Source organism: Bos mutus, chromosome 2, assembly GCF_027580195.1.
Source record: "Bos mutus isolate GX-2022 chromosome 2, NWIPB_WYAK_1.1, whole genome shotgun sequence".
Taxonomy (NCBI): Eukaryota; Metazoa; Chordata; class Mammalia; order Artiodactyla; family Bovidae; genus Bos; species Bos mutus.
Genome location: NC_091618.1, coordinates 58,083,505 through 58,155,593, shown reverse-complemented (window position 1 = coordinate 58,155,593; position 72,089 = coordinate 58,083,505).

Sequence of the window (72,089 nt, the reverse complement as noted above, 5' to 3'; positions counted from 1 at the left end):
CAAAAACCTGAGCATAGAGCATTTAAACCTCACTGTTGAATATGAGGTATTAAATTTACAAAGAACGAAAAGACTTTTCCTCAATTATCCAAACAATTCAATTATGTTTACTCACAAATTCTAAGCATCCATTTTAAACACATGTCCAGCATCATTTCTCTCAAATCTATGGATATGTCTGGCTGACACTGTGTACATTCCAATATGCACACTTTGTGGCACCATTTCCACTCCAATACAAGGGTAGGGTTTGGATAGACAAAGAGAAGAGGAAGAATCATTCATGAAATGATATATGAGCAATGTTTCTGAGGTCAAAAGAGCCATGGCAGACAAGAGGAAGGTATTTGAGTAGAACAGCAAGCCATAGTGAAGAGGAGAAAAGATAAACATTGGTGTAATCTCCTTAATAGAGGACGTTGCCACTTGGATTTTTTAAAACAGAACTAGTTTGTTTGTATCCAATTAGGAAAAAACAATACATAAAAGGTTTGAATCCCTCTATGGCATCCGGTTCCACCACTTCATGGGAAATAGATGGGGAAACAGTGTCAGACTTTATTTTTCTGGGCTCCAAAATCACTGCAGATGGTGACTGCAGCCATGAAATTAAAAGACGCTTACTCCTTGGAAAGAAAGTTATGATCAAGCTAGATAGCATGTTCAAAAGCAGAGACATTACTTTGCCAACAAAGGTTCGTCTAGTCAAGGCTATGGTTTTTCCTGTGGTCATGTATGGATGTGAGAGTTGGACTGTGAAGAAGGCTGAGCACCAAAGAATTGATGCTTTTGAACTGTGGTGTCAGAGAAGACTCTTGAGAGTCCCTTGGACTGCAAGGAGATCCAACCAGTCCATTCTGAAGGAGATCAGCCCTGGGATTTCTTTGGAAGGAATGATGCTAAAGCTGAAACTCCAGTACTTTGGCCACCTCATGAGAAGAGTTTATTCATTGGAAAAGACTCTGATGCTGGGAGGGATTGGGGGCAGGAGGAGAAGGGGACGACAGAGGATGAGATGGCTGGATGGCATCACTGACTTGATGGACGTGAGTCTGAGTCAACTCTGGGAGTTAGTGATGGACAGGGAGGCCTGGAGTGCTGCGATTCATGGAATCTCAAAGAATCAGACACGACTGAGCGACTGATCTGATTTGATCAGCATGATGACAAGGTAAAACTCTGAACTGTCAAAAAAATTTTCAAAAAAAAAAAAAATTTGAAAAATATATATGCATCTATAACTGAATCACTTTGCTGTACACCCAAACCTAACACAACATTGTATATCAACTATGCTACAATATAAAATGATTGTTTTAATTAAAAAAACATTTTTAAAGCTTCTGGAGAATTCCTGCCTAACAGACTAAATGAGACAGAGACAAGCTTTAGAGTGCTCAGTCTTTTGAGGCAGGATCTAAAATTAGACGTTTAAAGGCAAGAGTTAAGAGGAAGATGATGGAAGGATCAGTGGGACTGACTGAAAGACTGACTGTTAAAAGAAGGAGAATTATAAGTAAAAAGCTATTTTAAGTGTAGGGGTTTCAGGATAAGGGAGAATGATGTGGCCAGTAACTGAGAGGTCCTCTTCTAAGGGCAGTCAGTAAACACATACCCACACACAGAGTTTATTTTCCCAGCTGTAGGGGATGATTACCAGATTCAGAGAAGCAGTTAGTCAACACTGACTCAATATTCTTGTGAAGAAATACAACCTTTTATATATATTTGAAAGTTTTTCCTTAATTTTGGAGCTGTCTTTGATCTTAAGTGCCATGTTCTAGACGAGTGATTTAGTCCTGACTTTTGCAATAAAAGCAATGTACAAGATATCAGTATCATTATTACCATACTTTTAAATATATTTCTAATAAATAATTGATAATTATTGTTTATTAATCATTAAATTAGAAGTTCATATTGAAGATAAGTGAGCTTCTGAAAGGAAAACTTCTATTTATTACACAAACTATCGATACTTGGAAAATCACAAGAGTTTGTGATTGACTGATTATCTTAATATTCATAAAATGTGCAAACTGTATTTGAGATCCTCTAGGAGATTACATTAAAAATGGAGCATAGGCAATAACAGCAACATTAATGAAGCAACTAACAAAACTCACTTTCTTGTTGATGACAGCAGTTTTCAAAAAAAGAAAAAAGGAGTTATAATTAAACCTAAAAAATAAAATAAAAAACAGGATCAAATACTTATTTCTTAATAATTACCCTTCTCAAAGTATTGTATAAATCCTGGACACACAATTATTTGTTAGGAATTTTGCCTAAATTGATATCTAACTCAAAACCTATCAAATATAGTCAAACATTGTAGAACACCCATTTTGTTCTCATTTTCTATGCCTTTAACCTCTGTCTGCTGTTGAAGAGGACAGGAAGATTTAATTTTTTTCTTCTGAACTATCTGCTTATACCAATCACTCTGTCTCCCCATGAACATACAGTTAACATACTCAGGAACACTTTATTGAGGTATCAAAGCATGGTAGATTTGGAGTTAAAGTATGAGCTTTGGAGTTAAAGATGTACATGAAAGAACCCTGAACTTACCACTAAATTATTGAATGACTTTGAAAAAGCCATTTAAAACTCACTTCTCTCATTTGCAAAATTGAGCTTATAATAATGTCAGAATGTTAGAGAGTTTGGAGTACAGCCAATGGCATACATATGGGAGCCCAACTCTTAGAAATATTAGTATTTATTATCATTAAGAAAGTATTGTCTGTTGTTCCTACAAATATAAGCTGCATATTTGCTTTCTGTAAACCAAGGAATAGACGGCATTTCCTTACTGCATTGTTTCTGGTCTCCAGCAACAGTTCACTTGGCATTCTTGACCTCCTTACTCTAATAGAAGAAAAAATATATGAATTTCAAGAAACAAAGAGGACTTTAACAACTAAACTTGATTCCATACAATGGGAACTCTTTAGGGAGTGACCACTAAATTCCCTAAAGTCTGTAATCTTATTAGAATTTTTCCTTTTATTGAAGGTGGAATAGAGTGGAGGAACTCAAACTGAGACCAGAGAAACGTGGACTAAATTCCATGAGGTTTAACACCATGGTGTTAAACACCATCCGAGAGTAGGTGAAGAATTTTTGACTTAGCTGTAATTTGGCTTGTTGTCAAGTTCCTTTTAGATTCATCAAAAGAGGTTACAATGAGTAAGAAATATAAGACTGTACAAGTAAAAAGCATAAAGCGTAGTGAAAAGCAGTAGTCTCCAATTCTGGTATGTATTAGAATCACCAGGAGGTTGGTGGCCAATGTGATGAAGTAGGAAGACCTTGTGGTCACCTCCTCCATTGGCAAATCAAAATTATATTTACAGAGAAGCTATTGATGAGAAACCAGAAAGGCTAGCAGAAAAGATCTACAACTGAAGATATAAAGACAGAACCACAATGAGATGGTAGGAGGGGTGGAAATGCCTCAAGATGATCAACCCACAGCCTGGAGAATAATTACAATAGCTGAGGCCCTCTCTAACGAGTGAGGAATCTGAAAACCACACTGGGCTCTCCAGCTGGCAATCTCACACCAGAAAGACAAGCTCCAGAAAGTTTACTTACTTTGAGGAGAGCCAAAGGGCTATGAAAACAGAGACTTCATGCTTAAAGGGTACACACAAAACCTCACATGCTCTACCACCCAGACTAGAAGTGATAGTCTAAAAGCAGGCTAGATCAGACCCACTTACTAGTCTTGGAAAGGCTTCCAGAGAGGCAGGCCACTGCAGCTCACCATGGGGATACAGACTCTGGCAGTAGCTATGTTTAAGGCTCATTATATCAACACCATAAGGACATGGTGCTGCCTACTGCATTTGGAATTCTCCCTGTACCTAATTAGTGCAGAGAACTGGCCCCATCCGTAAGTCTGTCAGAACCAGTAGGGAACATCTCAGTCTAAGCAAATAGCCTGGTGGGGATCTACCAGCAGGTTGGTTGCCTTAAGACCCCATGAGTCCATAGCTTCCCCAGAATCTAGCCTTACCCACCAGAGAGACTAGGACCTGGACCTACTAGGTACCAGCAGGTCAGTACTAGCCTTGGAAGTCTCAGGAACCTCCATCTGGAGACCCTGGGGCATGGCTTGCTCTACCAGTAGACCAGGACTAACCCTAGAATTAACCTGACCAACCTGTGACAGACTCTAACCACAGGATCCCCCTGAGTGCTGAATTCACCCATCAGTGGGATGACTCTGGGTCTTTTAGGGCCCTATGGTCAGAGACTCTGGGAACTGGCTTTGCTAACTCAGGTAGGGTGAGGTGTGGGGAGGGGTCAGAATTGCTATCGTGTTTTCCTGTGACTGCATTGTTTCCCAACTTGCATGTGCCCTGCAGTGAAAAGCAATAATCAAAGGAGGTCAAGACCATGCAGATACACAGGTGGAGAGAATAGCTGTAGGAAACTATGCTTGTGCGGGCCAGTAACTGAAGACAGGGCCTGATCCAGACCCACAAGCACCCAAGGCAGCCATGGTTGTTAGTGTGCTCTCCTGGGATCCTGGAGTCTCCTTCCAGGTGTGCATGCTGCAGTAGAGGCCTGTGAAGGCCAGCTGCCATACAGGCTGGCAGTATGCAAGTGCACAGCTGCAGGGGTCACAGTCAATCAGTACAGTTGTTCAGTTGTATCTGACTCTCTGCGACCCCATGGGCTGCACCACGCCAGGCTTCCCTGTCCATCACCAACTCCCAGAGCTTACTCAAACTCATGTCCAATGACTTGGTGATGCCATCCAAACATATCATCCTCTGTTTTCCCCTTCTCCTGTCCTCAATCTTTCCCAGCATCAGGGTCTTTTCAAATGAGTCAGCTCTTCGCATCAGGTAGCCAAAGTATTGGAGTTTCAGCTTCAACATCAGTCCTTCCAATGAACACACAGAACTGATCTCCTTTAGGATAGACTGGTTGGATCTCCTTGCAGTCCAAGGGACTCTCAAGAGTCTTCTCCAACACCACAGTTCAAAAGCATCAATTTTTCTGCTCTCAGCTTTCTTTATGATCCAGCTCTGACATCCATGCATGACTACTGGAAAAACCATAGCCTTGACTAGACAGACCTTTGTTGGCAAAGTCATGTCTCTGCTTTTGAATATGCTGTCTAGGTTGGTCATAACTTTCCTTCCAAGGAGTAAGCATCTTTTAAATTTCATGGCTGCGATCACCATCCGCAGTGATTTTGGAGCCCCCAAAAATAAAGCCTGACACTGTTTCCACATTTCCCCATCTATTTGCCATGAAGTGATGGGACCAGATGCCATGATCTTCATTTCCTGAATGTTGAATTTTAAGCTAACTTTTTCACTCTCTTTCACTTTCACCAAGAGACTCTTTGGTTCTTCTTTGCTTCCTGCCACAAGGGTGGTGCCATCTGCATATCTGAGGTTATTGATATTTCTCCTGTCCATGATGATTCCAGCTAGTCCTTTATCCAGCCCAGCATTTTGTATGATGTACTCTACATTTAAGTTAAATAAGCAGGGTGATAAAATACAGCCTTGATGTACTTTGTTCCCTATTTAGAGCCAGTCTGTTATTCTATGTCCAGTTCTAACTGTTTCTTGACCTGCATAAAGATTTCTCAGGAGGCAGATAGGTGGTCTGGTATTCCCATCTCTTGAAGAATTTTCCACAGTTTGTTGTTCCCACACAGTCAAAGGCCTTGGCATAGTCAATAAAGCAGAAATAGATGTTTTTCTGGAACTCTCTTGCTTTTTTCTTGATCCAACGGATATTGGCAGTTTGGTATCTGGTTCCTCTCCCTTTTCTAAATCCAACTTGAACATCTGGAAGTTCATGGTTCATATACTGCTGAAATCCGGCTTGGATAATTTTGAGCATTACTTTACTAGCGTGTGAGATGAGTGCAATTGTGCGGTAGTTTGAGTGTTCTTTAGCATTGCCTTTCTTTGGGATTGGAATTAAAACTGAGTTTTCCAGTCCTGTGGCCACTGCTGGGTTTTCCAAATTTGCTGGCATATTGAGTGCAGCACTTTCACAGCATCATCTTTTAGAATTTGAAATAGCTAAGCTGGAATTCCTTTGCCTCCACTAGCTTTTTTTGTAGTGATGCTTCCTAAGTGATGCAAGGGTCTATGCTGGCTTTTTGTACTGATGCAGCTGCAGAAACATGAGCTAGCTGCCAGTGTGTTTCTTGGCTCCAGTGGCGGTGGAAGAGGGGAACCCTAAGAACTCAGGGGTATGACATAAGTGAGCACAAATACCTGTGTGGTGAAGACTGTTCTATGCAGGGCTTCAGAGTGTCTATGCCAGCTGATAGTTTCTTCAGTGGCAAAATCTGCTGTATTTTTTTTTTGCAGAGTGGGTCACTATAAACTGTGACCACTCCCACTGTCTGGCTGTCCTGGATAGTCCTTTCTTTTCCTGTTCTTGGCCATCCCTATAGTCTTAGCTTTGCCCATCTGGGTGGGCTGAAACTGAAATGAGACCTTCACGTGATGCACAAAATACTGGGGAATCCTATGCGTCTTTTCTCAGTGAAGTGAACTCTTTCTACCTGCTAATTTCTTGGCACTGAACAATGCTGGCTACGGGGATGATGATGATGCATAAAACTGAAGCTGTATTCTTTCTCTTCCTGTGCGGTTATTTTCAAGTTTTTGTTGTTGTTGTTGTTCTGGTATGTTGCTAAAGCTTTTTACATAGTTTCCAGAGATCTCACGGAGTAGTTTTTGTTCAAAGACAGCTGTCTAAGTATTGATCTTTTAAGGGGTATAGTGGCTGGGGTCTGCTAAGTTGTGATTTGGGTAACATCGCACCATAAAAAGACTTTAAGTTAAAATGACTTTTAAGTTAAAATGAGAATTTGATATTCAGTTCTACATTAGGTATTTATCTTACATGAACAATGTTAGGGGGCTTCCCAGGTAGCTTAGTGGACAAGAATCCATCTGCCAGTGCAGCAGACATTTAGAGACGCAAATTCAATCCCTGGGTCTGGCATACCCCTGGGGGACAAAATGTAACCCACTCCCATATTCTTGCCTGGAGAATCCTGTGGACAGAGGAGCCTGGCATGCTGCAGTCCATAGAATCACAAAGAGTTGGACACAACAGAGCATGCACAAACTATGTTATTTCACTTTTCATAAAAAATAGGGGAATATTATCTACAAGTTGCTGTGGAGGCTAATAAGATAACATATAGAGTGTCCAGGAGAGTTCATGAACTTGCATTTAGTAATGGTAGCTAATGTTATTGTTATTATTATTATTTTGAATTAGCCTCCTATTCATGCCATTCTTATCCTAAACTCTCATTTCACACTCTGACTCCACCTGTATATATTTCTGAATTAGACTCCTGGTTGACTTCCTACTTTTAAATGTCATCCATCTTAATTCCTAGGATAATCATTTTCAAACATATTTGATACTAGCCGTTCTGCAATAAGGATGGAAATTGTGATGTAACTAACTTTCATGAGCAATTATACTTATAAGTCATGCTTAGCATGCTCATATAATTTCCATCATTCATTACAAGGCTAGAAAAAGCCTATTTCTATATTAGTAGACAAAGATACCTAAATTTAGATAGATTAAGCTATATTCGCACTACTGTGGACAAAGATGAGATAATAAAAATGCAAAACTTGATTTATGATTATAAGAAAAAACACAAATTCCATAGGGAAACATAGATATCTGTTAACTCTTAATCTGACCCTAACTTTGCCATTACAATCCCCTCTGACACTGATGACCCTGAGATAAGTCCAGATGTTTCTATGCTTTTGAAAATGCTGTTCTTCCTGTTAGTATGTCCCTCCAACTCTTTTTTCTGAATATCTATTCATTCTTTTAAGATCCAGCTTCAAGAGAACCCACCTTAAAGTTTTCCTCAAATCATACAGAACTATTCTTTGTGACTTCTCACGGAAATCTATGTATATATCTCCACAATCTTTTCTAACCCACATTTCTATTCTTGGTTTATGTGTTTTCCTACCTCTATGAGACTCTGTGCTTTCAGGGTCCGAACCTAAGGTTTGTTTATCTTTGTGACCTCAGGCACTAAAAAAGTGACCAAACTAAGTATAACAATGTGTAAAAAGGAAATCTACAAATGAATACATGAAAGCTACACAAAAATAAATGAGGCACAAGGTTCTACTAAGATTTACTGACTTATAAAGGAAATTTGGAATCATGTCTTTAGTTACCTGGATTTTCTAATTGAGATAGAGAAATTAAAAAATAATAATTAACAGGTAAACTAATTCAATGAATACAGCCATTATTCTGTTAGAGTTAGTAATATGATTTTAATTCATAGCTTCATTATGTAGTTTACCAAATACTATGATTTAAATTTCTCCAAATATTACAAAGAGACTACTTAAAAAATAATTTCACATATTCTTTAAGAAATCTTTTCATGAGCAGGATTTATCTACAAATGTGTAGCAAAAGTAGAATTTAGATTTAACAAAACCAAAACTAAAAAATCATTCTAAGAAAAACAACTGATGAAAATAATAATATAAACTATATTCATGAATGTATGCAAAAATAGGCAAAATTATTAATAGTGATTATTAAGAAGTTCATGGAGATGGGTTTGGAGAAAGAAAAAAATTCAGAATTATGGAGTGCTGGAAAGGAAGCTCTGATAGTAGTCTTGAATCTGACACTGGAAGTCAATTCTCTGTAAATTTCTTACTGAGTTTCTAAAAAGAAACCTTCCAGTGCTTCTTTCGGTTAAAAAAAAAAAAAAAAAAAGTTTTTTCTCTGGAAAAAAAAAAAAGTTGTTTTTTTTTTTTAACATGAAGAATTTGGAAAGACTTAGAATCTGCCAACTCTGTGCTCACTGGGTCTTCCTCCACCTGATGCATATAATGTACTTGGTTAACAAACAATTTATCCAGTCTGGATGGAATAACAAATGAATTAAGATTTTTTTTTTCAACAAAAGCATCAAATTTTCTAGTCTAGAGGATACTGACTAGATTACACACCAAGAGCAGGAATTTAATCTTTTATAGATGTCAAGGTGAGTTAGGAAAGTAAGTCTTGGTCTTTCACAAAATTGGCTTTATTTTCTTCTAATGTTATTTCTGTGGTAACTGACAGTATATACATGTTAATAAACATACACACGCATAGATATCAATAAACAGTTTTTCAGCTGATTAATATATAGCTTCCTAATAGTGTTCAAGATTTCTAAATATCAAAGTTTAAGCCATACTTTTCATTAATAAAGAGCTCATGTTTTCAGATTCAGTTCAATATGACAGCATGCCTTTATTTCAATGTATTTTGCTAATACTGAATTCTCTCTAGAAATAATGAGACACCTCCACATGCTAGTTTGCTGGGGAAGTGATCTGGCTCTCAGTGACAGAAAGAAAATAAATGAGCTGAGTGGATGATACAAGAAAAAGTCAAAAATTCACCTCAACAGAGGATTAATCTGAAGATTCTTATTTTTTTCTCCTTATGCAAGTTTATAGTGATGATATGGTAACTGAAGTATTTATCATATTTTAATGGCATCCTCTTTTTTTAAGCCTTCACTATTCCCCTTTTTTTCATGATGACTTCACACAGAATTTCCATACAGTGTTCCTCATTATAATATGATATTTTGGTTACTGGCACTTCTTGAGTCAACAGAAAAAAATTAAATTAGGAATGTTGAAGTTGAACGAATTGAAGTAGAAAATTTAAATATTGTTGTCTTGTGCCAAGCAATGTGAAATGATTCTTTTTAAATAGAATGGTAGATATAGTTCAGTTCAGTTGCTCAGTCGTGTCCGACTCGTTGTGACCACATGAATTGCAGCACGCCAGGCCTCCCTGCCCATCACCAACTCCTGGAGTTCACTCAAAATCACATCCATCGAGTCGGTGATGCCATCCAGCCATCTCATCCTCTGTCGTCCCCTCCTACTCCTGCCCCCAATCTCTCCCAGCATCAGAGTCTTTTCCAATGAGTCAACTCTTCACATGGGGTGGCCAAAATACTGGAGTTTCAGCTTTAGTATCATTCCTTCCAGAGAACACCCAGGACTGATCTCCTTTAGAATGGACTGGGTGGATCTCTTTGCAGTCCAAGGGACTCTCAAGAGTCTTCTCCAACACCACAGTTCAAAAGCATCAATTCTTCAGCACTCAGCTTTCTTCACAGTCCAATTCTCACATCCATACACGACCACTGGAAAAACCATAACCTTGACTAGACAGACCATTGTTGGCAAAGTACTGTCTCTGCTTTTGAATATGCTATCTAGGTTGGTCATAACTTTCCTTCCAAGAAGTAAGCATCTTTTAATTTCATGGCTGCAGTCACCATCTGCAGTGATTTTGGAGCCCCCAAAATAAAGTCTGACACTGTTTCCCCTGTTGCCCCATCTATTTCCCATGAAGTGATGGGACCAGATGTAACTAAGGAACTATAAATAATGAGAAAGAAGGTAATCATTTGATATCAGTTAAAAGAAGTGAATGTATTTCTCCCAGGTACAGTTATACAAAATGAAGCTTGAAACAGAGCATGATTCCTACAGCTAAAATTTGTATTTCTATACCCTCCTCAGCCACAGACACCAATCATGTTTTCCACATTAAGTTAAACTTAACATAATTTTCATTAAATTCAAATAATCAAAACTCATGTTGCAATTATTTGAGTTGAGAGCTGATGCAGATACCAGGGCTTCCTAGATGGCACTAATGATAAAGAACCTGCATGCCAATGCAGGCCACGTAAGAGATGCTGGTTTGACCCCTAGATGGGGAAGATCCCCTGGAGAAGGAAATGGCAACCCACTCAAGTATTTTTGCCTAGAAAATCCCATGGACAGAGGAGCCTGGTGGGCTACAGTCCACAGGGTCGCAGAGTTGGACACGACTAAAGTGACAGCACTCACACATGATACAGATATCATTGATACTGGAGTCATTTTCTGAAAACTGATATAGGGTTTTCATGTTATGACTGCAGCAAATACTGTTAATAAGCTTGATGTGTCTGAATAAAAAGTGTCTCTGTCTGAAAACCTTAGCATTATAAGTGTCTTATAGGTACCATGGAGTTTGGTGTTCATTTTCCTGGCATGGTACTACTGCAATAACTGTAAGTTTCTAGAGCATGGTAATCCTACTTGAAGCTGTCCCAACTTATCATCCATAGTCATCTACTTAAAAATAATAATTTAGGGTCTCCTCCCTGCCTTCAAGATAATGAATTAAGTGAGAAACAGGATTTCATGATTTAGATTCTCCAGCATAATCTTATGAGCCTTCTTTCACTCTGTGCATACTCAACTCTTTGATTTTCCTAGTATATTCTGCAATATTTCACCTTCTCACTCTGCATTATCAGTGTTTATTTCATTATTTTTCTCTAGCACAGTTCTCAGTACTTAAATGCCTCCTTTGTTAATATATAATCATCTACCAAACAGAGTAGATCCTGAGCTAGAGATAAACTGTGATGTCAGTGTAAACTTCTCAACCCTTTCTTCATATCCTGCATAAATACAGCTTGTCACTATTACTGTTACACATACAGGCACCTAAACTGATCAAATCCAGGTTTGCACCTGCTTGGTTCTCACTATCTTTTGAAGTTCTGAAGGTAGGAAACGCAGTCTATGCTTCCAGAAGCTAGTTGATATATCACCATTCCACTGCTTGTTACCACAATCTACTTATTACTAGATTTCTCTCCACACATCTAGAAACTGACTCCCAGAATTAAAATAGAGAGAATAGAGGTAAGGGGAAAACAGTGAAATAAGGAATTCAAATAATTTATAATTATGGAAAACTGTCAAGGCATGGGAAAATTTCCAAAAGCATGAAATTAATTTTTATTTTTTTCAGAAATGCCCTCACTTAATTTTGCTCTTTTTCTTATCAAGGTTAAACCGTCTTTAAACTCTCAGCTCAGCTGTCTCTTCTTCTAGGAAGACTTTTTTGATTCCTTTAAATTAGGTTGGGTATCACTTCACACTCATATGACTTTATATTCAGCATCTATCTACTTCTATTGTAATTGCTTCCTTGTCTGATTTCTTCACTAGACTGTAAAGTCTGTAAGGGCAGGGCTATTCTCTTATTTGTCTCTGCTTTCCTCTGCCCAGCACTGAGTCTGGTTTATGGTGTGCACTCAATAAAGCCATGTGACTGAGTTAGTATTTGAAGGAGTAATGAGTACAGACAATCTGATTGGTTGAACAGAATTTTCAGACATTTCCTAGGATAAATAAAATATTAATCAGGCTTGAGTCATCACTGACACACCTACCACTCTGGGCAGAGAAAGATGGTACTAAAGAGTAATGATGCACACATCTAAAAATGTAGGTGTCTAGGAAAAACATTTCCTTTTCAGCATCTTCCTATAAGTCATTTTATATGTATCTCTAATCAAGTTGCCTAATAAAAAGCAGATGCTTTTTGAGCTTCTGCTGTTATTTTTGCACCAGCTGCTTTAATATCTTATCTTGAGATGGCCCTCCTATTGTAATCCTAGGTAAGTTAATGATCTATTGCTTCCAGTCATGATGCTCAAATATATAATTGCATATATTGAAAAAGAAATAAAACACTGAATTCTACACTGTATTTCAAATCCCCCTGATTGTCTCATTCTAGGTGTTATACTGTTTAAAGACTCATAACAGTCTTTCTTCTTTTCTTCTGCTGAAATCGAAAGGTCGGATTTGATTTGCACTTGTCAATGTATCAATTTCTTCTGGTATTATTTCAATAGATGTGCTCTTTTAAATGTATTTTCTGTATGTTTAAAGTATCTGCTGCTGCTAAGTCGCTTCAGTTGTGTCCAAATCTGTGCGACCCCAGGGGCTGCAGCCTACCAGGCTTCTCCGTCCATGGGATTCTCCAGGCAAGAACACTGGAGTGGGTTGCCATTTCCTTCTCCAATGCATGGAAGTGGAAAGTGAAAGTGAAGTTGCTCAGTCTTGTCCAACTCTTAGCGACCCCATGGACTGCAGCCTACCAGGCTCCCCCATCCATGGGATTTTCCAGGCAGGAGTACTGGAGTGGGGTGCCATTGCCTTCTCCCTAAAGTGTCTGACTTGCTGTTAATATAGCACCCTTTCTCAAGCCACTTTGCTGTGCCAGAGTATAACTCAGAAATATTGAATGTGTTTCACAGGATAAACAGAAAAGAAACTACTCTTTTCATAAAACTTCATCTTATGATGTAGATGTCCTGATTTTATTTTTTTTTCTGTAGTTAGCCCCTAGACTCACCTGTAGAACTTGCAAATAAAAACCCAATTAGATGGAAAATTAAAAGAATGCAAATAAGCATGTGGACTCCTGTAATAAAATACCAATAACTTATAAACCACAGAACTTTATTTCTCATCACTTTGGAGGCTGTAAATCCAAGGTCAAGGTTTAGATTGACTTGGTGTCTGGTGAAGACTTGCTTTTTAATTTGTAGATGACAGCTTTTCATTGTAACTTTACATGACTTCCCTGGTGGCTCAGATGGTAAAGAATCTGTCTGCAATGCAGGATACCTGGGTTCGATCCCTAGGCTTGGGAAAATCCCCTGAAGAAGGGAAGGCAACCCACTCCATTATTCTTGCCTGAAGAATTTCATGGACAGAGGAGCCTAGCGGCTACAGTCCATGGGGTCACAAAGAGTCAGATAGGACTGAGACTAACGCTTTCACATGGCAAGAAGCAACAACAACAACAAAAGCTCTCTGAGGTCTCTTTTGTAATGACACTAATCTTAATATGAGGGTTCCACTCTCATGACCTAATAAATTTCACAAGTTCTCACCTCCAAATAGAATGCCATTAGGGTTAAACATATGAATTTTGAGGGGACAAAGCATTCAATCTACAGTACAGACCAATCATGGTTGTGTGTTGTTCCATAATAATATTTGATAATTTTGCAAGATAATTCACATTTGGTTGTTATCATATCTTCAGTAAATTATATACTGAAAATAACCACAAATTGATTAGACAGGAGGTGATTTTTGTTAATTTATTTAATTTTGCTTTTGTCTCACTCTGCTTTATTTGCAAATTCTATATAAAACAATATACCCATTAAAAACTCATATAATAGCAATGTAAGAGTCTTTTTCTGTAAAGTACTTATAAATTTGTCACACATATTGACCATTAATGCTACCTTGTCCAGTATTTCATATGTGATCTATGGCTTTTGGGGGGCTTCCCTGATGGCTCAGTGGTAAAGAATCTGCCTGCAATGTAAAAGACAGAAGAGACATGGATTTAATCCTGGGTCAGTATAATACCCAACTCCAGTATTCTTACCTGGAGAAACTCATGGACAGAAAAGCCTGGCAGGCTACATTCCATAAGATCACAAATACTCAGATATAACTGAAGCGACTGAACCTGAATGCATGCATATGTTTTTTTTATTTACAATTACAGTTATTTTTTAATCAACTAATTTTAACTCATAACAATTTTCACATGCCATCAAAACATTTCACTGATGTAACATTATTTTGCATTTAGATTCTTCATAAAAAGATTTGTGGTTATAAATAAATCTACATATCTATCTTTTTTTGTAGTTATGCTTTAGAATATATTTACAGGTGTGAAATTAGTGCATCACAGGTTAAGAACCCATTAAAGAGGTTTTTTTGTTTGTTTGGTGTTGTTTTTGGCTGCCCTATGTCTTTGTTGCGGTGAGCAAACAAGCTTTCTCTAGTGGAGCATGGGCTCTAGAGTGCACCAGTTCAGTAGTTTGGGTGCATGGGCTTAGTTGCCTTGCAGCTTGCGGGATTTTAGTTTCCTGACCTGGCATTGAACCTATGTCCTCTTCATTGGAAGACAGATTCTTAACCACTGGAGCACCAGGGAAGTTCCCATAAAAGAATTTTAATACATATTGGTAAATGGATTTCAAGAACTAATATGATGGGCTCTGGTAAGACTGTTCATTTACCTCCATGAATCAGTCCTTGCCTGACCTGGACATAGCTTCTAAGGATCATGATGATTTTGATAAGAAATCATCATAGGCCACTCTTTACCCTTATTCATTTGAACTGTGTAGGAAATCAGAAAGCTACTGACAATTTCCTTGGCTGGATAGAGGTTTGCAAGTGCCATGTCATTCTTGGGAGGATGGCAGGGTATACTTGATATTGGTCAGGATGCAAACAGGTCAGAGATCTCATCATAGAATTATTAATGATGTAACTTGTACAAATTACTTAATTTCTCAGAAGTTCATAGTCCCCATTTATAAAATGTTCATTCATTGTTCATTCATCCATCTATTTATTCACTCATTCAATAATGTATTCAAAAATATGTTGAGTTGCTTCTCTGCTCCAGTTATGAGTCTAGGTTCCGGGGAAAAAGTATTAAACAAATGCTCCCATACCTTGCCCTCATAGAGCTCATATTGCATTAGAAGAGATAGACAAAATGATATATTAAAAAGTAATGCCATGAAGAAAAATTTGAAATAATGAAGAAAAAAAGCTCTGATGAGGGAAGGTAGTTCTGAAGTTGTAAGAATTATGTGAACAAATTGAGAAAATGAAGTTAAAGGCATAGCTAGGGTATTTTCCTTTTCCTCCCCTGGGATTTACATTTTTTTTCCAATTTCAGATGTATAAACTGGATTTAGAAAAGGCAGAGGAACCATAGATCAAATTAGCAACATTCCCTGGATCTTAGAGAAACCAAATAAATTCCAGGAAAAAAAAAACAAAAACATTTGCTTCATTGACTACACTAAAGCCTTTGACTCTGTGGATCACAACAAACTGTGGAAAATTCTTAGAGAAATGGGAATACCAGACCACCTTACCTGTATTCTGAGAAACCTGTATGCAGGTCAAGAAGCAACAGTTAGAACAGGATATGGAACAACAGACTGGTTCAAAATTGGGAAAGGAATACGTCAAAGCTGTATATTGTCACCCTGCTTATTTACCTTCTATGCAGAGTACATCATGCAATATGCTGAGCTGGATGAATCCCAAGCTGGAGTCGAGATTGTTGAGACAAATGTCAACAACCTCAGATATGCAGGTGATATCACCCTAATGGCAGAAAGCAAAGAGGAACTAAAGAGCGTCTTGATAAGGGTGGAAGAGGAGAGTGAAAATGCTGGCTTAAAACTCAGCATGCAGAAAACTAAGATCATGGTTTCCAGTCCCATCAGTTCAGTTCAGTCGATTAGTTGTATCTGACTCTTTGTGACCCCATGGACTGCAGCATGTCAGGCTTCCCTGTCCATCACCAATTTCTGGAGCTTGCTCAAACTCATGTCCATTGAGTTGGTGATGGGGAAAAAGTGAAAACAGTGACAGATTTTGTTTTCTTGAGCTCCAAAATCCAAAATTAAAAGACACTTGCTCCTTGGAAGAAAAGCTTCCAAACTCAGTGTAATAAAAAGAAGACGCGTCACTTTCCCAACAAAGGCCCATAAAAGTCAAAGCTATGATTTTTCCAATAGTCATGTACAGATGTGAGTTGGACCTTAAAGAAGGCTGAGCCTCGAAGAATTTTTGCTTTTGAATTGTGGTGTTGGAGAAAATTCTTAAGAGCCCTTGAACAGCAAGAAGATCAAATCAGTCAATCCTAGAGTATATCAGCTCTGAATATTCATTGGAAGGACAGATGCTGAAAATGAAGCTCCAACCCTTTGGCCACCTGATGCAAACAGCTGACTTATTGTAAAAGTTTGTTATTTTGGGAAAGATTGAGGGCAGGAGAAGGAGGTGTAAAAGGATGAGATGGTTGGATGACATCACTGCCTCAATGGACATGAGTCTGAGCAAATTCTTGGAGATAGTGAAGGACAGGGAAGCCTGGTGTGCTGCAGTCCATGGGGCTGCAGAGTTAGATATGACTTTGTAACTGAAAAACCACGATTTTCTGTTGCCATTTGAAGACGCTTTTGGAGAAAAATGATATTCAGTTATACTAACTAGTTTTCACTCAAGACATTTATTTTCCTTTCTCTACTGGTTCTCTAGATTTCTGAAAAATAGGCTAGATGAGTTAAATGGATAGTCACTAAAACTTGTCTGTCTGAATTTCAGTTGGTTCACTCTTGAGGATGCAATCTAGAAGAGCGACCTCTCTTTTTGTGATCTCATTTCTGACATCTATATAGTGGTGTCATTAACCTCCACTTTTTTATGATTGCTGTGGAGATGAAATAAAATATTAAATGGTGTGTGTGTGTGTGTGCTCAGTTGTGTCCGACTCTGTGGCCCCATTGACTGTAGCCTGCCAGGCTCCTCTGTCCATGGGATTATTCAGACAAGAATACTGAAGTGGGTTACCATTTCCTCCTCCAGGGGATCCTCCTAACCCAGGAATTGAACCAGCATCTCCTGTGTCTCCTGAATTGCCAGTAGTTCTTTACCAGTGAGCCATTGAGGAAGATAAAGGTTTGGTAGCTATTGCTATTGTTGCTGTGAATTAACTGACCCAAGCCTTTATTTCTCATTGTAACACCTCCTGTGTTCCTTTTTAGTCATGTAGAGACTGGGCTTTTAAGCCTGTACACTGTTCTAAGACACCACCTTATTTCACTTTTGAACAGGCTGGTTCACAGGGATAACCATGACCAATGAAGCCCAGATGTCTTCTTCTTGATGCCAGAGCTACCTGAGACCCTCATATTCCTGGGAGCATCCATCCTTCCTACTTGTATCTTCCCTTGGCATTTCTATCTAACAACTTTCAAACTTTTAAATCTAATTCCTAATTAAAACTCTGGAGTTTGCTCAAGCTGACAGCTTCACCTCTGCATATGCTTTCTGTCTGGATGCTTAAAGAGTTTCTTTCTTGCTGCCTTTTGATCCTAATTATGGCCAGCTGTAAACTAATTAACCTCTCTAGGTGTCTCCCAGGAGGTTAGAGTTCTTGGCAGCCAGGGCAACAACAGCACCGCAGCTGGGAATAAATGATAACAAAGCATATCGATTCCCCAAGTCTGCTACCCATGTGGTAATTCCATTGCAGCCTCCTTGTTAGCAGAGATAACAAAAGCAATCAAGAGCAATGCTTTTGTGACTGTGAAGGGCTTAAATGTTCTTATTCTTTTAATTTTGTTCCACTGTTTTGTTATCTAACCAGAGTAAACTGCAAATTAATTAAATAATTAATTATAAATGAATGAAAGAATGGTTACATGTGAATGAATAAAGAATGAAAAGCCATGTTGTGAAATCAATTAATCTATTCAAAAGTGCTTATTTTTGTTGTTATTGTTCCTTTTTACCCTATTGCAAAGGCTTTGCTCATTCCTGGGTGCTGGAAAGTAGATTTAAAAGTAAAGGATGGGATGCAATTCTTGAGGAATATAAAAACCAATTGATGGAATAAGAGAATCATTCTACTTACAAACTTCTAAACTTCTGTTATAATACTTTGTGTTTTAAGATTTTTTGCTGTTTTTCAAATTTAATGCCTTTATTTCTCTGTGTACACACACACACAAATATTATATACTTGGGGTTTTTTTTTTATAATTTGGATTTATCCCCTATCAGCTGCTTCGAGAAGAAGGTCATGCCTTCTATAAGATTGTGTATCTAGTGACTTCTATTAGGACAGTTCCATAATAGGCATATGGATTGCAGGGACTTTTTTTTTTTCCCCTAAATTTCCTCTCCACTAAATATAAATATGACCTGGAACTTTAGGGTCGTCCAAGTGAAGAGTGAGTGCATGCTTAGTCGTTAAGTTATGTCTGACTCTGCAACCCTATGGACAGTATCCCATTAGGCTCCTCTGTCCTCTGTCCATGGAATTTTCCAGGCAAGAATACTGGAGTGGGCTGCCATTCCTTTCTCCAGGGTCTTCCTAACCCAGAGACTGAACTCACATCTCCTGCATCTCTTTCATTGATAGGTGGATTCTTTACCACTGAGCCACCTGGGAAGCCCAAATGCCATGTGGCATTCCTATTGGGGAACTGAATCTGGTCTCCCACGTGACAGGTGGGGACAGTCACTACTATACTAGCAAGGAGTGAATATTCAGGGACAAATGCAAAGAATAACAGACTGAATTTTTTATTTGGAGATATATGGGGAAAATAATATTTTTGCCTTCCGTTTCCATATTTGAAATAAGGACACATCCCTTATTGACTCTTCTCCCTCTTGGAAAAATGTGGGAACTAAAGGGATAATTTGAGTTCTTAATTTCCTGGAAGAGGACTGGCTATCCACTCCAGTATTCTTGTCTGGAGAATCCTATGGACAGCGGAGCCTAGTGGGCTACAGTCCACTGAGTCACAAAGATTCAGACCCGGCTGAGCAACTAAGCACACACAGCTCAGAATACTCCAGTTCCCTTAGGAGTCACTGAATCTTCCTGCCTGCACATGAGGCAAGACTGGCTAATTAAAGTGAATAGCCCAAAATCACTAGGCTATGTGGAAGATGAATTGTCTAAAATCTAATCTTTGTAATATTCAGAAACTAGAACCTCCTACATTATAAAATTCTAACAAATAGTGAAAATTTATTTTCTTATATTGTTTGGACATACTGGTTCAATATAATTTGGCCAGTGTAGTGTTTCAGAAAAGTTTCACAATTATAAGGTCATAGTACTTTGTAAGGATTTTAATCATTTGAATTGTTTTTGTAAGTCTAGCATTTCAGAATTTATTAATATTTCCTAGATGTGCTTTTCTACAAAATAGATGCTACCCAATGACTTAACTTGATGCTTTTGAACTGTGGTGTTGGAGAAGACACTTGAGATTCCCTTGGACTGCAAGGCAATCCGATCAGTGCTTCTTAAAGGGAATCAGTCCTGAATATTCATTGGAAGGACTGATGCTGAAACTGTGAAGAACTGACTCATTGAAAAAGACCCTGATGCTGGGAAAGATTGAGGGCATGAGGAGAAGGGAACGACAGAGGATAAGATTGTTGGATGGCATCACCAACTCAATGAACATGAGTTTGAGCAAGCTCCAGGAGTTGGTGATGGACAGGGAAGCCTGGTGTGCTGTAGTCCATGGTGTCACAAAAAGTTGGACACGACTGAGCGACTGAACTGAACTGAACTAAATGACTTAACTATGGTTTGTCCATGACTATTTGTCTTAAGTGATGATTTTATTATATTTTTTCAAATATAGAAATAAGACTATAAATATATGGATATTAAAGTATATAATGATTTATCATATATCTTTTAATATAATGCAAATTAGCAGTTAACAATTTATTGTTACTCTTCAGTGTTCATTCATCACTATTTAGTAAGCTGAGATCAGGGTTCATTTTCATTTTCAGGCTGATTCTAACACATATCTTTCAAACTAAGCAGCCCCTAAAAATTTAGGGTTCCCCAACCCACAGATCTATAGGATATTATTATATAAATTACAAAGTCAGAGATACCAAATTAGTTTAAGATATGCTGGATTAGACAAATGAAAACAAATCTGTTTTCTGCCAGATTGCTGGATCTTTAACCTGATTATTGTATTCCGAAACCTCAAAAAGGGTTCCAGGGTTAGGACTTCCAAACTTATTTGACAGTCTCTCTTTTGTATTGGCATACTTAATAACATTTATAGTTTTACCCCCCAACCCCCCAAAAATGCTGTAAACTGTTCTTTTTTTTTTTTTTTTTTTTTAAGTAGGTCCAAAATGGAGTTTGTTTGTGTATGCTTAATCACTAAGTTCTGTCTGACTCTTTGTGACCCTATGGATCATAGCCTCCCAGTCTCCTTTGTCCATGGGATTCTCCAGGCAAGGATACTGGAGGGGGTTACCATTTCCTTCTCCACACCAAACCAAGACAATGCCTAATCTAATTGTAGTTTCAGCCTCTCTTAAGAAAGTCATATTTACAATCAGTCTGGAGTTTCCTGGCCAGCACTAGTGAGCTGATCCATCTTGTAGACCCCTGCCATCACCCGTAGGAAGGTGGCCTTGTCTGAAATAACCCTTTCTTTTATTTGTGACTTCCTTGTCCCACCTCCTTTCTGCCTTTAAAAACCTTTCTTTTTCTGCAATTATTTATAGCTCCTTCCTATGCACTAGATTGTATTCTGCCTGATTCATGAATTGTTGGGCAAAACCAATTTGATCTTCAAATTTACCAAATTGATTTTTTTTTTTTAACACAAAGAGAGACTATCTCAAATAGTCTCTGTGGTCTTTGGTTTATGTGAGTCTTTAATATTCTAATCAGGTTTCCAAGCTGATTGTGTATAGCTTCCATCTGTTCTGCCTAATGATGGTGACATCCTTGTGCTCTGCATACCACACCACATGGTGGACCCTAATGACAGTCCCTGGATGAAAGACTAAGTTTAACCATTGTCCTTCCCTGTGACTTCAATAATGTACATAACTTCCCAGAGTGCCCTGAGTTTTGTCCCTCCCCTTCCATGGAAGAAGAATAAAAATACAGAGGAGTGGCATGTGCCAACAGCATCACTGATACCCTGTGTGTTTTATTCACTCACATTTATCAGAGTCCCTCTACACTTAACTCTTGGCCAAAGCTGTCCCAGCCTGATTTCAGTATGCTACCTGCATTTACTGACAGAGTATAGTATTGAGGATTTTGATGTCTGATAAGATATCAGATATCTGATAAGACTCTGGTTCAGTTCAGTTGCAGGGTCCTGTCCGAATCATTGAGACCCTTGTACTGCAGCATGCTGGGCTTGACTATCCATCAGCAACTTTCAGAGCTTGTTCAAACTCATGTTCATTGAGTTAGTGATGCCATCTAACCATCTCATCCTTTGTCGTCCCTTTCTCCTGCCTTCAATCTTTCCCAGCATCAGGGTCTTTTCCAAAGAGTCAGTTCTTTGCATCAGGTAGCCAAAGTATTGGAATTTCAGCTTCAGCATCAGTCCTTTCAGTGAATATTCAGGACTGATTTCCTTTATGATTAGCTGGTTGGATCTCCTTGCAGTCCAAGGGACTCTCATCTTCTCCAACACCACAGTTGAAAAGCGTCAATTCTTGGCACTCAGCTTTCTTTATAGTCCAACTCACATCCATAGATGATTACTGGAAAAAACATAGCTTTGACTAGATGGGCCTTTGCTGGCAAAGTAATGCCTCTGCTTTTTAATATGCTGTCTAGTTGGTCATAGTTTTTCTTCCAAGGAGGAAGCGTCTTCTAATTTCATGGCTGCAGTCACCATCTGCAGTGATTTTGGAGCCCCCCAAAATAAAGTGTCTCACTGTTTTCATTGTTTCCCCATCTATTTGCCATGAACTGATGGGACCAGATGTCATGATTTTAGTTTTCCAAATGTTGAGTTTTAAGCTTTTTTCACTCTCCTCTTTCATTTCATCAAGAGGCTCTTTGGTTCATCTTTGATTTCTGCCATAAGGGTGGTATCATCTGGATATCTGAGGTTATTGCTATTTCTTCTGGCAATCTTGATTCCAGCTTATGTTCATCCAGCACGGCATTTCACATTATATACTTTGCATAGAAGTTAAACAAGCAGGTTGTCAATATACAACCTTGATGCATTCCTTTCTTGATTTTGAACCAGTCTGTTGTTCCATGTCCAGTTCTAACTGTTGCTTCTTGACCTGCATATAGAGTTCTCAGGAGGCAGATAAGATGGTCTGGTATTCCCATCTCTTGAAGAATTTCCCACAGTTTGTTTTGATCAACACAGTAAAAGGCTTTGTTGTAGTCAATAAAGCAGAAGTAGATGTTTTTTGTGGAACTCTCTTGCTTTTTTGATGATCCAACAGATGTTGGAAATTTGATCTCTGCTTCCTTTGCCATCTCTAAACCCAGCTTGAACATCTGGACATTCACGGTTTATGTACTGTTGAAGCCTGACTTGGAGACTTTTGAGCATTACTTTGCTAACATGTGAGGTGAGTGCAATTGTGAGGTAGTCTGAACATTCTTTGGCACTGCCTTCCTTTGGGACTCTGGTAGAGGCTACTTTTTACGTAAGTAGGCTTGAAGTGAAAGTGAAAGTGAAGTTGCTCAGTCCTGTCTGACTCTTTGCAACCCCATGGATTGGGTCCATGGAATTCTCCAGACCAGAGTACTGGAGTGGGTAGCCTTTCCCTTCTCCAGGGAATTTTCCCAACCCAGGAATCCAACTGGGTCTCCTCCATTGCAGATGGATTCTTTACCAACTGAGCTATCAAGGAGGCTTGATATTAGTAAAAATCCAAGCTATGCTAGAAATGTTCATGATAGCAACATGAAAACAAGAGTGCATGACTTAGATAAGTCATGGACTTTTTTTTTTTTTTTTTTTTTTTTTGCTCTATGAAATACTATTTTGAATATTCTTTTCTTATTAAAATCATGTGCATTATTCTATTTATTGGTTTTTAATATATCTTATGACTGCAGCCATGAAATTAAAAGACGCTTACTCATTGGAAGGAAAGTTATGACCAACCTAGACAACATATTAAGAAGTAGAGACATTACTTTGCCAACAAAGGTCTGTCTAGTCAAGGCTATGGTTTTTCCAGTAGTCATGTATGGATGTCAGAGTTGGACTATAAAGAAAGCTGAGTGCCAAAGAATTGATCCTTTTGAACTGTGGTGGGTTAGAGAAGACTCTTGAGAGTCCCTTGGACTTCTAGGAGATAAAACCAGCTAATCCTAAAAGAGATCAGTCCTGAATATTCATTGGAAGGACTGATGCTGAAGCTGAAACTCCAGTACTTTGCCACCTGATGCAAAGAGCTGACTCATTTGAGAAGCCCCTGATGCTGGGAAAGATTGAAGCAGAAGGAGAAGGGGACAACAGAGGATGAGATGGCTGGATGACATCACCAATTCAAGGGACATGAGTTTGGGTAAACTCCAGGAGCTGGTTTTGGACAGGAAAGCCTGTCATGCTGCAGCCCATGGGGCCACAAAGAAACGAACATGACTGAGAGACTGAACTGAAGTGAACTGATGACACTGACAAAAATGTAGTTTGTGATCTCGTCACGAGATGCCAGTCCAGGTTCAATGCACGATACTGGATGCTTGGGGCTAGTGCACTGGGACGACCCAGAGGGATGGTATGGGGAGGGAGGAGGGAGGAGGGTTCAGGATGGGGAACACATGTATACCTGTGGTGGATTCATTTTGATATTTGGCAAAACTAATACAATTATGTAAAGTTTAAAAATAAAATAAAATTAATTAAAAATGTAGTTTGTGGGAAACATATTATTATAAATAAAATTTTAGCTATTTAAGAATAAGTATTGAATAATAATCTTAACTTCAGTCATTAAATATTGTCAAAAACATAATTTTGTTACTTCTAAGCACATTACTAATGTCAAGTGTTTAAAGAAATTCAGTAAGTCAGAGCCTCACAAGTATTGATTCAATATATATGATGCCTTTAATTAGCATGTATTTGAGAGTAAATTATTTTTTATATTTGTTGTTGCTTTCCTACCTTGAATAAATAGCCACTCTCTTTCTCAACTTGAAAGGAAGTTATAATAGTAATAGAGAAGGAAAGAAATTATAAAACCAAAAACTTAAAAATTGTACAAAACTACTGAATTTCCATTTTCAAAAGGATTTACTGATAGCAATCTTTCTACATTAAATTTCTAAGAATACTTAATATTTCAAATATAAGACTCATATGGGGCTCAATATGAACATAAAATCAGACTTCAATTTATTGTGCCAATTAAATTGAAAGAATCAAAAAGGGAATGAGTAACAGTTTTCAGTGACCCATATATCAAAGCCAAAACCAAAGTCATATCTCTGTTAAGAAAGACATTCTAGCTGATTTTACCATGCTTCACATATATAGGCAGGAATCAATAAACCACAAGACCTTGTTCAGTTGGTGTGATGCTATAATACTGTCCCACCAGCCTACATTAAGTCAAGTTTAATTTCACACTTATTGTGTGACAGTTTTCTACAATGCCCAGTTGATGATACAAAGAGAATAAGGTTGAGACCTTGAACTACTGGAAACTGCAGAGATAATATGATGCAAATATCTGGGAGAAAATGCAAATTGTATACCTAACAAGAGATTAATATCTACAGTATATATGGAATTCCTAAAACTGCTCCTCTGTCCATGGAATTCTCCAGGCAAGAATACTGGAGTGGGTAGCCACCCCCAGGGGATTTTCCTGATCCAGGGATCAAACCCAGGTCTCTTGCATTACACACAGTTTCTTTATATTCAGAGTCACCAGGGAAATCCTTACATTCTCCACCAACCCCCCCATAGGCAGTGAATGATTTCAAAGACTTTGGGATTTATCGAAAGGATTTAAGTAGAATAGTTAACATGTCTGCTTTCTGAACTTCAGAACCTAATCTGGTAGAATTGCATTGCCTTGAATTAAGAGAAGGGAATAGAGGGGCTGGGTTTACAGATGTTCGGGAGGAATGGTTATATTCTGTATAAATCTGGGGGATAGAATCCAGAGGATTAGATACCAGATTGGATGTGGGAAGCAGAAAACATTAAAAAAAAAAAGAATATCAGAGTTATGGCTTAGTTAACAAATAGGATAATGATACTATTTACAGGTGAACAAGATGGTGAATGACTAAAAAGGGTTCAGTGTGTTACATAATAAATTGTGAATGGCTCTGTGATACAACTGAATTCACCAGTACTGAACTTTGGCCCCCAAGGGAAACACAAGGTTAGGTTCCTGCCAGCCGTCAGGTACAATTTCATGAACTAATCAATATGTAATCTTTTAAAAAATGTGTTCCTGCTTGACAGTACGCCTTTTTGTTTTTCAGTTCAATTGCTTAGTCATCTCTAACACTTTGCTAACCCATGAACCACAGTAGGCCAGTCATACTGACTGGATCTCCTAGCAGTTGAAAGGACTCTCAAAGAGTCTTCTCCAATACCACAGTTCAAAAGCATCAATCCTTTGGCATTCAGCTTTCTTTACAGTCCAACTCTCACATCCATAAATGACTACTGGAAAAACCATAGACTTAAATAGACAGACCGTTGTTGACAAAGTAATGTCTCTGCTTTTTAATATGCTGTCTAGGTTGGTCATAACTTTCCTCCAAGGAGTTCGGCTCATTTCAGTCACTCAGTCGTGTCCAACATTTTGCCACCCCATGAATCGCAGCACACCAGGCATCCCTGTCCATCACCAACTCCAAGAGTTCACTCAGACTCATGTCCATCGAGTCCGTGATGCCATCCAGCCATCTCATCTTCTGTCATCCTCTTCTCCTCCTGCCCCCAATTCCTCCCAGCATCAGAGTCTTTTCCAGTGAGTCAACTCTTCGCATGAGGTGGCCAAAGCACTGGAGCTTCAGCTTTAGCATCATTCCCTCCAAAGAACACCCAGGGCTAAACTCCTTCAGAATGGACTGGTTGGATCTCCTTGCAGTCCAAGGGACTCTCAAGAGTCTTCTCCAACACCACAGTTCAAAAGTATCAATTCTTTGGTGCTCAGCTTTCTTCATAGTCCAACTCTCACATCCATACATGACCACTGGAGAAACCATAGCCTTGACTAAATGGACCTTTGTTGGCAAAGTAATGTCTCTGCTTTTCAATATGCTATCTAGGTTGGTCATAGCTTTCCTTCCAAGGAGTAAGCGTCTTATAATTTCATGGCTGCAGTCACCATCTGCAGTGATTTTGGAGCCCCCCCAAAATAAAGTCTACCACTGTTTCCACTGGTTCCCCATCTATTTCCCTTGAAGTGATGGGACCGGATGCCATGATCTTCATTTTCTGAATGTTGAGCTTTAAGCCAATATTTTTACTCTCCTCTTTCACTTTCATCAAGAGGCTTTTTAGTTCCTCTTCACTTTCTGCCATAAGGATTGTGTCATCTGCATATCTGAGGTTATTGATATTTCTCCTGGCAATCTTGATTCCAGCTTGTGCTTCTTCCAGCCCAGCATTTCTCATGAAATACTCTGCATAAAATTTAAATAAGCAGGATGACAATATACAGCCTTGACATACTCCTTATCCTATGTGCAACCAGTCTGTTGTTCCATGTCCAGTTCTAACTGTTGCTTCCTGACCTGCATACAGGTTTCTCAAGAGGCCAGTCAGGTGGTCTGGTATTCCCATCTCTTTCAGAATTTTCCACAGTTTATTGTGATCCACACAGTCAAAGGCTTTGCAATAGTCAATAAAGCAGAAATAGATGTTTTTCTGGAACTCTCTTGCTTTTTCAATGATCTAGCAGATGTTGGCAATTTGATCTCTGGTTCCTCTGCCTTTTCTAAAACCAGCTTGAACATCTGGAAGTTCACAGTTCATGTATTGCTGAAGCCTGGCTTGGAGAATTTTGAGCATTACTTTACTAGCAAGTGAGATGAGTGCAATTGTGCAGAAGTTTGAGCATTCTTTGGCATTGCCTTTCTTTGGGATTGGAATGAAAACTGACCTTTTGCAGTCCTGTGGCCACTGCTGAGTTTTCCAAATTTGCTGACATATTGAGTGCAACACTTTTACAGCATCATCTTTCAGGATTTGAAATAGCTCAACTGGAATTCCATCACCTCCTCTAGCTTTGTTCATAGTGATGCTTCCTAAGGCCCACTTGACTTCACATTCCAAGATGTCTGGCTCTTGGTGAGTGATCATACCATCGTGATTATCTGGGTCATGAAGATCTTTTTTGTACAGTTCTTCTGTATGTTCTTGCCACCTCTTCTTAATATCTTCTGCTTCTGTCAGGTCCATACCATTTATGTCCTTTATGGAGCCCATCTTTGCATGAAATGTTCCCTTGGTATCTCTAATTTTCTTGAAGAGATCTCTAGTCTTTCCCATTCTGTTGTTTTCCTCTATCTCTTTGTATTGATCACTGAGGAAGGCTTTCTTATCTCTTCTTGCTATTCTTTGGAACTCTGCATTTACATGCTTGTATCTTTCCTTTTCTCCTTTGCTTTTCACTCCTCTTCATTTCACAGCTATTTGTAAGTCCTCCCCAGACAGCCATTTTGCTTTTTTGCATTTCTTTCCCATAGGGATGGTCTTGAATCCTGTCTCCTGTACAGTGTCATGAACCTCAGTCCATAGTTCATCAGGCACTCTATCTATCAGACCTAGTCCCTTAAATCTATTTCTCACTTCCACTGTATAATCATAAGGGATTTGATTTAGGTCATTCCTGAATTGTATAGTGGTTTTCCCCACTTTCTTCAAATTCAGTCTGAATTTGGCAATAACGAGCTCATGATCTGAGCCACAGTCAGCTCACGGTCTTGTTTTTGCTGACTCTATAGAGCTTCTCTATCTTTGGTTGCAAAGAATATAATCAATCTGATTTCAGTGTTGACCATCTGGTGATGTCCATGTGTAGAGTCCTCTCCTGTGTTGTTGGAAGAGGGTGTTTGCTATGACCAGTGCATTCTCTTGGCAAAACTCTATTAGCTTTTGCCCTGCTTCATTCCATATTTCAAGGTCAAATTTCCCTGTTACTCCCGGTGTTTCTTGACTTCCTACTTTTGCACCCCAGTCCCCTATCATGAAAAGGACATCTTTTTTTGGGTGTTAGTTCTAAAAGGTCTTGTAGGTCTTCATAGAACCATTCAACTTCAGCTTCTTCAGCATTACTGGTTGGGACATAGACTTGGATTACTGTGATATTGAATGGTTTGCCTTGAAAATGAACAGAGATCATTCTGTCGTTTTTGAGATTGCATCCAAGTACTGCATTTCAGACTCTTTTGTTGAGCATGATGTCTACTCCATTTCTTCTAAAGGATTCCTCCCGCAGTAGTAGATATAATGGTCATCTGAGTTAAATTCACCCATTCCAGTCCATTTTAGGTTGCTGATTCCTAGAATGTCAACGTTCACTCTTGCCATCTCCTGTTTGACCACTTCCAATTTGCCTTGATTTATGGACCTAACATTTCAGCTTCCTATGCAATATTGCTCTTTAAAGCATCGGATCTTGCTTCTATCACCAGTCAAACCCACAGCTGGGTATTGTTTTTGCTTTGGGTCCATCCCTTCATTCTTTCTGGAGTTATTTCTCCACTGATCTCCAGTAGCATATTGGGCACCTACTGACCTGGGGAGTTCCTCTTTCAGTATCCTGTCATTTTACCTTTTCATACTGTTCATGGGGTTCTCAAGGCAAGAATATTGAAGTGGTTTGCCATTCCCTTCTCCAGTGGACCATATTTTGTCAGACTTCTCCAGCATGACCTGCCCATCTTGGGTGGCCCCACAGGGCATGGCTTAGTTTGAGTTAGACAAGGCTGTGGTCCATGTAGATTGACTAATTTTCTGTGATTATGGTTTCAGTATGTCTGCCCTCTGATGCCCTCTTGCAACATCTACTGTCTTACTTGGGTTTCTTTTACCTTGGACATGGGGTATCTCTTCACGGCTGCTACAGCAAAGCCCAGCCACTGTTCCTTACCTTGGAAGAGGGGTATCTCCTCACTGCCGCCCCTCCTGACCTTCAGGGTGGAGTAGCTCCTCTACTCCCTCTCACACCCACGTAGCCACAGCTCCTTGGAAGTGAGGTAGCTCCTCTAAGCATCTTTTAATTTCATGGCTGTAGTCATTATCTGTAGTGATTTTGGAGCCCCTCAAAATAATGCCAGCCACTGTTTCCACTGTTTACCCATCTATTTGCCATGAAGTGATGGGACCAGATGCCATGATCTTTGTTTTCTGAATGTTGAGATTTAAGCTAACTTTCTCACTCTCCTCTTTCACTTTCATCAAAGGCTTTTTAGTTCTTCTCCACTTTCTGCCATAAGGGGGGGGTGTCATCTGCATATCTGAGGTTATTGATATTTCTCCAAGCAATTTTGATTCCCTCTTGTGCTTCTTCCAGCCCAGTGTTTCTAATGATGTATTCTGCATATAAGTTAAATAAGCAGGGTGACCATATACAGCCTTGACGTACTCTTTTTCTTATTTGGGGCCAGTCTGGTGTCCCATGTTCAATTCTAACTATTGCTTCCTGACATGTGTACAAGTTTCTCAAGATGCAGATCATGTGGTCTGGTGTTCCTCTCTCTTTCAGAATTTTCGAAAGTTTATTATGATCCACATAGTCAAAGGCTTTGGCAAGGTCAATAAACAGAAGTAGATGTTTTTCTGGAACTCTCTTGCTTTTTAGATGATCCAGCGGATGTTGGCAATTTGATCTCTAGTTCCTCTGCCTTTTCTAAAACCAGCTTGAACATCTGGAAGTTCACGGTTCACATATTGCTGAAGCCTGGCTTGGAGGATTTTGAACATTACTAGTGTGTGAAATGAGTGCAATTGTGTGGTAGTCTGAACATTCTTTAGCATTGCCTTTCTTTGGGATCGGAATGAAAACTGACTTTTTCCAGTCCTGTGGCCACTTCTTTTTTTTCTTTTTTTAATTTTATTTTATTTTTAGACTTTACAATATTGTATTAGTTTTGCCAAATATCGAAATGAATCCACCACAGGTATACCTGTGTTCCCCATCCTGAACCCTCCTCCCTCCACCCTCCCCATACCCTCCCTCTGGGTCGTCCCAGTGCCCCAGCCCCAAGCATCCAGCATCGTGCATCGAACCTGGACTGGCGACTCGTTTCATACATGATATTATACATGTTTCAATGCCATTCTCCCAAATCTCCCCACCCTCTCCCTCTCCCACAGAGTCCATAAGACTGATCTCTACATCAGTGTCTCTTTTGCTGTCTCGTACACAGGGTTATTGTTACCATCTTTCTAAATTCCATATATATGTGTTAGTATACTGTATTGGTGTTTTTCTTTCTGGCTTACTTCACTCTGTATAATTGGTTCCAGTTTCATCCACCTCATTAAAACTGATTCAAATGTATTCTTTGTAATGGCTGAGTAATACTCCATTGTGTATATGTACCACAGCTTTCTTATCCATTCATCTGCTGATGGACATCTAGGTTGCTTCCATGTCCTGGCCACTTCTGAGTTTTCCAAATTTGCTGGTATATTGAGTGCAGCTCTTTCTTTCTTTTTTTAAAATTTATTTTTGTTTATTCATTTTAATTGGAGGCTAATTACTTTACAATATTGTATTGGTTTTGCCATACATCAACATGAATCCGCTACGGGTGTACACGTGTTCCCACTCCTGAGCCCCCCTCCCACATCCCTCCCCATACCATCCCTCTGAGTCATCCCAGTGCACCATCCCCAAGCATCCTGTATCCTGCATAGCATCATCTTTTAGGATTTGCAATAGCTCAACTGGAATTCCATAACTTCCACTAGCTTTGTTCATAGTGATGCTTCCTATGGCCCACTTGACTTTACATTCCAGGATGTCTGGCTCCAGGTGAGTGATCACACCATCGTGATTATCTGGGTCATGAAGATCTTTTTTGTACAGTTCTTCTATGTATTCTTGCTACCTCTTTTTGATATCTTCTGCTTCTGTTAGGTCTGTGCCATTTATGTCCTTTATGGAGCCCATCTTAGCATGAAATATTCCCTTGGTATCTCTACTTTTCTTGAAGAGATCTCTAGTCTTTCCCATTCTATTGTTTCCTCTATTTCTTTGCATTGATCACGGAGGAAGGCTTTCTTATCTCTTCTTGCTATTCTTTGGAACTATGCTTTCAAATGGGTATATTTTTCCTTTTCTCCTTTGCTTTTCGCTTCTCTTCTTAGGATCACTAGAAAACACTTCAGCACTGTAACTTGGAGATCATTTTAAATAGGCATGTTATAAACAAAAAGTATAAAGAGTGGGGGGGAAAATGACACTAAATAGATTTAAAAGAGGACACTTGTTTACAGTAGGAGCTGAAACAAGAAGACAGAGGATTGCCTTGTCTGACCTGAACTGGGAAGGTATGCAAAGGGTAAACACCAAAATTTCTGTAGCTCTGTGCATGTCCACAAATGACCCCAAAAGTATCAAAAATATTAATTTGATGGTTAGACAAAAACTCTATCAAGTAAATGGATTTGTAAATACAGAATCCATTCCTGTGTAGAACTCAAAAAAGTCTTGGGAAGAAGATATGTCTTTAAGAATCATCAAAGATGGTATTTCTAAAGATGGTATTTCTATTCTGAAAAGACAGAAAACCACTTTGGTAAGTTTTATGAAATAAGGCCCAATTCAAAAATGTAAGGGACTCTAGTATTTAGTTTGAGGAAAACCAATGTTTGGAGAGACTGTGGTGCCACAGCAGCTTAGACAAGGAAAAAAAAATGAAATTTCAGGATCTGTATTCAAAATAGAAGCAGAAGTGCTGATGTGGGAAAGAGAAGAGTTCTTTTATTGTAGGAGGAAACTAAAACAAAAGGAAGAGTGTGTATTCATGAGGATGATTTTTTTTTGGCTCCTGTATTTTCCTGAAGTATCAGAGAATGAGGAACACAGACAATTCAGAAAATAAGTTAGCAAATCCTGTCGTTAAGAAAAATATTTTAAAATAGAATAACTCTGAACTCCAAAGCCAATTCCTTCTGCTACTCTTTTGGTTCTTTTCTAGGCTTCCCTGGTGGCTCAGTGGTGAAGACTCCATCTGCATTGCAAGAGACACAGGTTTGATTCCTGGGTTCAGAAGATCCCCTGGAGAAAGAAATGGCAATGAACTTCAATATTCTTGCCTGGGAAGTAGCATGGAGAGAGGAGCCTGGTGGACTACAGTCCATGAGCTCACAAAGAGCCAGACATGACTTAGCAACTAAACAACAGCAACAATTTCCTATCACTTCATTTCTCTCTTTATTCCATGGTGCATTAAAGTTGCTTAAGTCCTGTCTGACTCTTTGTGACCCTATGGAGGAGTTATATAAAAATATTAAAAGAAATAATACACAAAGGAGGGTCAAATAAGGGGTCTACACATAGTAGGGTCTCAACAAAATGTTAGCTTCTGTTCTTCATTCCTTTTATTTGTTTTTTTTTTATAACATAATATATTTCCTTTTTTCTATTCTTCTTTACCTTTTGGCTTTCTTCCTTTCTGTCACTTATCACTTCTCCTCCCAAAAAGTAGACTATTTCTCCTACATTCCAGCTCTTCCTGAAGCTGAAATCCTAATACAAATAAAATCCAAAACAACAACCATCTTGTCTAGAGCTCTAAAACTCCTGATTTTTGAATTTTTCCATGGAGCTCCAGTTGCTTATCAGGAGCGTCTCCACTATTTCCCTCATAAATGGGTAGCAGAAGGGGACACAGCCTACTGTGTATGTGTCTTCTTTGTGCTGTGTTCTGTATGTTGTATCAAACTCCCAAATACACATAACCCCCTTAATTTCATCCAAGGAAGCTCTATTCCTCTGAATATAAGATTCATTCCAAAAGGTGCCATATATTCTGATATTTCCTAGACTTTTTTGACTGATTTATGTCAAAGATGCTGATTTTTTTCTCTTGGTTAGGCTGGGGTTATGATCTTTTGGAGGAAGACCACAGAGGTGAAATACCATTCTCATCATGTCATATAAAGTGTACATATTATAAATATGATGTATCATTGTCAATACTGAACTTGATCACCTGCCTGAAGTAGTGTTTATCAGTTGTGTATGTTTGTTATACTTCTTTTCCTTGAGAGCATATATCTACATAAATTATTTGAAATTCTTCTTCATGAGAAATTTCTCTTCCCTCCCTTTTACTTGTATCATTTACTTATATTTACTTATATCAGTTTGAATTCATGGGTATTCATTTTAAAGTTTGGGTTATAATCCAATAGTACTTTATTTTGTTGCTCAATTTTTTCTATACAAACTGAAAATAATTTTAATATATCTTTTCTGATAATAGAAACATTAAAAAATGCTAAAGATTTAGAAGATTTGAACAGATATTAACAAATTTGTATAATTCAATATATAGAACTTTGTAGCTAACAATTAGAAAATACACATTATTATCAAGAATGTATATTTACAAAATTTTTCCTATAGAATAAGCAGTAATGCAAATTTCAACAATTTCAAGAAACTGAAATAACCTAGTTTATGTTTTCTGACCAGAATGTGAAATAAAGTTAATAATTAAAAGCAAAATTAGCAAGAAAAATTACTAACAATTTTGAAGTTGAGCAAAATGACTCACAATAAATAAATAAATGAAAGAAAGAAAGAAATTACCCATTTCTTAAATGTGAGTTTTGTATGGAGATTTTCTCTGAAAGAGTTAAGTCTGAAAAAGCAGGGGAGAGTAACTTTGCACTGGAGAAATCTAATGACACTACTTCAGCTAGGTGATTAAGTTCAATATCAGTGGTCATAAATCAAGTTGATAGCTTATTTCCCAGTATGATATGATGAGATGCACTTTAGTTCTGTGATCTTCCTCCCCCAAATGATAAACCCCCCCTTTAATTATAAGAAAAACAGCAGAAAACTCCAATAAAAAAATCATCCTATAATATGCCTGCCCAATACTTTCAAAACTGCCATGATTATCTAAAACAAGAGAAATTTGAGAAATTGTCCCAGGTAAGAAAAAGTTAAGGAGGTATAATAACTAAATGTCTGCTATTCTGGATTGGATCTTGGAAAATAAAAAGAAGCTAAGGTAAAAACTAAGGCAATCTGAAGAGATATGAATTTGATTTAATAATTACATATTGATATTAGTTTATTGATTGTACCAAACATCATCATACTACAAGATGTTAATAATAGGGGACTATGTATATGTTTGTGAGAGGGGATTAGCTTGAGAATTCTCTGTAATATCTCCACAACTTTTCTGTAAGTATAAAACTATTCTAAAATAAAAAGTATGATTTTATAAAATAAACTATAGAGGAAATTAGTAAATATTTTAACTGAATAAAAATTGAACTAAAATGTATAATTAATGGGATAAAGATATAAGATAAATACATCCCTGGAAAATTCTAACCTTAAATATATATGCTACTGTATTTCTAGCCTTAAATACACATGGTACAAAAATCTGGAAAATAATGGTAGGTAGCCATCTGAAGACAAAATGAAACAAAATAATTCCAAACAGATTAAAAAAAAAAAAAAACAGCAGAAAAAATAGGAAAATTTTTCAAAAGATAAATAGCAATCTCAAAAGTCAATCCTTTGAACTTCTAATAAAAAGTATGCACTATGTAAGAAAAAATAGGAAAGAAGTCACAGACTAATGATATAAAAATAAAATGAGATATAATTATATATTATAAAGCTTTAAAATATTAGAGCAAATTTTCAAGTGTTTTTTTCCATTTAAAGTCAAAATTTGCATGATATGAAGAAATTCTTTAAAAAATCACTTACTAAACCTGATAAAAGAATAAGCAAGAGTTCTGAAAACTACTAAATAAATTAAATTTTAAATAAAATAATCATATACATTGCAAAAAGAAAACAAATTATCAGAATATCTAGGGAGAAATTAACACAAAATTTGCATTGATTTTTCAGAAATCCCTTACAAAGATGAGAATATTATCTATTGTGTGAAAAAGTTTTAGGAATGCCCACCTTCTCAAGATTCTATGTCCCCTATTCCCAACACAATCATTCAAGCTAGGCTTCAGCAGTACATCAGCTGAGAACTTCCAGATGTTCAAGCTGGGTATATAAAAGGCAGACGAACCAGAGGTCAAAGTGCCAACATTTGCTGGATCATAGAGAAAGCAAGGGAATTCCAGAAAAAATATCTATCTCTGCTTCACTGACTACACTAAAGCCTTTGACTGTGTGAATCACAGCAAACTGTGGAAAACTCTTAAAGAGATGATAATACCAGATAATCCTATTTGTCTCCTGAGAAACTTGTATGATAGTCAAGAAGCAACAGTTAGAACCTTATCTGTAATGACTGGTTCAAAACTGAGAAAGAAATATGACTAGGTTGTGTATCATGAGAAATGCCAGATTGGATGAGTTATAAGCTGGAATCAAGGTTGCTAGGAGAAGTATCAACAACCTCAGATATGCAGATGATACCACTTTAATTGCAGAAAGTGAAGAGAAACTAAAAATCCTCTTGATGAGGGTGAAAGACAAGAGTGAAAAAGCCAACTTAAAATTCAATGTTAAAAAAGTAAGATCATGGCATCTTGACCTATCACTTCAGGGCAAATAGAAAGGGAAAAGCTGGAAGCAGTGACAGATTTCCTCTTCTTGGGCTCTAAAACCACAGTGAATGATGACTGCAGCCATGAAATTAGAAGATTACTTCTTGGCATGAAAACTATGACAAACCTAGACAGTGTATTAAAAAGCAAAGACATGACGTTGCCAGAAAAGGTCCATATAGTTAAGGCTATGTCTTTCCAAAAGTCATGTATGGGTGAAAGAGTTGGACCATAAAGAAGACTGAGTACTAAAGAATTGTTGCTTTGGAACTATGGTGCTGGAGACAACTCTTGAGAGCTGTCCTTTGGACAGCAAGGAGATCAAACTAATCAATCTTAAAGGAAATCAATCAACCCTGAATATTCATTGGAAGGAATGATGCTGAAGCTGAAGCTCCAGTACTTTGGCCACCTGATGTGAACAACTGACTCACTGGAAAGGCCCTGATGCAGGGAAAGATTGAAGGCAAAGTAGAAGAGGGCAAAAGAGGATGAGATGGTTGGATGGCATCACCATTCCAATGGACATGAACTTAGGCAAACTCCAGCAGATGATGAGGGACAGGGAGGCCTTGGTGTGCTGCAGTCCATGGGGTCACAAAGAGTCCAACATGACTTGGTGAATGAACAAAAGAATACATTCTCAGCACCCTACTATGTTATATAATAGCTTATGTAAGAAAAAGGAAAATATCTAACTAGCCCTCATCTAATCACATATACCCCTCAAAACAGATATCTGTCTCAGACTGGTGTCAGAATAAGAAGGTAGGATAGTTAGAACAAGAAATCAGAAATGGAGGTCAGAGAGATGAGAAGTGTGAGAACAACTTAATACACTGTTTTGTTTATTATTTATTTATTTATTTATTTTTTGGTTTGACAATGAAACAGTCATATAAGGACCTGGGGTGGGGGGCGAGGAAGAGAGTTGGTCTTAAGCCGAAACAGACCCCTGACTGACGGACAAGGAAGAAAAGGGGCCTGAACTCTACAGCATCCAATAACCTGAATGACCTTGAAAGTTGTCTTCCCTAGAGCTTCCAGAAAGAAACACACACTTGCAAACATCTTCATTTTGGCTTTATGCTTTATGAGATCCTATACTGAGACTCCCAGATGGTCAACAGCAAAATCAGATTGATTATATCCTTTGCAGCCAAAGATGGAGAAGCTCTATACAGTCAGCAAAAACAAGATCAGGAGCTGACTGTGGCTCAGATCATGAACTCCTAATTGCCAAATTCAGACTTAAATTGAAGAACGTGGAGAAAACCACTAGACCATTCAGGTATGACCTAAATCAAATACCTTATGATTATACAGTGGAAGTGAGAAATAGATTTAAGGACTAGATCTGATAGAGTGCCTGCTGAACTGTGGACGGAGGTTCGTGACATTGTACAGGAGACAGGGATCAAGACCATCCCCAAGAAAAAGAAATGCAAAAAAGCAAATGGCTGCCTGAGGAGGCCTTACAAATAGCTGTGAAAAGAAGAAAAGCAAAAAGCAAAGGAGAAAAGGAAAGATATACCCATTTGAATGCAGAGTTCCAAAGAATAGCAAGGAGAGATAAGAAAGCCTTCTTCAGTGATCAATGCAAAGAAATAGAGGAAAACAGTAGAATGGGAAAGACTAGAAACCTCTTCAAAAAAATTAGAGATTGCAAGGGAACATTTCATGCAAAGATGGGCTTGATAAAGGACATAAATGGCATGGACCTTACAGAAGCAGAAGATATTAAGAAGAGGTGGCAAGAATACACAGAAGAACTGTACAAAAAAGATCTTCATGACCCAGATAATCACGATGGTGTGATCACTCACCTAGAGCCAGACATCCTGGAATGTGAAGTCAAGTGGGCCTTAGGGAGCATCACTAGGAACAAAGCTAGGTGAGGTGATGGAATTCCAGTTGAGCTATTTCAAATCCTGAAAGATGATGCTGTGAAAGTGCTGCACTCAATATGTCAGCAAATTTGAAAAACTCAGCAGTGGCCACAGGACTGGAAAAGGTCAGTTTTCATCCCAATCCTAAAGAAAGGCAATGCCAAAGAATGTTCAGACTATTACACAATTGTGCTCATCTCACACATTAGTAAAGTATGTTCAAAATTCTCCAAGCCAGGCTTTAGCAATACATGAACTGTGAACTTCCTGACGTACAAGCTGGTTTTAGAAAAGGCAGAGGAAACAGAAATCAAATTGCCAACATCTGCTAGATCAACGAAAAAGCAAGAGAGTTCCAGAAAAAACATCTATTTCTGATTCATTGACTATGCCAAAGCCTTTGACTGTGTGGATCACAATAAACTGTGGAAAATTCTTAAAGAGATAAGAACACCAGACCACCTGACCTGCCTCTTGATAAACCTTTATGCAGGTAAGAAAACAACAGAACTGGACATGAAACAACAGATTGGTTCCAAATAATTAAAGGAGTATATCAGGGCTGTGTATTGTCACTCTGTTTATTTAACTTATATGCAGAGTACATCATGAGAAATGCTGTACTGGATGAAGGACAAGCTGGAATCAAGATTGTTGGGAGAAATATCAGTAACCTCGGATTTGCAGATGACACCACCCTTATGGCAGAAAGTGAAGAAGAACTAAAGAGCCTGCTAATGAAATTGAAAGAGGAGAATGAGAAAGTTGGCTTAAAACTCAATATTCATAAAACTAAGATCATGGCATCTGGTCCCATCACTTCATGGCAAATAGGTGGGGAAATAGTAGCAGACTTTATTTTGGGGGGCTCCAAAATCACTGCAGATGGTGTCTGTAGCCATGAAATTAAAATATGCTTACTCCTTTGAAGGAAGGTTATGACCAACCTAGACAGCATATTAAAAAGCAGAAACATTACTTTGCCAACAAAGGTCCATCTTGTCAATGCTATGGTTTTTCCAGTAGTCATGTATGGATATGAGAGTTGGGCTATAAAGAAAGCTGAGCGCTGAAGAATTGATGCTTTTGAACTGTGGTGTTGGAGAAGACTCTTGAGTGTCCCTTGGGCTGCAAGAAGATCTAATCCATCCATCCTAAAGGAGATCAGTCCTGGGTGTTCATTGGAAGGACTGATGTTGAAGCTAAAACTCCAATACTTTGGCCACCTGATGCAAAGAGCTGCCTCATTTGAAAAGACCCTGGTGCTGGGAAAGATTGATGGCAGGAGGAGAAGGGGATGACAGAGAATGAGATGGTTGGATGGCATCACCAACTCAATGGACATGAGTTTGGGGAAACTCCAGGAGTTGGTAGTGGACAGGAGGTCTGGCGCGCTACAGTTCATGGGGTCGCAAAAAGTTGGACACGACTGAATTGAACTGAACTGAAACTGAGACTCCATTTTTGTTGTGCTCACACTCTTGACCCTTGAAAACTGTGTAATAATAAATCTCTGTAGATTCAAACCATGCATTTAAGCCAAATTTGTGGCAATTTTTACCCAGAAAAAAGCAAAATATTATACTGCCCAAGTTTTTAAAGGTATGGAATAATCTTCATTTCAAAACTGTTAAAGACATTGTATTATGTACTGTGTGCTCAATTACGTCTGACTCTTTGTGGTCCCATGGACTGTAGCCCATCAGACTCCACTGCCCATGGAATTTTCCAGGCAAGAATACTAGAGTGATGTACCATTTTCTATTCCAAATGATCTTCCTGACCCTGGGATTGACTTTGCGTCTCTTGCATTGCAGGCATTTTCTTAACCACTGTGACACTGGGGAAGACATTGCAAGAACAGAAAAATAACATCTTGTATGACCAAAAATACAAATCCAAAACAAAATACTACCAAATGAATTTCATTATATACTGAAAATGATTATATATTGTTACTAAAATGGATTAATTCCAGGAATATTGTTTGGTATGTCATTCAATAATCAATCACTGTTGTTGCTGTTGTTATTCAGTCACTGTCGTGTCTGATTCTTTGCTACCCCACAAACTGCAACACAACAACCTTCCCTGTACTTCACTATCTCCCTGAGTTTGCTCAAGATCATGTCCATTGAGTCAGTTATTCAATCCAACCATCACATCCTCTGTCACCTTCTTCTCCTCCTGCCTTCAATCTTTCCCAGCATCAGGTTCTTTCCCAATGAATCAACACTTTGCATCAGGTGCCCAAAGTATTGGAGCTTCAGCTTGAGTACCAGTCCTTCAAATGAATATTCAGGATTGATTTTCTTTAGGATTGACCGGTTTGATCTCCTTGATGTCCAAGGGACTCTTAAGTACCTTCTCCAGCACTACAGTTCAAAAGCATGTATTTTTCAGTGCTCAGCCTTCTTTATGGTCCAACTCTTACATCCCTACATTACTACGGGAAAAACAGTAGATTTGACTATACAGATCTTTGTTGGGAAAGTGATGTCTGTCATAACTTTCCTTCTCAGGAGTAAGTGTCTTTTAAATTCATATCTGCAGTCACTATCCTCAGTGATTTTGGAGCCCAAGAAAATGAAATCTATCACTGTTTCCACTTTATCCCCTCTTATTTGCTGTGAAGTGATGGGACCAGATTCCAGGATCTTAGTTTTTTGAATGTTAAGTTTTAAGCCAGCTTCTTTTTCCACATTCATCAAGAGGTGTTTAGTTCCTCTTCACTTTCTGCCATTAATGTTGTATCATCTTCATATCTGAGGTTGTTGATATTTCTCCTGTCAATATTGATTTCATCTCATGTTTCATCCAGCCTGGCAGTTTGCATGATGTACTCTGCACATCAGTTAAATGATCAGGGTAACAATATACAGCCTTGACATACTCCTTTCCTGATTTGGAACCAGTCCATTGCTCCATGTATGGTTCTAACTGATGCATCTTGACCTGCATACAGGTTTCTCAGGAGGTAGGTAAGGTGGCCTGATATTCACATTTATTTCAGAATTTTCCACAGTTTACTGTGATCCACAAAGTCAAATGCTTTAGCATAGTCACTGAAACAGAGGTAGATTTTTTTTTTTTTTTTTTTGTTGGCAATTTGGTCTCTTGTTCCTCTACCTTTTCTAACTAGTACATCTGGGAGTTCTTGGCTCACATATTGTTGAAGCCTAGCTTGAATGATTTTGAGCATTAACTCACTAGCATATGAAAGGAGTGCAATTGTATGGTAGTTTTAACTTTCTCTGGCATTGCTCTTATTTGGATTGGAATGAAAACTGACTTTTGTAGTCCTGTGGCCACTGCTAAGTTTTCCAAATTTGCTGGCATATTGACTGTAGCACTTTAACAGCATCATCTTTTAGGATTTTAAATTGCCCTGCTGGAATTTCATAACTTCCACTAGCTTTGTTTGTAATAATGCTTCCTAAGGCCCACTTGACTTCACATTCCAGTATGTATGGCTCTGGATGAGTGACCGCACTTTGTGATTATTTGATTCAATAAGACCTTTTTTTTTTTAATCATTCTTCTGTGCATTCTTGCCACCTCTTCTTAATCTCTTCTTAGTTTCTTGCCATTTCTGTCCTTTATCATGCCCATATTGCATGAAATGTTCCCTTGGTATCTATAATTTTCTTGAAGAGATCTCTAGTCTTTCCTGGTCTATTTCTTTTTTTTTTTTCCTATTCCTTTGCATTGTTCACTTAAGAAGCTTTTCTTATATCTCCTTGCTATCTTCTGGAAATATGCATTCCTTTGGGTATATCTTTCCTTTTCTTCTTTGCCTTTCACTTTTCTTCTTTTTGCAGATATTTGTAAGGCCTACTCAGACACCAACTTTGCCTTCTTGCATTTCGTTTTCTTGGGGATGGTTTTAGACATTACCTTCTGTGGTATTAACCTCCGTCTATAGTTCTTCAGATCTCTCCACCATGACCCTCCCATCTTGGGTTGCCCCATGGGCATGGCTTAGTTTCATTGAATTAGACAAGGCTGTGGTCCTAGTGTGATTAGACTGACCACTTTTCTGTGAGTATGGTTTCAGTGTGTTTGCCCTCTGATGCCCTCTTGCAACACCTACCGTCTTACTTGGGTTTCTCTTACCTTGGGCGTGGGGTATCTCTTCACGGCTGCTCCAGCAAAGCACAGCCATTGCTCCTTACCTTGGACGAGGGTTATCTCCTCACTGCCACCCTTCCTGACCTTCAACTTGGGATAGCTCCTCTAGGCCCTCCTGTGCCCGTGCAGCCACGGCTCCTTGGACATGGGTCTGGTCCTCCCGGCCACCGCCCCTGGCCTCAGGCGTGGGGTTGCTCCTTCAGGCCACTGCCCTCGGCCTCGGGCATGGGGGTGTGGGGTAGCTCCTCCCACCGGCCGCCCTGGCCTCGGGCTTGGGGCGTAGGGTATCTCCTGCCGGCTGCAGCCCCTGACCTCGGACGCAGGGTAACTCCTCTCGTCGCTGCCCCTACCTCGGACACTGGGTATCTCTTATTGGCTGCCCCCCCTGATCTCAGACGTGGGGTAGCTTCTCTCAGCTGTTCCTGCGCCGTCACAGTCTGATACTCTCAGAATTCCAGCTGAGCTATTTCAAATCCTGAAAGATGATGCTGTGAAAGTGCTGCACTCAATATGCCAGCAAATTTGGAAAACTCAGCAGTGGCCACAGGACTAGAAAAGGTTAGTTTTCATTCCAATCCCAAAGAAAGGCAATGCCAAAGAATGCTCAAACTACTGCACAATTGCACTCATCTCACACGCTAGTAAAGTAATGCTCAAAATTCTCCAAGCCAGGCTTCAGCAATATGTGAATCCTGAACTTTCTGATGTTCAGGCTGGTTTTAGAAAAGGCATAGGAACTAGAGATCAAATTGCCAACATCTGCTGGATCATGGAAAAAGCAAGAGAGTTCCAGAAAAGCATCTATTTCTGCTTTATTGACTATGCCAAAGCCTTTGACTGTGTGGATCACAATAAACTGTGCAAAATTCTGGAAGAGATGGGACTACCAGACCACCTGATCTGCCTCTTGAGAAATCTGTATGCAGATCAGGAAGCAACAGTTAGAACTGGACATGGAACAACAGACTGGTTCCGAATAGGAAAAGGAGTTCGTCAAGGCTGTATATTGTCACCCTGCTTATTTAACTTCTATGCAGAGTACATCATGAGAAATGCTGGGCTGGAAGAAACACAAGCTGGAATCAAGATTGCCGGGAGAAATACCAATAACCTCAGATATGCAGATGACACCACCTTTATGGCAGAAAGTGAAGAGGAACTCAAAAGCCTCTTGATGAAAGTGAAAGTGGACAGTGAAAAAGTTGGCTTAAAGCTCAACATTCAGAAAACGAAGATCATGGCATCCGGTCCCATCATTTCATGGGAGATAGATGGGGAAACAGTGTCAGACTTAATTTTTCTGGGCTCCAAAATCACTACAGATGGTGACTGCAGCCATAAAATTAAAAGACGCTTACTCCTTGGAAGGAAAGCTATGACCAACCTAGATAGCATATTCAAAAGCAGAGACATTACTTTTCCAACAAAGGTTCGTCTAGTCCAGGCTATGGTTTTTCCTGTGGTCATGTATGGATGTGAGAGTTGGACTGTGAAGAAGGCTGAGCACCGAAGAATTGATGCTTTTGAACTGTGGTGTTGGAGAAGACTCTTGAGAGTCCCTTGGACTGCAAGGAGATCCAACCAGTCCATTCTGAAGGAGATCAGCCCTGGGATTTCTTTGGAAGGAATGATGCTAAAGCTGAAACTCCAGTACTTTGGGCACCTCATGGGAAGAGTTGACTCATTGGAAAAGACTCTGATGCTGGGAGGGATTGGGGGCAAGAGGAGAAGGGGACGACAGAGGATGAGATGGCTGGATGGCATCACTGACTCGATGGACGTGAGTCTGAGTGAACTCCGGGAGTTGGTGATGGACAGGGAGGCCTGCTGTGCTGGGATTCTTGGGGTCGCAAAGAGTCAGACACGACTGAGCGACTGATCTGATCTGATCTGATCTGATAGTTCTTCAGACACCATCTATTACATCTAGTCCCCTTAATCTATTCATCACTCTACTGTGTAATCATAAAGTATTTGATTTATGTCATACTTTAATGGCCCAGTGGGTTTCCCTACTTTCTTCAATTTGAGCATATATTTTGCAATAAGGAACTGATGATCTGAATCACAGTAAGATCCAGTTCTTCTGCTGACTATATAGAGATTCTCCAACTTTGGCTGCAAAGAATAAAATCAATCTTTTTTTTCTGTACTGACCATCTGGTGATGTCCATGTGCAGAGTCATCTCTTGTGCTTTTGGAAGAGGGTGTTTGCTATGATCATTGTGTTCTCTTGACAAAACTTATTAGTTTATGCCCTACTTCATTTTGTACTCCAAAGCCAAACTTGCCTGTTACCTCAGGTATCTCTTGGCTTCCTACTTTTGCATTCCAGTCCCCTAATATGAAAAGGACATCTTCTTCTTCTACTTTTTTTTTTTTTTTTGGGTGGGTGGGTAGGGGGAATTTCAGTTCTAGGAAGTCTTGTAGGTCTTCAAAGAATCATTACAACTTCTTTGGCATTAATGGTAGGGCCATATACTTGGATTACCATGATGTTGAATGGTTTGCCTTGGAAATGAATGGAGATCATTCTGTTGTTTATGAGACTGCACCTGAGCACTGCATTTTGAACTCTTTGGTTGACTATGAGGGATAATCCATTGCTTCTAGGGAATTTTTGCCCAAAGTAGAAGATATAATGGTCATCTGAATTAAATTCACCCATTCTCATCCATTTTCAGTTAAGTTCAGTCTCTTAGTCATGCACGACTCTTTGCAGCCTTATGGACTGCCACACACCAGGCTTCCCTGTTCATCACCAACTCCCAGAGCTTGCTCATACTCATGTCCATTGAGTTGGTGATGCCATTCAACCATCTCATCCCATGTTGTCCCTTTCTCCTCATGCCTTCAAACTTTCCCAGCATCAGGGTCTTTTCCAATGGGTCAGTTCTTCACATCAGGTGGCCAAAGTATTGGAGTTTCAGCTTCAACATCAGTCTTTCCAATGAATATTCAAGACTTATTTACTTTAGGATTGACTGGTTTGATTTGTTTTAAGTCTAAGGGATTCTCAAGAGTTTTCTCCAGCACCATGCTTCAAAAGCATCAATTCTCTGGCACTCAGCTTTCTTTACAGTCAAACTCTCCCATCCATACATGACTACTGGAAAAACCATAGCTTTGACTAGACAGACCTTTCTTGGCAAAGAAATGTCTCTGCTGTTTAATATGTAGTCTAGGTTGGTCATAGCTTTTCTTCCAAGGAACAAGCGTCTTTTAATCTCATGGCTGCAGTTACCATCTGAAGTGATTTTGGAGCTGAAAAATATAAAGTCTGTCACTGTTTCCATTGTTTCCCCAACTATTTGCCACAAAGTAATGGGAAACAATGCCATGATCTTCATTTTTTGAATGTTGAGTTTTACACCTGTTTTGTCACTCTCCTCTTTCAGTTTCATCAAGAGGCTCTTTAGGTCTTCTCCGATTTTTGCCATAAGGGTGGTGTCATCTGCATATCTGAGGTTATTCATATTTCTCCTGGCTATCTTTATTCCAACTTGATTCCAATGCTAAATGCCAGCTAGGCATTTAGCTTGATGTACTCTGCTTAAAACTTACATAAGCAGGGTGACAATATACAGCCTTGACATACTCCTTTCCTGATTTGCAAACAGTCTGCTCTTTGATGACTGGTTCGAACGGTTGTTTTTGAACTGCATATAGATTTCTCAGGAGGCAGGTAAGGTTGTCTGGTATTCCCATCTCTTCAAGAATTTTCCACAGGTTTTTGTGATCTACACAACAAAGATTTGGCACACAAACACAGTCAAAGATTTTGGCATAGTCAGTAAAGCAGAAATATATGTTTTTTTTCTGGAGCACTCTTACTTCAATGATCCAACGGATGTTGGCATTTGATCTCTGGTTCCTCTGCCTTTTCTAAATTCAGCTTGAACATCTGGAAGTTCAAAGTTCATGTACTGTTTAAGCCTGGCAAATTTTGAGCATTATTTTGCTAGAGTGTGAAATGGGTGCAATTGTGTGGTAGTTGAGCATTTTTGGTCATTGTCTTTTTTGGGGATTGGAATGAAAAAATGGAATAAATCTATACTGTCAGCAAAAATATACTAGGAGATGACTGTGGCTCAAATCATGAACTCCTTATTGCAAAATTCAGACTTAAATTGAAGAAAGTAGGGAAATCCACTAACCATTTAGGTATGGCCTAAATCAAATCTCTTACAATTATACAGTGGAAGTGACAAATAGATTCAAGTGACTAGATCTGATAAACAGAGTGCCTGAAGATCTATGAACAGAGGTTAGTGATATTGCACAGGAGGCAGTGATCAAGACCATTCTCCCCTTAAAAAATAATGCTAAAAGGCAAAATGGTTGTCTGAGGAGACCTTACAAATAGCTGAGAAAAGAAAAGAAGTTAAAGGCAAAGGAGAAAAGGAAAGATATACCCATTTGAATGCAGAGTTCCAAAGAAGAAAAAGGAGAGGCAAGAAAGCTTTCCTCAGTGATCAGTGCAAAGAAATAGAGGAAAACAACAGAATGGGATAAACTAGAGATCTCTTCAAGAAAGTTACAGATACCAAGAGAACATTTCATGCAAAGATGGGAACAATAAAGGACAGAAATGGTATGGACCTAACAGAAGTAGAAGATATTAAGAAGAGGTGGCAAGAATACACAGAATAACTACAAAAAAAAGATCTTCATGACCCATGTAACCATGATGGTGTTATCACTCATCTAGATCCAGACATCCTGGAATGCGAAGTCAAGTAGGCTTGAAGAAACATCACTATGAACAAAGCTAGATTAGAGGTGATGGGATTCCTGTTGAGCTATTTCAAATCCTAAAAGATGATGTTGTAAAAGTGCTGCACTCAATAGGCCAGCAAATTTTGAAAACTCAGCAATTTTTCCACAGGACTGGAAAATATCAGTTTTCATTACAATCCCAAAGAAGGACATTGCCAAGAAATGTTCATTGCACTCATCTCATATGCTAGCAATGTAATGCTCAAAAGTCTCCAAACCAGGCTTCAACAGTATGTGAACCATGAACTTCCAGATGTTCAAACTGGATTTACAAAAGGCAGAGGAACCAGAGATCAAATGGGCAACATCCATTGCATCATAGAAGAAGCAAGAGAATTACATAAAAACATCTACTGCTGCTTTATTGATAACACCAATGCCTTTGACTGTGTAGATCACGACAAACTGTGGAAAATTCTTCAAGAGATGGGAATAGCACAGCACCTGAACTGAATCCTGTGAAATCTGTATGCAGGTTAAGAAGTAGCAGTTAGAAGTGAACATTGAACAAGAGACTGATTTCAAATTGAGACAGGAGTACATCAAAGCCATATATTGTCACCCTGCTTATTTAACTTATATGCAGAGTACATCATGCTAAATGCTGGGCTGCATGAAGCACATGCTGGAATCAAGATTGCAGGATAAATATCAGTAACCTCAGATATGCAGATGACACCACCATTGGGGCAGAACATGAAAAGGAACTGAAGAGCCTCTTGATGAAGTGAAAGAGGAGAGTGAAAAAGTTGGCTTAAAACTCAACATTCAAAAAACAAAGATCATCTCATCTGGCCCCATCACTTCATGGCAAATAGATGGGGGAAACAATGGAAACAGTGAAAGACTTTATTCATTTATTTATCTATTTATGGATCCAAAACCACTGCAGATGGTGACTGCAGCCATGTAATTAAGAGACGCTTTCTCCTTGGATGAAAAGTTATGACCAACCTAGATAGCATATTCAAAAGCAGAGACATTACTTTGCTGGCAAATGTCTGTTTAGTCAAAGCTATGGCTTTCCCAGTAGTCTTCTATGGATGTGAGAGTTGGACCATAAAGCTGAAGTATTGATGCTATTGAACTGTGGTATTGGAGAAGACTCTTGAGAGTCCCTTGGACTGAAAAGAGATCAAACCAGTGAATCCTAAAGCAAATCAGTCCAGAGTACTCATTGGAAGGACTAATTCTGAAGCTGAAATTCCAATACTTTGGCCACCTGATGTGAAGAACTAACTCCTTGCAAAAGACCCTGATGCTGGGAAAGTTTGAAGGCAGGAGGAGAAGGGTTCAACAGAGGATGAGATGGTTGGATGGCATCACTGACTCAATGGACATGAGTTTGAGCAAGCTCCAGGAGTTGGTGATTGACAGGGAAGCCTGTTGTGCTGTAGTCCATGGGGTCACAAAGAGTCAGACAAGACTGAGCAACTGAACTGAACTGATTATGGCAATATACTTTACTGACATTTTTTGTTTTTGTTTTTCTTTCTTTTGGAAACACTGAGTCAACAGAGAATAACAAAGCCACAAGACACATGCTTAATATGTGAGTCAAAAAATCAAGCATTTGTGAGTTTTATGATCTTTCTGCAATAAGGTTGTACATTAGGATGATGCTAGAAAATAAAGGCAAATGATTTGTGAGAAATGAAATAAACTGTGAGAGTGTATTTTAAATTATTCTATTTTGGAACACAAGTGTCTTGTCTCTCATCACTCTCTTTATCTCTGTATCTATCTCTCTCTATTTCTCTGTATGTCTCTATCTCTTTATCTCTCTGTCTCCGTCTCTCACACACAAACACAAAAGATTATTTTTTCACATTCAAATAATCTTCTTACAAAAGTTTGATGGTATATTTAAAACTTACCTGAGTGTGCCACAGTTTTGTAAACGTTTTTAAAATGAATTTCTCCTGGAGAAATATCCATGCAAACAAGTTGAAAGTGTATTGCATACTGTGAAATGGAATGGACATAAATTTGTGAACCATGGCCTTACTGCTTACTTTATTTCAATGTTCAGTTAATAGTGACTTTTCCTGATACTTTGTGCATGTATGGAAATTAATTAGAGAAAATGATGAACAAGAGGTTCAGTCATGGAAAGTTTTGTGGAGAGGGGAAAAAAAGGAAATCTCAAATGCACCCAGCTAGCCATCAAGAGGAAACTGCAAACCTGGTTGAGAAAGCACAGGTCCAGAAAAAAACAAAAAAAAAAAAATACCAACAACACTGAAACACAGAGGGTCTCCTTCATGGCTCAGCAGAGCTTGAATTGACCACCCAAGAAGCAGCACTTTGGATATGGTAGTCAAGAGGAAGGAAACATATGTTGCTAAGGTTTGAGTGTTAGCTGTAGTAGTATTTTGGTATATAAACTAGTATTCAATATAAAGAAGAGTAATTACTTTCATAGTTTGAAGATGTTTTCCTAATTTTTTTAACTTTAATTTTGTTTCTTGTTCTACTATTGTTCATTATTTCTTTTGGATTTCCTAGTAGGTAATGATATTCAGAGTACATCATGAGAAACCCTGGGCTGGAAGAAGCACAAGCTGGAATCAAGATTAACGGGAGAAATATCAATAACCTCAGATATGCAGATGATACCACCCTTATGGCAGAAAGTGAAGAGGAACTAAAAGGCCTCTTGATGAAAGTGAAAGTGGAGAGTGAAAAAGTTGGCTTAAAGCTCAACATTCAGAAAACAAAGATCATGACATCTGGTCCCATCACTTCATGGGAAATAGATGGGAAAACATTGGAAACAGTGTCAGACTTTATTTTGGGGGGCTACAAAATCACTGCAGATGGTGATTGCAGCCAGGAAATTAAAAGACGCTTACTCCTTGGAAGGAAAGTTATGACCAACCTAGACAGCATATTCAAAAGCAGAGACATTACTTTGCCAACAAAGGTCCGTCTAGTCAAGGCTATGGTTTTTCCTGTGGTCATATATGGATATGTGAGTTGGACTGTGAAGAAAGCTGAGCACCAGAGAATTGATGCTTTTGAACTGTGGTGTTGGAGAAGACTCTTGAGAGTCCCTTGGACTGCAAGGAGATCCACCCAGTCCATTTCTGAAGGAGATCAGCCCTGGGATTTCTTTGGAAGGAGTGATGCTAAAGCTGAAACTCTAGTACTTTGGCCACCTCATGCGAAGAGTTGACTCATTGGAAAAGACTGATGCTGGGAGGGATTGAGGTCAGGAGAAAAAGGGAACGACAGAGGATGAGATGGCTGGATGGCATCACCTACTCGATGGATGTGAGTTTGAATGAACTCTGGGAGTTGGTGATGGACAGGGAGGCCTGGCGTGCTGCAAAGAGTGGGACACAACTGAGCAACTGAACTGAACTGAATGATAACATCTTGAAATATGACATCTATAACTTTTAATTTTAGATATGTATGTCTCTCTATTTATTTATTTATTTGTTTACTTCCTTCACTGCTTTTGTTGTTGACTCTTAGGAGTATTAGCATGCATCATTATCCTCTCCCTTTTTTTAATAGAAAGTCTTTTAATATATGATCACCAGGAATGTTCTTTTATGGTGACCTATTTTAACAAAATAAGAACAATTCCTTTAATTTATTATTTACTATGAATATTGAGTCTGGGAACTTAGTTTGGAATTATGTATTGCAATCATTATGATTTGGTTAACTACTAATTTTGTTCTATTGATATTTCCCTGTAATGTTTTAACACAGTGTTTTGCAGTAATTTTTCTCTGAGTATACTGGTGACTCTTGAGACACTAGGATGGGTTGCTCAAGGACTTTTTTTTTCCTTCACTTTACAATATTGTATTTGTTTTGCCATACATCAACATGCATCCGTCACGGGTGTACACGTGTTACCCATCCTGAACCCCCCTCCCACCTCCCTTCCCATACCATTCCTCTAGGTCATCCCAGTGCACCAGCCCCCAGCTTCCTGCATCCTGCCTCGAACCTGGACTGGCAATTCATTTCTTATATGATATTATGCATGTTTTAATGCCGTTCTCCCAAATCATCCCCCCCACACACAAAGTCCAAAAGACTGTTCTATACATCTGTGTCTCTTTTGCTGTCTCGCATACAGGGTTGTCGTTACCATCTTTCTAAATTCCATATATATGCATTAGTATACTGTATTGGTGTTTTTTCTTTCTGGCTTACTTCACTCTGTATAATAGGCTCCAGTTTCATCCACCTCATTAGAACTGATTCAAATGTATTCTTTTTAATGGCTGAGTAATACTCCATTATATATATATGTACCACAGCTTTCTTATCCATTCATCTGCTGATGGACATCTAGGTTGCTTCCATGTCCTGGCTATTATAAACAGTGCTGCGATGCACATTGGGGTACACGTGTCTCTTTCAATTCTGGTTTCCTCAGTGTGTATGCCCAGCAGTGGGATTGCTGGCTCGTATGGCAGTTCTATTTCCAGTTTTTTAAGGAATCTCCACACTGTTCTCCATAGTGGCTGTACTAGTTTGCATTCCCACCAACAGTGTAACCTATTTTGATATGCTCTGGTTTCAGTTTGTCAAGGTTTAATTAACATTGACATTGACGATATCATAATGATAGTGGACCAGAAATATCTCACATGTCCCTTTGGGAATTAGTGTCACATTTTTAATAGCAATTTAATTAACTGTACATGTGTTTCTTTTATAGCTATTAGACTATGAAACAAGATATGTAATATGCATATTATCTGTTTCTTGATGCCAGAATAGAACATGAGAAGTAAAACTTATTGGGAAGCAGCTGGTACACATGTATGTGCTTCTGTGTGTAAAATGGAAGTATGAAACTTTCCATGAAATTTATTTTTTCAGCCTGAAAAGATTTTACACTTCCTTGAGAAAAGAAAAAACAAAAAGTTTCATGACCTGTTTAGTTTACCAATCATTACCATAAATTTTTCAAAAATATTCTCTATTTTTATTTAAGAAATAATTTATATATGTATATTAGTCTTATTTATTTGTACATTTGCCTTTTTTACCATTTTTGAATTTGTAAAATATACAGTCATTGCACTTATCAAATCTACCATTTTCTTAATCTTTGTTGTTTTCTTAAAATTATTTTTTATTACCTTTTAGTTTACTTTATTATTTAAACATGCATTTTGGGGATTTGGAGTTAGTTTACTTATTTTTTCCAGTTTTTCTGAGTTTTTATTGAAAATATTTTAGTTTATCAGTTTTTTCTGATTATGTTTTAGTTGTATATGGAGGGGTTCATATGTAGTATTTTCTATTATTATTTTTTAGTCAATGGTTTGTAGTGTCCAGAGTTCTTTAGAACTTGCATGATTTTTTAGGTTTGCAGAGTTTTCTCCTTATTTTATGTTTATTTCTAATTTTAATACATTCTGATCAGTGATTTTTGGATTTCAGTTCTATTTTACTTTTAAAAAATCTTGTTGCATTATAACAAACTTGTTAATATTTGTTGTGGGGTTTTTGTGGCTGTACCATATATATTTGAAATGATACATTATTTCTACTTGATCGGTGCAAATATTTCTATGTGATTAAGCTTATTAGCAGTGTTAAAGTCTTTCTATCCTTTTGGCCAAGGCTCATCTCAGAGCCCATGTTATTTCTTATCTAATAATAGTGAGTGTTAACATATTTGTACTCTGTAAAAGAAAATTAATTAATATAGGCTAAATATTTACTAGTTAGAGCTCTCCCACCAGATGTTTAGATTTATTTAAAGTTGACAGATTCTTATTAAACCGCCATTATTCTTTCTTTATATGTGTGTCCTTAGTCCTTCAACAAGGAAATAACAACTTTTGCTGTTTTGCAAAATTTCTCCAAGATTATAGTCCAATGGTCAATAATCCATTGTGATGATACAAGTTTGTATTATGATCTGCAATGCTTTTGAAACAAGAGGGAGCATTTATGCAAGATCAGTGCAGAGGCTGGTCCCATAATTCAGCAATTCAAGTTAAGCAGAAGATGACACAAATGCTTCTTGTCTTTTAAAGAGCAGGTTTTTTTCCTAAAATCCAATGTTCCTTCCTTCTTTCTTTTTTTTAAAAATAGAGAATGTAGAATGAACTAGGAGACTACAAAAACATATCAAGTGCTGATTTTTAAGGAATTGTTGAACAACTTTTTTTCTTTTTCTTTCATTTATTATTCTTTACAAGGGAAGAGAAAGTTTACCTCCAGATCTGTAAATTCTGTGGGGTATTTGAATTTTTTTTTCCCACTCTCTTATCCCAAGCAGGGAATCTATTACACAGTTTTTAAAAAATGTGAATGAATTAGTGAATGAGTGGACAAATGGTTGTGATAAGCATCTATCACAAGACAAGGAAACATTAAATGGCTTCTAGAACTTTCTAGCTATGGTGAGATAGTAATACTCACAACCACAATTAATCTATTATTTACTACATGGCCATATTAATAAACTAGAAAGAAAAATAAGGCCTTTAAGTGTAGACTTTCAAGAATTAGCCTAAACTAACTCTTTCTATAGTCTTTCTTGACAGAAACATATGGCTTGCTTTCACATTCAGAACATCACAAGGCTGTTTCCAGCATAGCTGCTTGGTGATGTAGCACAAAAGCTTAGAACTATGTTCCTATCATATTGGTTGATATCTTTCTACTTCTCAACACTTTCCTTGACTTGTGTACTTTTGGTCAAGAAACTTCTTCTGGGTTTCTTAATCACTTATCATTTCAACCCACTATGTGCTGGTCTTTGAGTTCCCATCACTGGTGGTGGTGGTGGTGGTTTAGTCACTAAGTTGTGTCTGACTCTTGTGATCTCATGGACTGTAACCCACCAGGTTCAGAGGATCCATGGGATTTCCCAGGCAAGAATATTGGAGTGGTTTGCCATTTCCTTATCCAGGAGGTCTTCCAAACCCAGGGATTGTACCTGCATCTCCTGCATTGCAGGCAGATTCTCTACCTGACTGAGTCACTGGGGAAGCCCTTCCATCACTTAATATATGCTTAATAGCAGCAAGTTATTGAAATCTTGAAACCTAACAGGTATATATTACAGGCCATACTGTTTCTCCCAGAGTGAGACATTTTAGCTATTTTACATTTAACTAAGAATTTGTGGCAGATTCATGTTGATATATGGCAAAACCAATACAATATTGTAAAGTTAAAAATAAAATAAAATAAATTTAAAAAATAATAAAATAAAAAAAGAGAAATATCTTCATTCTGTCTAAAGTAAATAAAATCACAATATCAAATAATTAGGATAGTCTTATAAGACTTGAATAATTAACATTATAGAGTTGAGGGATAAAGGAAGGAAATGGGATAAAGGATAAAGTCAGATATTTAAATAGGCATTTTAATGTTTTGAGTATTATGCATCCTTGCCTGTTGTTCAGTTGCCTCTCTTCCAAGGTAGAGGTCCATGGACAATGGAATTTTAGAGGCTGCACAAACAATGGAGGTTTAAATACATAATGGAAAAGCAGTGGAGTTTATCCCAGGCATAAACTCCTGTGCTTGTTCTCTTCCTGAGGATCAATATTCTTTTACAGCCTGTAAAGATCTCAACGTCTGATTACAATCTAAAAAATAATAATAAATATGGCTATTGATTGCCCAAGGTCTAATTACATGAATTCTGAAAAACAGTCACTTTTTTTTCTTTTTAACTCAAGAAAGAGAGTCAGAAAGCAGTTAATGAGGTGGTTCAGACTACACAACTCCTAATTAGTACAGCCTGTGTGGCCCTCTTATGGTGATTATTTTCTTGAGGGAAAAGTTTAAGTTTTATATTTGAGTATTAAACAAAACTTTTGCTTTCCTCTTGAAAAAAAAAAAGATTATGTGGAATATTCTCTGTGTTCCTAAACACATAAAAGCATTTGGTCCTATAGTCGTCTGCTCCTATACATGATGATCCATCTCTCTTGTGTGTACTGACTTAATCAGATGCCTTGATTATATGATTGAGTGAAATGGGCTTCCTGCCAGTGTTGTCTATGTGTTATCAAACTCAAGTCCAGCTGTTCCCTGCTCAAAAGCCAGTAATCAAAGCACAAGTGTTGGTAGAGAAGAATGGTACTTTGTTCAGAAAATTTAACAATCTGGGGAGAAGATGGACTCTTGTCCAGATACCAATTCTGAATATCCTTCTCAGCCATGACAGTTTTTAAAGGAAAAAGGGCAAGCTATTTCAATTAATCTTTGGTAGGAGGTCAGGTTCCTTATCATTTTTGCATGGAGTACAGACGTGCTGAATTCTCTGATCTTTTGGATAAACCATCTTGCCCATGTGGTCTACTTACAACTGGATACTCTCTTGCCTACATGAGCCACCTGTGCCTGTGGTGCCACATGCAGATTTACTAAGTGAAGTCTAGAGACAGTCATTCTGCATCTACTTAATTATTCATTCTTATTTTAATCCAGAAAAGAAATCAACATGTTAGGCACAGTATTGCATACATTTAATAGAGCATAAGTCAAGAGTTAGGTTAAATATTATCTGGAAATCTCATTTTTATAATTAAGGTTTAAGGGGAACAAAAACAGACAAACATGAGGCTAAAGAGCTGCTTACCTATGTCTGGACAAAGCATGGCAGAATCACTATAGGCATAAATTATTCTGCAAATATCTTAGAAACAGCACTTTCATTAACACCTTTTGGGGTTTTTTTTGTTGTTGTTTGTTTTGTCTTTTTCTTTTAATCATATTTAACCCAGTATTTAAGTAAGGAAGACATAATTGAAAAAGAATTAGTCAAGTCTACCATGAGATTAGAATTACAGAGTAGGGGCCTGTCTCCTGAGAGAGTTGATCAAGCTGGACCATAAAAAGGGCTCACAACTTCCCAGCAATGAAAATGAGGAGGAAAATAGACTCATTTTCAAATGCTTATAGCTCCTAGGATAACAAAAAACACACTAATCCTAGGGCTCAGCCCTGAGAGACTTTCTGGACACATGTAGTAAATAGAATGTTTTCTATTTGTATAAGATTTTTTTATATACACTTTTGACAATCATAACCTACATTAATAAAGTACAGTGGTTAAGATCATGGCTCCATGAATGCTTGCTTTCTTTCTTCACTTTTCCAATTTTAAGTTAAAATATAATTTTTTATTACTCTTGTCTGAACCTGGAAAATCTAGTTTACATACTTTAATTTTTTCTTCAGGCTTTTAATAAGTGGACTGTTATAAGTAACTGTGTGCTAAAGCTAAAATCTTTAGTATATTAAAAATAATCCTCCTATACACTCAACCTCTACCATAACCAACTTAAGCCAAACTTTCATACAGTTAAACTGATTCACTGCATGCTGGTAAATTTTAATATGAAAGAAGGCTCAGAAAGTCAAATAACTTCATGAGTTAGAGTAAGTTTATTTTGTTGTTGTTGTTTTTTTAATTGAAGCATAGTAGATTTACAATGTCGTGGCAATCTGCTGTACAACAAAGTGGACTCATTTATATACATATGCTGCTGCTAAGTCGCTTCAGTCATGTCCGACTCTATGCGATCCCATAGACGGCAGCCCACCAGGCTCCCCTGTCCCTGGGATTCTCCAGGCAAGAACATTGGAGTGGGTTGCCATTTCCTTCTCCAATGCATGAAAGTGAAAAATCAAAGTGAAGTCGCTCAGTCGTGTCCGACCCTCGGCGACCCCATGGACTGCAGCCTACCAGGCTCCTCCATCCATGGGATTTTCCAGGCAAGAGTTCTGGAGTGGGGTACCATTATCTTCTCCATTATATACATATAGACATCACTTTATATATTCTTTTCCATTATGGTTTATCAAAAGTCCTGAAAAAGTTCCCTGTGCTACACAGTAGGACTTTGTCTTTTAGTTTTCTGTATATCATAGTTTGCATCTGCTAACCCCAAACTCTTAATCCTTCCCTCTCCTAAGCCCCAACCCCTTGGCAACCACAAGTCTGTTCTCTATATCTGTTAGTCTGTTTCTGTTTTGTAGATAAGTTCATATGTGCCATATTTTAGATTCCACAATAAAGTGATATCATGTAGTATTTGTCTTTCTCTTTCTGACTTACTTTACTTGGTACGATAATTTCTAATTGCACCCATGTTCCTGCGTAGGGCACGATTTCATTCTTTTTATGGCTGATTAGTATTCTATTGTATGGAATGTATGTATGTACCCCATCTTCTTTATCCACTCATCTGTCGATGAAGATGTAGATTGTTTCCATGTCTTAGCTATTGTGAATAGTGATGCTATGAAATAGGGGTACATGTATCTTTTTTTTTTCTATTTTTAAACTTTACATAATTGTATTAGTTTTGCCAAATATTGAATTATAGTTTTGTCTGGGTATGTATCCAGGAGTAGGATTGCTAGATCATATAGTAATTCTATTTTTAGTTTTCTGAGAAATCTCCACCCACACTGTTTTCCATAGTGGATGCATCAACTTACATTCACATCTACAGTGTATGAGGGTGTCTTTTTCTCCAGCATTTTTATTTATAGACTTTTCAGTGACCACCATTCTCACCTGTGTGAGGTGGTACCTCACTGTAGATTTGATTTGTATGGGAAATAGATGGGGAAACAGTGTCAGACTTTATTTTTCTGGGCTCCAAAATCACTGCAGATGGTGACTGCAGCCATGAAATTAAAAGATGCTTACTCCTTGGATGGAAAGTTATGACTAACCTAGATAGCATATTCAAAAGCAGAGACATTACTTTGCCAACAAAGGTTCGTCTAGTCAAGGCTATGGTTTTTCCTGTGGTTATGTATGGATGTGAGAGTTGGACTGTGAAGAAGGCTGAGCACCGAAGAGTTGATGCTTTTGAACTGTGGTGTTGGAAAAGACTCTTGAGAGTCCCTTGAACTGCAAGGAGATCCAACCAGTCCATTCTGAAGGAGATCAGCCCTGGGATTTCTTTGGAAGGAATGATGCTAAAGCTGAAACTCCAGTACTTTGGCCACCTCATGTGAAGATTTGACTCATTGGAAAAGACTCTGCTGCTGGGAGGGATGGGGGCAGGAGGAGAAGGGGACGACAGAGGATGAGATGGCTGGATGGCATCACTGACTCGATGGACGTGAGTCTGAGTGAACTCCGGGAGTTGGTGATGGACAGGGAGGCCTGGTGTGCTGCGAATCATGGGGTTGCAAAGAGTCAGACATGAGTGAGCGACTGATCTGATCTGAATGTGTGTGTTGCTTAGCTGTGTCCAATTCTTTGTGGCCCCATGGATTGTAGCCCACCAGGCTCCTCTATCAATGGGATAGGCAAGAATTTTGGAATGGGCTGCCATTTCCTACTCCAGGAGACATCAATTCAGGTATGGAACCCACATCTGCATTGCCAGGTGGACGCTTTACCACTAGCATCACCTGGTGGCGAAGAGGAACTAAAGCGACTTGATGAAGGCAAAGGAGGAGAGTGAAAAAGCTGGCTTAAAACTCAAAGTTCAAAACTCTAAGATCATGGCATCTGGTCCCATCACTTCATGGCAAATAGATGGGGAAACAATGGAAACAGTGACAGACATTATTTGGGGGGGGGGCTCCAAAATCACTACAGTTGGTGACTGTAGCCATGAAACTAAAAGACGCTTGCTCCTTGGAAGAAATGCCATGACACACATAGACAGTATGTTAAAAAGCAGAGACATTACTTTGCCAACAAAGCTCCATCTAGTCAAGACTATGTTGTTGTTTTTTTTTTTCAGTAGTCACGTATGAATGTTCAAGTTGGACCATAAAGCAGGCTGAGTGCTGAAGAATTGATGCTTTTGAACTGTGGTGTTGGAGAAGATTCAAAGAGTCCCTTGAATAGCAAGGAGTTCACACCAGTTCATGCTAAAGGAAATCAGTCCTGAATATCCATTGGAAGGACTGATACTGAAGCTGAAGCTCCAATCTTTGGCCACCTGATGTGAAGAGCTGACTCATTAGAAAAGACCTTGATACTGCGAAAGACTGAAGGCAGGAGGAGAAGGGGAAAACAGATGAGATGGTTGGAAGGAATCACTGACTCAATGGACATGACTTTGAGCAAACTCCAGGAGATGGTGAAGGACAGGGGAGTCTGGTGTGCTGTAGTCCATGGGGTCACAAAGAGTTGGACACATCTGTGCTACTGAACAACAACAAGTGCCACCTAGGAAGCCATTTCTCAAATAAGGTGCTGAACATCTTTTCCTGTGCTTATTGGCTATCTGTATGTCTTCTTTGGAGAAATGCCTATTAAGGTTTTCTGTACACATTTTAATTGTTGTTATTGTTGTTGAGTTGTATGAACAGCTTGTATATTTTGGAGATTTAGCCCTTATCTGTCACATCATTTGAAAATATTTTTTTTTCTCATTCCTTAAGTTGTCATTATGGTTTCTTTACTGTACAAAATCTTGTAAGTTTGATTAGATCCCATTGCATATTTTGTTTTTTTGTCTATTGTCTTGGCAAACTGACCTAAGAAAACATTTTGACAATTTATGTCAGAGAATATTTCGCCTGTGTTCTCATATAGGAATTTATGGTATCATGTCTTAAATTTAAGTCTCAGTCATTTTGAGTTTATGTTTGTGCAGGGCATGAGAGTGTGTTCTAATTTCATTGATGTCCATGCAAATGTTCAAACTTCACAGCACCACTTGCTGAATAGACTTTTTCCCATTTTATATTCTTCCCTCTTTTGTTGAAAATTAATTGACTGTACGTGTGTGGGTTTGTTTCTGGGCTCTCTACTGTGTTCCATTGACCCATATGTCTGTTCTTGTACCAGTACTACACTTTTTTGATTTCTGTGGCTTTGCAGTATTGTCTGAAGTCTGGAAGTGGAATAAATTTTACCCAGTGTTCACCACAAAACTTAGGTGTCATTGTATGATTTTCTGCTCAAGATATTCTAGTGCAGCAGCATCCAATATAAATGAAATGAAAGCCACATTTCAATGTAAAATTTTCTAGTGGCGTCACAAAAAAAGTAAACTGAAACAGGTGAAACTAAAGGTAATACTTACTTTGTTGAATCCAAAATATCAAAAGAATTATCAATAGGAATTCAATATTAAATTGTTAATGATACATTTTTCTTTTTTCATATATGAAAGCTTCAGAACACAGTCTGCAATTTACACATAAAGTACAGCACATTTCAGTTTGGACTAGACACACTTCAGAGTCTCCAAAGCCACAGGTGGTGAGTAGTTACCCCACTAGGCCACACAGCTCCCTCATCTCAGGGAGTAGGGATTAGCTCTCTTGTTAAGGTACAAGTAAAGAAAACTCATTTTGCTGAGTAATTTTTCCAGCCGATTTCAGATCCCAGTACCAGGCTGACCTCACTGTGTGTGAGTGGCACCCATGTAATTCAATACACAAGTCTGACAATACGTGAACTAGGTTTGCTGATTCCCACCAGTCAAGGATGGGACGTTATGACAGTGCCAAAGTGTTTAAAGTCTTCCTGAATGTAAGCTCTCAATCCCTGCAATTGTCTTCTAACTGGCCAATATCAAGTAAATCCAGAACTCCCTGTGATTCTACTCCCTGAGTAGCACTGCTTGCTCTATAAGAATCCCAGAAGTTGAAACTTATAAAAGAAATACAATTTTTACAGAAGAAAAATATTCATTAAAGAAATGTCTAATTATAAAAACAGTTGCACTCAATCTTACGTCATCAATAAATCTGTTCATCAAACTAGTAACTTTGTAGGCATGTATTAATTATTAAATGCTGTGAAATCATGTAATATGATACCATGTAATTAGAGAGAAAATTACTTGAAAATTTAAATGGCAAACTCACTGAAATGTTGAAACTCACTGAAATGCTGAGATATTTTTGACCACTTGGAAAAATAATGCCTAAAAGTGTTTTTCGAACTCAATCTTCTTTCTGGTTGTGTGCTAAACTAGAATGTCACTTATAGGCTGTAGTAGCATGTTCTTTCCTTACAAAATTTGATTAGAAAAATTGTATACTAGCAAAATAAAATTGGCAGTCTTTTTCTAAAAAGGCCATTGACATGATTACATTGGATTTGATTAAAACCAAAAAAAAATTAATGACTTCTTCATTTTATAATGTTAATCTTTTCATACCAATGGAAAGTGTATAAAATTTTGTCTGTAAATGGTAAAAACCATAATTACCAAATACTTTGCTTCTCTTTTCTTTAAAATTGTCATACTGAAAAATTGATGTGCAAGCTGATGTTTGCACATGTGCACTTTAAAATATGGTTTATTATATATGAACATCTGCTCCATTCTAATCCAGAATATCAACAGGGAAGGTGCAATAGAATATTAAGTGTTGCCCACATCATTACTGTTACAATGAGTAAGATAAATATTTGAACATAATGGTGTACTTTATCATAAAAACATATTGAGGTTATTTGGGGAATTCATAATGTTTCATTTAATCAAACAAAAAAGCACAGCATGAAGTGGGTAGAGAATGGGCTATTGAACTGGGAGCTGTTTCCCTTGCTGTGACATTCAGTAAAATCCTATTAACTCAGACCCTTCATAGTTTGGGATAATTAAGGTTATCCAAACATGATACATTTGACTTTAAGTTAGGAAAAATTTGGAAATAATAACTTTATTTATGAGTTATAAAAGTATTGTACATGAGAAAGGAGAATGTGGAATAATCAAAGAAGTTTCAAAACAAAAGCAAATATAAACAAAACACAACTGTCTCTGCATAAATATGAATTCATATTGCTATGAATTCAGAAGATGCTATTGACTGGGAAAGATACAGAGTCTATGTCTAATACCAGGGTGTGATTTTAGCCCCCACAACCTTCCACCATGTGCTGCCTGACCATCACTGGAATTTTGGTCCTCTGCATGTTCACTTTTAAAGAGTGGAAGAGATGCTTATTGACTTTTCTGCCAGATTTGAGTGTCTATAATCCAAATTTGTATAAGTTAAATAATATTTGGGTTTAGGATACATTGCTATGTAATTGAGATAATTGGGCATTTTTTTCCCATTTAATAAATTAGAATTTATGCAGTATATTCTCTATAAGGTTTTCTTTTCATATTTTCTTACTTTTATTCAAAATTAGATAAACCAGCAGGTGAACATTAGTCTCATATTTATAAATCTTCCTTAAACTTGTTCAGTGAAATAAAGCGTTATATTTTATTTTATGCTAATTTAATATTTATGTTAATTTAGTACTTTTGCAAATACATTAATGGATTTAATATAATATTGTATTTCAATCCAATGCAACATTTTAAATATGACTTAAAATATAGTTAAAAGTAAACACTTATTTTGAAGTCTTTCTGGTCCTGTAAGCCTGTCTTGATCATCCACCCAAGACTGACTGTCTTATAATCCACATTAGAAATATGAATTTTTAGCTTCCAAAAGGGTGTATCATATGATCCACATAGAGCTGGAAGAAAGTGTGTTAGAATTCCTATCTCTATTTTTATTTTACCTGATTATATTTTCTATTTTGCCACACATTTTATAAAAATATATTATCTTTTCATAGAGCTTAGCAGATTTGTCATTTAAAAATAAATGTTGATGATATATTTAAATTGTATTTACTAATAGGGTACATATTCACAAAAGCTGGGAATCAACTCTCTAAATATGCTGTCCAGTAGAAATATAAACATCATGTATAAGTTTACATTTCCTAGAAACTACATTAAAAGAAAGACTATATTATCTAATATATCTAGAATATTATCCTTTTGACATATAAAATGTAATTGCATCTGTGATATTATTTACATTGTTTTATATATTTTGTACTATATCTTGAAAACCCAGTGTGCATTTTACACTTCCCACCCATCTCTGGACTAGTCATACTTCAAAATGTACAATAATTACATGTAGCATGTAGCTATCATCCCATGTGACTCAGTTCTCACAAGAACACAAAGAAGTTCTTCCTCCAGTTGGTTTGGTCTTGATCCTTGCATTTCCTCCCAGTCCTTGGATCTTCATATTGTAGTCCCACCCCTGTATCAGTCTCTGCATCTTGAATTTGATCTGCACACAACATGTATAGCTTCCTGTTCTCAATGATTTTGCTACATCTTAGCTCTACTGCCAACTTGGATTTAGAGAACTATTCCAAGCTACCTCTAGGGAACACATTAGCCTATAAAATGTTCAGATTATGTTATTAAATTGAAGTATAGTTCATTTATAGTATATTAATTTTAAGTGTACATCAAAGTGATTATTTTATTTTATGTCTGTGATCTACATACAGAAAGTTGTATATGTAAGTTATTTTATCTTTTTTTTAGATTCCACTTATAAGTGATATCATATAATATTTGTCTTTCTCTGTTGGACTTACTTTACTCAGTATGGTGATCTCTGGCTCCCTCCATGTTGCTGCAAATGGCATTATTTCTTTCTTTTCTATGGCTAAGTAATATTCCACTGTATGTGTATACCATGTCTTCTTCATCCATTCTTCTCTTGATGGACACTTAGGTTGCTTCCATGTCTTGGCAATTTTGTAAATAGTGCTGTTATGAACCTTGAAGTGCATGCATATTTTTTTTTTCTTCCAATTTTATTTTATTTTTAAACTTTACATAATTGTATTAGTTTTGCCAAATATCAAAATGAATCTGCCACAGGTATACATGTGTTCCCCATCCCGAACCCCCTCCTCCTCCCTCCCACACCATCCCTCCGGGCCGTCCCAGTGCACCAGCCCCAAGCATCCAGCATCATGCATCGAACCTGGACTGGCAACTCCTTCCCACACGATACTTTACATGTTTCACTGCCATTCTCCTGAATCTTCCCACCCTCTCCCTCCCCACAGAGTCCATAAGACTGTTCTATACATCAGTGTCTCTTTTGCTGTCTCTCGTACACCGGGTTATTGTTACCATCTTTCTAAATTCCATATATATGCGTTAGTATACTGTATTTATTACTTCACTCTGTATAATAGGCTCCAGTTTCATCCACCTCATTAGAACTGATTCAAATGTATTCTTTGTAATGGCTGAGTAATACTCCATTGTATATGTACCACAGCTTTCTTATCCATTCATCTGCTGATGGACATCTAGGTTGCTTCCATGTCTTGGCTATTATAAACAGTGCTGTGATGAACATTGGGGTACACGTGTCTCTTTCCCTTCTGGTTTCCTCAGTGTGTATCCCAGCAGTGGGGTTGCTGGATCATAAGGCAGTTCTAGTTCCAGTTTTTAAGGAATCTCCACACTGTTCTCCATAGTGGCTGTACTAGTTTGCATTCCACCAACAGTGTAAGAGGTTCCCTTTTCTCCACACCCTCTCCAGCATTTATTATTTGTAGACTTTTGGATGCAGCCATTCTGACTGGTGTGAAATGGTACCTCATAGTGGTTTTGATTTGCATTTCTCTGATAATGAGTGATGTTGAGCATCTTTTCATGTGTTTGTTAGCCATCTGTATGTCTTTTTTGGAGAAATGTCTATTTAGTTCTTTGGCCCATTTTTTGATTGGGTCATTTATTTTTCTGGAGTTGAGCTGTAGGAGTTGCTTGTATATTTTTGAGATTAGTTGTTTGTCGGTTGCTTCATTTGCTATTATTTTCTCCCATTCTGAAGGCTGTCTTTTCACCTTGCTAATAGTTTCCTTTGATGTGCAGAAGCTTTTCAGGTTAATTAGGTCCCATTTGTTTATTTTTGCTTTTATTTTGAATTAGTGCTTCTCTGGATATACACCCAGATGTGGTATTGTAGTATCATACTGTATCTCTATTTTTGAGAAGTTCAGATGTTGCTTCCTAACATTTTTATCATTTCTATTAACTAGCACTCTTGCTTATCAAGCCCCAGTTGACTGAATTATTTCCTGTCTCAATAGTTATCAACTATACTTCTCCAAACTGGACTAAATTTTTTCTTTGCATACATGTTTTCTTTTTATACAATAATGGTGGTCATTATTTTAATTCACAGAAAAGGAAAAAGAGAAGAAAACAATCAACCATATAAATTAATTTTCCCAATTAAAAAAATTCTATAAACCTATTTCTAAAAATATTGTCCCTCTCTCCACCCTGTTTATTTCTTTCTACTGACTACTAGTATTTGATGAAATAAATTTAATACAGGGAAATTATTGATAATGGCACATATTAAAAAATGTCTTTTAGAAATGTACATATTTTAAATTATGTAGCCTGACCTCTTCCAGCTTCTTTTAGTTTATTAGTATGTGAGCCCCAAGATTGCAAATTTTTAACTGTGGTACCCATAAGATTTCCTAGAGTGGATGATACATGTTTGGCTTGCAAAAGATATTTATTACTTAAATAAATTTTTAAAGTCAACTTTTCTGTTCATAAAATTTCTCCTGCAGATCAAATGTTTCACAGTACATTTCCACAATTAGTGCCATTACTATTGCTTCATAACCAAATTGGTTTGAGGATCAGTTGGTATTAATATACATATACTAGTCTATATGTAATAGATAAACTACTAAGATCTACTGTATAGCACAGGGAACTATACACAATATTTTGTAATAACCTATGAAGGAAAACAATTGGGAAATATATACATGGGCTTCCCAGGCTGTTCAGCCCCTCTACATTTTATGGAGTGTAGAGTGCCTCACCACTTGAAGACAGTTGGTAGTGCTTGCCTTGAGATGACCATGCTTTATCACTTATCTCTTTCTTTTAAGAACTACATTTGCCCAAGGTGTCAGGATTTTTTCATGGCCCCTTCCCATACTTGTAAGCTTCATAATTCTTTTGTTATGAAATTGATACATAGTTGACTTACAAAGTTTTGCTAGTTTCAGGTACACAGCAAACTGATTCAATTATATATGTTTATATATGTTATTGCTGTTGTTTAGTTGTTATGTTGGACTGCTTGCAAACCTATGGACTGTAGCCTGCCAGGCTCCTCTGTCCATGCAATTTCCCAAGCAAGAATACTGGAGTGGGTTGATTGAGAGGATGTTCCTGACCGAAGGATCATACCCATGTCTCCTGCTTGACAGGCAGATTCTTTACCTCTGAACCGCCTGGGAACCCATATATATTTCCCAATTGTTTTCCTTTATAGATTATTGCAAAATATTGAGTATAGTTCCCTGTGCTATACAGTAGGCCTTAGTTGTTTATTTCACATAGAGTAGTGTGTATATCGGAGAAGGCAATGGCACCCCACTCCAGTACTCTTGCCTGGAAAATCCCATGGATGGAGGAGCCTGATAGGCTGCAGTCCATGGGGTTGCTAAGTGAGACACGACTGAGAGTCTTCACTTTCTCTGTTCACTTTCATGCACTGGAGATGGAAATGGCAACCCACTCCAGTGTTCTTGCCTGGAGAATCCCAGGGACGGGGGAGCCTGGTGGGCTGCCGTCTATGGAGTCGCACAGAGTCGGACACGACTGAAGCGACTTAGCAGCAGCAGCAGCAGTGTGTATATACTAATAACAAACTTCTAAGTTATCTCTCCCCCTTTCCCTTTGGTAACCTTAAGTTTGTTTTCTATGTCTGTGGGTTTATTTGTTTTGTAAATAAGTTCGTTTGTATCTTTTATTTAGAGTCTACACATAAGTGATATGATGTTTGTCTTTCTCTGTCTGACTTACTTCACTTAGTATGATAATCTCTAGGTTCATCCATGTTGCTGCAAATGGCATTATTTCATTCTTTTTATGGCTGAGTAATATTTTCTTGTGTGTATGTATTGCATGTTTTTTATCCATTAAGAACAAAAGTAGAAAGAGAAGGAAAATATGAAGTCAGTCCACTGGATTAAATGAGAAATTTAAGTATAATCTTTATTCAATTATCACTTTCTCTTATACTTCAGAAACGATTATCTTCATTGTTTCATTTTTTTCTCAGATTAAGATATGATCACCATCATTATTCTTTTCCTCTTCTAGACAGTGAAACGCATTTGCTGCATTTATCTCCCTTAGAGTTATATACCATTCTATTTTCTTTGTAACAAAGTCAGTATGCTTGTGAAATAGAATCTTTTGTATATGTTGACTATAAAGTGGTGCACACGCATACTTTTTGAACACTATGATTTTAGTTATTACTTTATTTTATTTATTGTATCTCATTGTACATTAGCATGAATGAATTACAATTGAGGTAATCAATGTTTGATAAAATCAATCATTTAACTCTGGTGAAAGTCGTTTCCCATTACCTCTTTGCCTTTTCATGTTCTTTTTTCATTTTGTTCTATTAACTTTATATGGCTGATATAGGACAGCTTCTTTATGTGCCTCACTTCTGAATATATTACAGTAAAATGATTATATTATTTAGATTTTAGAGAAGAAAACCAAATCCCACTAGAGCCTTATAGAAAATATAGCATTCTGAGACTGGATTTCACATGCACAGTTGAGTATTCTCCAAGCAAACTGAAGTCATTGTTTCTGGTCAGTGATTGAGGTCAATGGGTCAGGTGGGAGCTGAGAGATGGAATTTGTAAACATGGATGTTTTATGGGCCATATAAGCTAGAGAAACGCATATGAAGAAAGCTTTATAAAGCATTATTTTCCAGAGAGATGAGATATCTACGAGGGATCTAATGAATTTGTGAAATGGTAGTTGAGGAATTAATTGACCCTTGATTCTTTTTTTTTTTTTTTAAATAAAATAAGGGCAGTATCTGGGAACAATTTTAATTCTTTTGTATCTCTGTTTCATTTTGTGATCCCAGCATTATACTCCCCCCATCCTAAAAAAAAAAAAAAAAAAATCTCCAGAAAGGCAAGCAGGCACAGTCCATGAATAGAATACCAGCTAACTCATCTTTTAATTCTTTTGTATCTCTCAACAAAGAGATAATTCTTTGTATCTCTCTTTCATTTTGTGATCCCAGCATTATACCCCGCAAATGTCCAGAAAGGCAACCAGGCACAATCCATGAACAGAACACCAGCTAAATCATCAAATATATACACATCTAGAGAACCATACAGAGTATTTCATTTTACAGCAGCATCATCCATTTTACCCTGTGGAATCAGCCTCAGATGAGCTTTTTTCCTACATGTCTTTTCCCCTCTTCCTATTTCAACATTCTTGCACAGTTGATGTGCTGCTCACACTGACCTTTTCCTATTCTGGCCAAGTGCTTTCTGATCAAGACTGTTCAGGTATCATTCCTCCTTCTTGCATCCTTAGAGTTCTCCAAAGTATGTGTAGGCTCACAATTTTCCTTGGAGGAAGTAGTAACATTTTAGACTGGTCAATATAGATCCTCTCTGAGACAAACTTTCTACCTGCCAATACACATTCCTTCTCATGGTTTAACTTCAAAAATTGTTAGATTAAAGCATTGCCTTTTAAGAAGAAATTTGAGTGAAAGGAGGGATACATAGAATTAGTGAGACAGAAAACTCTGAGCTACCATGCATTGATTCATTCAGATTTCAACTGGATTTGTCTATGCACCTACAAGCATCCAAGGTCATAGAATATTAAGATGAAGCAGACAGTTTACTTTTCTCAGAACTTATCTTTCTAATGGAGAAGGCAGACATATAAATGGATGAATTACATTGTAATGTGTCTACGTGATATAATACATTCTAAACAAAATGCTGTAGAAAATAAATTATTTCAGTCAAACAAAAATTGAAAGCTGTACTTTTCAGGTAGCAGTTTACCTGAAGAATCGCACAACAGAGGAGGCATCATTTTTTTACCTGCACTGCCCACATGTTCCTACCAAAGAAGTACAATGATACATTAATTTATCCCAAATACTTTAGGTTTAAAGTATGTCAATAGAAATATCTGTACACTTTTGTGATGGCTTTACTAGTACTGATGAAACCTGAGACATAATTGTATTAATAATCACTATGCACAGGACCGGGAACAATTAAAAAAAGAAGCGATAAAATACTAAATGGAACTTTGCAAATTCCTGAAGAAAACTTTCTATGTATATCTATTTTTTGTAATGACTTAAGAAAAAAGTGTTTCTACAAAGTGTTTAGGATTTCTGCCATTCAAGAGTAGTAAAAGAATGTGTGTGTTTGTCGCTCAGTCATGTCCAACTCTTTGCAACCCCATGGAAAGTAGCCCTCCAAGCTCCTCTGTCCATGGAATTCTCCAGGCAAGAATATTGGAGTGGATAGCTATTCCCTTCTCCGGGGGATCTTCCTGACCCTGGGATCAAAACCAAGTCTCCTGCATTGTAGGCAGTTCTTTACCATCTGAGCCACAAGGGAAACCAAGGATAGTAAAATAATTTGTTCAGTCGCTCAGTCATGTCTGACTCTTTGTGACTCTTTGGACTGCAGCACACCAGGCTTCCCCATCCTTCACCATCTCCCGGAGCTTGCTCAAACTCATGTCCATTGAGGCAGTGATGCCAGCCAAAGTGTTAAATTATGGGCAGTGGGTTTATCAAAAGAAGTGGAAATCTATGTCATTTGGGGAAGAGTGACAATTTTAGAATGAAATACTTTAAAATTATTTTAAAGATTTTTCTTTATTCCATAAAATAAAAAAGTACTTGTAGGAAAAAGTGTCTTTTCTGTAATTTCCTAACCCTTCTCATTGCTAACATGATGGATTTATTTACAATGAAGACTTTGTTAAATATCAAATCAAATGGGGAATTGCACTCACTGAATTGATGTCACTTAGCATGCCTGGACAGTGAGCAGGTCTAAACTTTTTAAACCACTTCCACCACCCCCAACCCTTTTAAAGTAATGAATCTCACATTACTTTCATGGCATGATGAAATGAGTTGTATTACAAAAAACCTCAAATAGCCACAGCAATCTTGAAAAAGAAAAATGGAACTGGAGGTATTAACCTGCCTGACTTCAGACTACACTACAAAGCTACAGTCATCACAATAGCATGGTACTGGCACAAAGAAGAAATATGGATAAATGGAACAAAATAGAAAGCCCAGAGATAAATCCATACACCTTATTTTTGACAAAGGAGGCAAGAATATGCAACAGAGAAAAGACAATCTCTTTAACAAGTGGTGCTGGGAAAATTGGTCAACCACTTGTAAAAGAATGAAACTAGAACACTTTCTAACACCATATACAAAAATAAACTCAAAATAGATCAAAGATCTAAATGTAAGACCAGAAACTATAGAACTCCTAGAGGAAAACATAGGCAAAACACTCTCTGACATAAATCACAGCAGGGTCCTCTATGACCCACCTCCCAGAGTAATGGAAATAAAAGCAAAAATAAACAAATGGGACCTAATTAAACCTATAAGTTTTTGCACAACAAAGGAAACTATAAGCAAGGTGAAAAGACAGCCTTCAAAATGGGGAAAATAATAGGAAATGAAGCAACTGAAAAAATTTATCTCAAAAATATACAAGCAGCTCATGCAGCTCAATACCAGAAAAATAAAGGACCTAATCAAAAATAACTAAATGGACATCTTTCCAAAGAAGACAGATAGCTAGCAATACAGATGGCTAGAAAACACACGAAAAGATACTCAACATCACTCATTATCAAAGAAATGCTAATCAAAACCACAATGAGGTACCATCTCATGCCGGTCAGAATGGCTGCTATCAAAAAGTCTATAAACAATAAATGGTGGAGAGGGTTCAGAGAAAAATGAACCCTCTTATACTGTTGGTGGCAATGCAAACTAGTTACAGCACAATGGAGAACAGTGGGGAGACTTCTTTAAAACCTGGAAATAAAACTGCCTTATGACCCAGCAATCCCACTGCTGGGCATACACACTGAGGAAACCAGAATTGAAAGAGACATGTGTATCCCAATATTCATCACAGCACTGTTTACAATAACTAGGACATGCAAGCAACCTAGATGTCCATCTGCAGATGAATGGATAAGAAAGTTGTGGTACATATACATAATGGAGTATTACTCAGCTATTAAACAGAATGTATTTGAATCAGTTCTAATGAGGTGGATGAAACGGGAGCCTATTATACAGAGTGAAGAAAGAAAAACACCAATACAGTATATTAGTACATATATACAGAATTTAGAAAGATGGTAACGATGACCCTGTATGCAAGACAGCAAAAGAAACACAGATATAAAGAACAGTCTTTTGGACTTTGTGGGAAAAGGTGAGGGTGGGATAATTTGAGAAAATGGCATTGAAACATGTATATTACCATATGTGAAATAGATCACCAGTCCAAGTTCGATGCATAAAACAGGGCACTCAAAGCCAGTGCACTGGGACAACCCTGAGGAGTGGGATGGGGAGGGAGGTGGGAGTGGGGTTCCGGATGGGGGACACATGTATATCCATGGCTGATTCATGTCAGTGTATGACAAAAACCACTACAATATTGTAAAGTAATTAGCCTCCAATTAAAATAAATTAATTTTAAAAAACCCTGGATATACTGTGGTATTCGTGTTACTTTCTATAAGTACATATATCTGTCAGATGGTCTATATAATACCTATCTGATAGCTTTGTTATGAGGGTCAAACGAAATGATTTATGGACAGAATCTGGCTTATAAGCCTAAGGTACTTACATGAATTTCCATGAACTAGTCCCCAGCTCCTTTTTCTAATTTCAAATCTTCAAACTAAATATTCAGTTAGATCAAATTTTGAGCTTAAAAGACAAATGAGCTCTGGGTTCTTCAAATACTTTGATTTGCATATACCCTTTTAGATACGTTTAGAAAATGTGAGCAGTTTGGAGAGAAAGAAGAATTGATGAGCATCTTTAGAATGAGTACTTTATGCTCCTATCTTGTTGTGCTGCTGCTACTGCTAAGTCGCTTCAGTCGTGTCAGACTCTGTGCGACCCCATAGAGGGCAGCCCACCAGGCTCCACCGTCCCTGGGATTCTCCAGGCAAGAACACTGGAGTGGGTTGCCATTTCCTTCTCCAATGCATGAAAGTGAAAAGTATAAGTGAATTTGTTCAGTCGTGTCTGACTCTTAGCGACCCCATGGACTACAGCCTACCAGGCTCCTCCATCCATGGGATTTTCCAGGCAAGAGTACTGGAGTGGGGTGCCATTGCCTTAATCAAGACTGAAGATAAAGGAGATGGACAGGAACACAGATTTTTGAAGTATTATTACTGAATAAATCAGGTCTTACAGCTCACTGCTTGCAAAATCATTACATACTCATAAATGGTAGAGGAGAAAGGTGCTTTTAATCTGACTCCTGGCAGTCTGGGGTGTTGATGGACTCAGCACCCCCAAAAACCACCTCCAAAGATTTTCCT